Here is a 72089-nt window from a genome sequence, read left to right as displayed (position 1 = left end):
ATACTTTACCTACAAATGAGAGAAGCACAACCAAGTATTTTCTCGTTTACCAATCTTAAATATTTTTAAAATGTGGGGTTATAGGTAATTCTACTTAATTACTCGAAAAAATAAATTTGGTTTTTCACCTAATGATGTTGAGTACTCTAAATTTGAAAATGGTGATTGTGTCATTATATGTTTATATGTGGATGACATGTTAATTTTTGGTACATGCAATGAGATTGTCATTAGAACTAAATTGTTTCTAGGATCATATTTTGAAATGAAAGACATGGGTGAAACCAATGTAATTTTAGGTGTTAGAGTCATAAGGAAGGGGGATAGTATATTACTATCCCATGAACAATACATTGAGAATCTTCTTAAGAAGTTTGGTTATTTTGATTTCAAACCCGTAAGTACCCCTTATGATGTTATCTCTAAATTAATGAAAAATATAGGAGAATCATTATCTCAGCCTCAGTATGCCAAATAATTGGGAGCTTACTACACTTGATGAGCTTTTCTAGACCTGATATTGCTTATGCAGTAGGTAGACTGTGTAGGTACACTCAATGTCCAAATCAAGAACATTGGGATGCACTTTCTAGGCATATGAGATAATTAAGAGGTTCAATGGATTATGCCATTGAATATAATGAATTTCCCGTTGTACTAGAAGGGTACAATGATGCTAACTGGATCTCTGATTCAGATGAGACAAAATCTACTAGTGGTTATGTATTCACACTTGGGGGTGGTGCGATTACATGGAGATCAGCCAGACAAACAAGTATTCCAAGATCAACAATGGAATATGAGTTTGTCGCTCTTGAGATGGCTGGTAGTGAGGCTGACTGGTTGAAAAACTTTTTAGCAAACATTCCGCTAGGAATGAAACCAACCCCATCGATGTCAATACAGTGTGATTGCCAATCGGCAATAACTATAGCTAAAAACAAGAATTACAATGGAAATAATAAACATATCCAATTGTGACACAATTTGGTGAAGCAGTTGCTAAAGAGTGGAACTATTTTCATTGATTATGTGAAGTCATAACGAAATCTAGTAGATCCTCTGGCAAAAATCCTGGGAAGACAAATGATATTAGAAACATCGAGGCGAATGTGACTTTAGCCACTAGCTAACAAACAAGTGATGGTAACCCAACCTTTGTGATTGGAGATCCCATGAATATGGTTCATATGGGTAAAAACAAGTCACTTGTTAGTTCTGATAGAACTAATTTTTTTTTTAAAATCAAATATGTCAATTCCTATGGCGTGTGTGAAACTTCTAGAGACTGCATTATTGAGAAGTTAAACTTTGTAATTAAACAAAGTTTTTAATGATCTTCATATCCCTTATGGGTGGTGTATGATTTGCAGGATACACTTGATGAAATTACCTATATGAGTGTCAAGTGGGGCTGCTTGCATGAGATCTTGGCATGATCTCTAGAGCACTCATGAATATCGGGCACGCGCACGGCCTAGTAAGCGCATCACAGCGATAACAACAAGGATTGTAGGGGTGTATTGTGATTCATAAACCTCTAACACACTCAAGTATCTTTGGTTCACATAGCTTGCTATACCAACTATACTGTGTGATAAGTTTATCGATCTAGGACTGGTTCATATAGTCCAATATACCAGCTCTGATGCATTACATCTTATAAAACCCAGAACTTTTTTTTTCTTCTTTTCTTTCTTTCAATCTTTGTTTCTTATCTTTTGCAATATGTGGGGGATTGTTATAAATTTGAATATAATATTGCAAAATATCTTGTTGTTGAACGTTGATACTCTTCCGCAAGTTTTGGGTTTCAGCGTAAATGGTGCTGCCAATGTTCTTTTATTAGGTTGCAACGTTCTAATTTTATTAAAAATTATATTCACTGGCAGATTTTTGGAAAATATTTTGGATGCTTTGGATCATGGGCTTGGTTCACCAGCTCTATAAATAGAACACTTCATTCACTCTAAAATCATCATCAGAAATCATTCTTCTCTCATTCTCTTTTCTCCTGGTTTCATACTTTCTCTTTTCTTCTTTTCCTAAAAATATTCTGGGTTTATTTTATTCTCTTTTTAGAGATCCTTGCTAGTTATGAGATCCTCAGAAATTCTGAGAAGTCCCTGTTGTATCCTAGGGGGCTTGGAGAATACACCGCGGATAAGTCTATAAGGACAGTGATCTACACGCCTCAGGAAATCCTTTGTTCGTTATCTTTATTCTTTATTGTCAGCTTTTACAATAAACCAAACTTTCTCTTTCCTATTTTCTCCACCCCCAACATGGGACCCTCACTCTTCATTCCACTAAAAGACTAAGTCTTTGATTTTCTCTCTCATCCTACCCATTACTCAATACCTTCCTTCTGCATGAATAAAAAAAGCCATCATATTCTAACAACTTTTTTAAACAACTTTTTGACAATAAATTACGTATCACTATTTTATTGGTTCGTATATTTTAAACAGACCAATCACGAGCTACCACGTAAACGGTTGTCAAAAAGTTGTTAAAAAAAGTTGTTAAAAAGAGTTTTTCCATAAAAAAAAAAACGCTCCTCCCCATCCTCTTTCCATTTTAAATTCTCCTTTCAACACCCTTCCTCAGTTTCTTCTTCCCTTTTCTCTTTCATTGTTTCCAAAACCCACACACACTACCATCACCTTTACGTCAACTAACAACCTTTAACCATTCTATGCAAAACCCTCTTCCTTATTTTCTCGGCTTCTCTATCCACCACCACTAAAACCCTTATACCAACTTCCCCGTACTTTCAAAATCAACAGCCCTACTAATCTACCCTTTTGAGAAAGCAACCGGAACTCCAATCCACAATGTTTTCATCTCTGATGCTGCCAAGCAACTAACTTACAACCCTACCCCTCCTATGCTCAACGAGATTCTCAATCATCAACAAACACATAAACATACACACATATATATATATATATATATATATATATATATATATATATATATATATATATATATATACACACACACACACACAACTCTCATGCAACCCAAAACGGCCCCATATTATCAAAACATCACTCAACCCCATGCATACATAGAAACATAGATAGATCATGGTCACTCCCCTTACCAGGATTCAAAAGAGCTTTGCTAACGTCTTTGACACTACAGGAAATGTGCTGATTACCGAAGGCATATTATCGACAGTCTTTAGTCCTTCGGTATGGTTCATTTACCGAAGGCTTTCCCGACGGCTCTCATTAAGTTATTTATCGACAGTCATGAGCTGGTGACATAACATACCGAGGGTCTTTGGCCTTCAGTAATGTCCGCAATAGTTTAAGTTCTCGGATTGGGTATTCGTTCCCATATACTCAGAATTTCCCCAATTTCCCTCCCCTTTGCCCTCGTCTCCAGCTCTCCTTCCCTTTCCTTCCCCATTGTGCTTGTGCCATGAATTAACGGTGTTGTTGTCGTCTCAACAATCTTGTGGTGCTCTCGTCTCCGTTGCTTGGTTGGTTCATTGACGGCGGTTTGGGGGTTGTGTGCTAGGTTCGGTGACACTACCTTGTGGGTTGTGATGGTTGGTCGTTTGTGCCGATTTGGGGGTTCTGTGGCGGTGTGGCGACGGTGTTGTGGCGGTGTGGCGATGGTGTTGTGGTGGCGTGACGACGGTGCTATAGCGACGTGACTAGGCTTCCACTGTCGTAGGGCGACGCCAATGTAGGGGGTTTGTGACGAGGTAAGAGGTGTTCTCTGAACTTGTGAATGAACTGTGTGAATGAACTGTGTGCAAATGTATAATGAAAACCTCTAATTCACTTCCATTCCTAATGAAAGAGGTGTGCTCTGAACTTGAAATTCACTGAAACAAAGATTAACAAAAGTAATGAATTAGGCATTAGTGTAACTGCATTGTGGTTTGTGTTGTGACTGCCTTAGGCATTGGTGTATATATTGCTCATATTATGTTCTTAGAAACTTTAGTGACTCTTGTAGACATAGGTCTGAAAGTGAAAAATAAAAAACTTAGCAAATTTCATCTGTCACAGCATTACACGGGTCATTGTTGATATATAATCAATAGTTATGATTTCATCTTCTCTGCTTCCAAAACACCTTTTGCACTTGGCTTACTATCATTGGCTGAACTAGTAAAACCCTTTTCTATGAGTCTTTTTGTAACTTGTAGCACCCACAAGAACCTAAGATACTGAGAAACTGTTAAAGTGTCATCAACCAATGGTCCAATGCTGCTTCACCAAGAAATACAACCAAACCTATGGCAATAAATGGTAATGAAAACAAAGCAAAACCATTGTTTAAATGGGATTTTAAACACTCAAACATACCTGCCCTTAAGGTTAAATCATAATGTTTGCTTCCAATAACATAGTTTAGAAGTTCTTATAATAATATTGTAGCTATCCATCAAAAATAGGGTCATCTATTTGGTAAGTGAGATCACTGGACACCAAAATCACAGAAATGTAACTTTTTCTATGATAATCACTGTGATAGCAACCCATTTATTTTTGAAGTATAAGTGAAGATTATAAAGGGTTGCAAACAAATCTAAAAACAGAAAAAGAACGTAAAACAGATCACACTCAAAGTGAAAGATAAACCTTAATCACATCCACACAAGTGAGAGCACATGGTATGGTAGTTAGTTAAAGAGTTCCCAATAGAACTTGGGAAGACCTGAACTATTGGACATTGGGGGTGGTGGGGGAGATGATGTGGATTTAACAGGGATTAATGGTGGGGCAAAATCAAATAATTCCCAATTTGTGGTAACTACAACTCTTGAGGTGGAATTCCTTGAGGGTTGATGTTATTCTTCATGGTAAAGTTCTAGGAAATTTTCATTTGAGTTCCTTGGTTGTTTTTGTTGTTGTTGTTCCTGAATTGGTGCTAAGGGTAATCTGTTATGTCCATTTGAGTGCTTTTCTTGTTGGTCTAAATCTGGTCCCAGTTTTTGGCCATTTGAATGCTTTTGTTGATGTGCACTGGTGCATGATGTCCATTGCTACCAAGCAAGGAATTCTTAATCTTCAGCTAATCCAGAGTTTCAACATACTTTTGAACTCTTTTTACCTTCAAAATTAATGTTTCACTAACATTAGAACTAGAAGTGCTTAAACAAATGTAATTTGAGATACACTGATAAACAAAAATCAGTAAAATGCATCTCAGTATCTGGCATTACCTGAATTTTCCTCTTTAATTTCACATCCCCTTCAACCATTATACCATCTAGTTTAAGCAATTGATTCATCAATAACTCAATCAAATTAAGCACATATGTTTCTACAAATCTTCCACCTTTGTTGATAATTCACTAAAATGCTGATACTTAACCAAATCCAATCACTGATCATTAGCAACCACAACACATACCATCCTTGCAAGCCTATCTACTTCCAAGTTGATTTCAGAGATTAATTTTGCAGCTTTCTCCATCTTAGCATTCTTCCTTCTTTCTAACAACCTCTTCTCTTGACTAATAGGGTCTTCAACTAGCACTATCTTGGATTTATCCTTCACCCCAAACATGTGAAGAAAGGCCTTTGAATCCCTTTCCAACTATTGTTTGATTATTTTGTTTGCCCAAATTCAATTCTGGACTATTAAATTAATGGAATGAAATCTAATGAACAAACCTAACTACAAAAAAAATTTAGAACTCAAAATTTGGCTATAGGAGTTGCCAATTTTCACATTTTTCCTTGCTGGACAGCCCCTTTGAATTGACAAATTCTGCTCCTTCTCCACTTCCTAAGATGCCACCTTAGTTGGAAAAGGTTTCTAAAACTGGACTGCACCTCAAAGTCTTCAGAACACCACAATTTCACACATAAATTAGCACCAAAGCATATCAAAAACTGCACCAGAAATGGTCACTGGACAACACCAAAATCTGACTTGAATTGGTCAATTTTAACATGCCAAAAAGCTTAAAACCAATACAAATAGGTGTAGAATAGAAGTAGGCACTCAAATGGATTCTAAGAAAGGTTCTTCAATAGATGAAGAAAGCAAGAAAAATTGAAACATGTTTTGCTCCAAGCAAAATGGAATTTTATACCAACTTCATCAAAACAACACTTAAATTTTTCAACTCTACACCAAAAAATTGACCTAAGATTGGTGGTTTTAAAAGTGAATTCGTGCATAAGTGATTCTGACTCTTTGATAATACTTTCAGCAACTTTAAAAGTGTGCTTAAAAGGTGAGAATTTGCAACCAGACCTAATGTACACTTATTTTAACTAATGTGAACATCTTAACATGTCTATAGTGGTGAAATGGACCTAGGAAACTATTCAAAAGCATAGAATTAGGTACAACTCAAAATTTGAGTACTTGAAACCTAAAAAGTATGCTTATAAGGGTGAGAATTTGCACCCAGACCTAATGTACACTTATTTTAAGTAATGTGAACATCCTAAAATGTCTAGAGTAGTGATATGGACCTAGGAAACTATTCAAAAGCAAAGAATTAGGTACAACTCAAAATTTGAGTAGTAAACCTAAAATGTGTGCTTATAAGGGTGAGAATTTGCACCCAAACCTAATGTACACTTATTTTAACTAATGTGGACATCCTAACATGTCTAGAGTATTGAAATGGACCTAGGAAACTATTCAAAAGAAAAGAATTAGATACAACTCAAAATTTTAGTACTTGAAACCTAAAAAGTGTGCTTATAAGGGTGAGGATTTGCACCCAGACCTAATGTACACTTATTTTAACTAATGTGAACGTCCTAACATGTCCAGAATAGTGAAATGGACCTAGTAAACTATTCAAAAGCAAAGTGAATTTGAGCCATATTCGGAACTTGCAAAGTGAATCTGAGTTGCAGTTTTGTTTTGTGCCTAATTAGAGTTCAAATAAGTGTATTTTGATTCATTAAAACTATTGAAATAATTACCAAAGTGTCAGAATGGCTTAGGCACAAAATCACTTCCAAAACCACCAATTTTGAGTCAATTTTGGGAAGTAGACAGGTTATTTTGAGTAGTAGTTTGGTTGGCTTAAATTTGAGTTTTAACATGTTTGTTTTCATCAAACAATTTCCTGAAGTGTTTAATTTTGATCTATAGCTGCTGTTGTGTGATTTTGAATCTCAAACCACCAATTTTCTGCTTATTGCATTAGTCCAATTTTTCCATTTCTGAATCTGTTTGGCATTTGGTAAATGGCTAAACATCTTGCAATTTTATTTCCTTGCAGAAATTTATTATCAAACCTGCAGCCCACCAGGGATTGGTCTGTTGATTGTGATTGTGTAGCTGGTTCTTCACTAAATTTGGTTTGTCACTAGATACTTTTATAGTTATTTGATTACCTAAAGGATGTTAATATGTATTATATATCCATGCTTTTATAGATATTTGATCGCTTAAATTATGTTGATGTCTATATTGCATGTTCATGTATATTGTCTTTCATTTATTAGGCTACAACTTGATTAAGTTAAGTAGTCATTTAAAATCCTATGGTACTACACATATTTTCAATGGAATGAGAAGGGTGAAAATACCATAAACACTTATAACTTACAAAATATGTGGAAGTTCTCTGTAAAAGGGAACTTCAGTAATAATAAGTTGTCTCCCCCAACTTTAATACACACCCCCTTAGGATGTCTAAGGCATTTCAATGCTGAGGACTTCTCTTGGCATATACATATTGTATGCTTATGATAGTAGTGTTCAAATTGTCATCCATGTTCGACTTGAGTAGTAATAGGTTTATTACTTATGTCACATGGAGTGTTGCTGTTTTGGCTAAGTTTGCCTTTGTTTGGCTTGTCACAAAACATGGCCCATTTTCCCAACCACCGTGGATGGATGTATGACCGTTGTTATAGCGGAAGGAGAGGTTTAAAGGAATCTTTTGTCATCGGAGTTGAAGAGTTTGTGGAGACGGCTCGACGATATCAATATTATGCTCTTGATGAAGGGATTCGATGCCCATGCATTAAGTGCGAATGTACAAGGATTTTGAAAGATGAAGACGTCAAAGTTCACCTATACCAAAAAGGGTTCATGCCTAATTACACGGTTTGGACATTTCACGGTGAAGAAATTCCTTCCACCTCCACTGCAGCTGAAAAGCGACTTGCATCAGGTTCGAATAATATTGTACATACATCTGAGATAGATCAATTTGCCTATATGGAAGAGATGGTCGACAATGCTCTTCATCGACATGCTGAACAAGAAACAAACGATAGTCATGATGAAGAGTCTCCAAATGAAACCACACAGAGGTTTTACAATTTACTGACAAAGGCAAATGAACCTGTATTTGAAGGTTCATTTGAGTCTAAATTGTCAATATGCATTAGACTAATGACTGGTAAATCTAATTGGAACGTTCCTAATCAAGCATTGGACTTCTTTAAAAAATTGATGTTAGATCTGACTCCGCCAAACAATTCTATTTCATGTACACTTCTAACTATAAATTCTATTACAAGCACAAGATCTGGGATGGGCGGTCCATGTTGATGAGGTCTTTGCACAGACTCATGTTCGGAAGGGCACTAATCAATTCGTTGATGAAAGATCTTGGAAGACTCATGTAAGCAAATAACAATGGTACTAATATTAATTTCTCATTATGTTATTGTATCATTCCCTAACATTGCTTTTAATGTTTGAACAGGAAGAATTTTCTACGAGACTTTCACAGATTAGATCCGAACATGGGTCAACTCCTACACCAGATGATGCGATTAATGAGGACGACGACATCCGTAGGACACAGTGCTGGGTCGATGTCATTGGTGGGAAGAAAAAGGGACGAGTGTACGGTGCAGGACAACTTGCTGCAAACTATACAACATCAAGAGGAGGTACTTTAAAGCACCAACCTTTTTCTTCCACAACTACTGCTGAAGAGACCATCGAGCACTTGACACAACTACTATAACAACGTGACCAAGAAAATCAAGATTTGAGAGAAAATTACAGTGACTTGAGAACCGAGTTTACAAACTTCAAGTCCCTGGTCATGAGAGTGTTGCCTGCTGCTTCAAGTAGTCATTCCACTGTCCCTCCGACTCAGTCACAACCCTCCCCGTCACCCGTTGTCCCTCAGTAGCTCACATCAGTCCAGCCCACATCAGTCCAGCCCACACCAGTCCAGCCATCTACATAACAACAGGATGATGAAGATCATTCTGATGATGAATGTGTGGATTATTAGTTTTATTTTGTTATTGAACATAGTTGTTAGAACATTTTTGATGTTACATTATGATTCTCTTACATTACATTTTCTAGATGAACAATTGTTTTATGTTTATGGTTTCATTTACAAATACAAGTTCTTAAATTTCAACAATACAAATAATGTTATTATATTGTTGTTTACTCTATTAATTATTGGATGACTTTGAAATGCATATTATGGAGGTTTGTCTTTGGTTTGAAATTGTTATACAAGTCTGTCTGTGATGTGAACATATTATGCAGGTTTGTGTGATTGGATAACAAATATAAATATCACTTAATTCTATCTGATAATTACCGAAAGTTTTTGCCCTTTGGTAATTACCGAGGGCTTTTGCTCTTCGCTAATAAGCTTTTTATATCATGAAAGATAAATAAAATAACTCAGCTTCTCACTCTTTTAAAAAAAAAAGACGATTATGTTGTCAACTTTATTCTCTCCTGCAGCCAAATTCTCTTTCTTCATAAAGTTGTCCATTAGTATGGAAAACCAAATTCTATCTTCAGACCCGCGTGGGCCCTACCTTTTGGCCAATTAAGAAAAAAATCACAAATGGAAAAAAGAAGCTATCTTGTGCAGTGGGCGGGATTCGGAGTCAAGACCTTCTTGGGAGCTTCCCAAACATCTACCACTTAACCAAATTGATTTCGTTGAAATGTTAACACAGAAGTTATTATATAAAACTTACTTCCCGAGATTTCGATTTTAAAGTACAAACAATTATTAATCAATTTTCATACAACTCCTAAATACTTTATCACCCAATACCATCCATAATTAATTCTTTAATATTAGAAATTTTAAAATAAAAATAAAAGATATTTTTGTTTTATCTCGGTTTTACATTTTTCAAACAAGATTCATTATTTAAAAACAAACATTTTCTCTTAAAGTCTTTCTCCGAGAGTTTTCTTTCTTCTTACTAGGTTTTCTCACCTTCTGTTCATCTATTTGAAGATTGAAGATCACTTAAGTGATCCTTGTGACAAACTCTTCATTTTTGTTTGGTCAGTTTTCCATTAGAATAAGTTAGTTTTCTACCCTTTTTTGGTTTGTGTGCATGTGAATCATCTTGGTTCACATGTAGTAATTAAGTCTTCTATATGAGTCTCTACTAATTAGTGGTTCTAATGGTGCGCCTTGACCGTTTTTGTGTTGTTCCTAGGTATAGATAGGACATCTTGTGAGCTTGAAGGGATTTGAGATTCTTTAGAGCAATTACATCTACCTTTAAAGTAAAGGAAGCTAATTGTACAAATTTTTTGTGTGATTAATACCTTGTAATTATTAATTGTATGCTTGTACAGTGTTTTGTCTATATGATTGAGTTATGTGATTGAGTATGATGTGTGGAATTGAAATTAGGGTTTTAATTTGGCTTACTTGAATTGTATGGTGAAATTGAGAATATTTCCTTATTAGTATTGTAGATTATGATATTGTTTGAATTGGTGAAGCTAGTGTAATTTGAAATTTGGTATGTGGGATCTCTAATAGTTGTTGAACTGTTTGGCAAGACTGAAATGTCATAAATCTACAAAATTATGTATAGTAGAATTATGTAGAGACGCTTAGCAAGAATATGCTCGTTAGGCAAAGCCAAAGTTAGAGAATTATTGACTTGATTGTCGCCGAGTGAAAATATACTCATTATTCAAAGTCAATGTTAGAGAGTTATTGACTTGGTGGTCGTTGGACGAGCTATTTGGTCAGGGATCTCACTGACTTAGTAGTAGTTGGGCTACTTTTGGGAGAATTTAAGTCTATGAGTTCCATTTTTAATTTCGTTGGACGAACTATTTGGTTGTTGGATGAGCTATTTGGTCGTTGGACGAGCTATTTGGTCATTGAACAAGTGGGTTTTCAAGCATTACTGTTTGAGCAAGTAGATATTCTTGCTGAGCGATATTAGTAGAGTTTAACTCTATTTCATATGTTCTCTTTTGGCACATTTAGTGTATGATTTTTGTGAATGTTAAAAATGATAATTGGTTTATGATGTTTATCTAAGAGTGGTTGGTACTAATCCAAGGAGGATTAATTGTGATTTCTTTAGTGTATGTATTAATATATAGATTTAGTATTCAAAGTTTTTTTGTCACTCTAATAACCATCCAATCTCAGGTAAAGAAATGTGAGGTACATGGTGAGAGAAGTAGAAAATCCTAGTTTAGGAACTTTACCTTGGGCAAAGATGTTAATAGACTAACGTTGTGTGTGGTAAGGTGAAACTCATTAACAATGACTCTACAAAGCATTAGAAGCCATCACAAGTGCGTAACTCACCAAAGTCTGATATCAATACATGCATCTAAGTCCTTGAGTCTAGTATGAGTTTTTATATGTGATATGATTATTGTTGTTATGAATGAGTTATGTATGATAACATCTTTATGCCTATTTTATGAATATATTTTTTTGCATATTAGCTTACCCTTTCCTCTATGTTATTTTATCTGTTTGTTTCTTTCCTTTGCAATGATCACCATAAATGGTGTGAGTAGATGATGTGGTAGTTGAAACACCTCAAATTTCTTTTAGGGTATTACTTGTAGTAAAACAAAATTTTAAATTTAACATTTGATATCCATAATTAAAAATTTATTTTTGATTTAACATAAGTATGATTTTAAACTTACAAACCTTAAACATAGTCTTCACAATTTAACATGAATACGAATTTAAGCTTCGAAATCTTAAACAACATAATTTTCATATACAAATTTATTTTTATCAAAAAGCCCCTGAAAGTTTTTCCCAACATGTCTCTCGTCTCTATGCATGTCCAACTGCATCTGTAACATCATATGCTCACATATAACAACATAAGTTATATGATCATTGCACAAACAAATAAGAGTGAGCTAATAATACAATCATTAAACACATTCACCCTATATTCAATCATATATCATTACAATTTATACGCACAATTATTTCGATCGATGCCATTAATTCACTTTATTTTATCTTTTATTTTCCATAACATATCATCCTCTGATTCCTCTCAAAGTCATCCTTTTCGTTTCCATAATCCCTACAAGTAGACTATACTTACTCCTGAAGCCTTATGGTCACACCGCTTTCTGCTTGCTTCCTTAAGCCTTACAAGTATACTATACTTTACTCTCCGAAACCTTATGGTCAAACCGCTCTTTACCTACTTCTATAAGACTTACAAGTACTCTACTTATGTCAAAGCCTTATGGTCAGACCGTTCTTTGCCTACTTTCATAAGCCTTCTAAGTTAGTTTGCTTAAACTCAAAGCCTTATAGTGGAAACCAAATGCATTATTCCCATATGTACAATTACGTTAATAAAGACTTATACATTGTTTCATAACTAGCCATTCCTCATATTCACTCAGCATTACACAAAATCAATGAATCATATCATTTCATCCATCTAACTCAATCATATTCATTCATTAATCATAAATTGGTAATAACCCATTTCCATCACGCAAACATGTCAATACCCAAAATTTATAATAAATAGATCATACATATACCTATTGACAAGATAAATATCATACTCTTCTTATAATCTTAGCTTACTCATAACGAGTACAACCTCAACATAGTTTTACTAATCGAACCTTATTGATCAACAATCTAAATTATTATGACGTTACATAGAAGTTTGTTCCTTGCCCATGTCTCACATTGAAGATCTGAACAGGTAAATTAAATCACAATATATGTAGAATTTGTGATAAAATTTTCAGTCCTATCTAAAGGTTAATAAAGCGGAAATATTAAATTTTGCATCGATAGTCTAGAAACAAAATTTAGGTTGTGTTGAGATCCTTAATAAAAACAGAACATAATTTCTATAAATATCTAATAAAAAATCTAAACACTCAAGGTGAATCAATATGTCTTAGGAACTACATATCTAAATTTCAGGTTATTCTAACTGTTAATTAGGTAGAAATTGAGATTTTACTCAGACAACTCGAGGATAGTATTCAAGTGGTTTTCAGCTCTATCCGAAATGTGAAATTAATTCCTTTAAGTACAGACACCCAATTAAAAATCCAAGTAATCAAAGTATAATATATATCTCAGGAATCATATATCAAAATTTCAACTTAATATAACGGTAAACGAAGTGACGATTGAGATTTTACCTAGGTAACTTAGAGACAAAAATAAAGTTATGGTCATTTACTCAAAATTACGAAATTACTTCCTCTAGTTATAGACCTCAAATTAAAAATCTTGACGGTCAAAGTGAGTTACTATGTCTTATGCACCATATATGAAATTTTTAGGTTGATCCACTACTACAAATTCATTGATTACCGAAGGATTATTACCGAAGGCCACGTGCCCCTCGGTAAATATGATAATACCGAAGGATTTCCCGACGGTCATTAAAATTGGTCATTACCGAAGGCTTTTGCCCTTCGGTATTACACAGAGGATTTACCGAAGGCTTTTGGCCGTCGGTATATGCATTCACTTAATAAAATCTGAATTTGGGATTTCCCTCTTCCATTTTCCCAAATACTTCCCGGGAAAGCTTCTCCCAAACTTTCACTCCCGTCCCCGCTTTCCACTCTCCCCTGCCCTAATCTCTACCTCCCTCTGTCGTTCACAATCCGAAACCATCATTGCCATTGATTCTGAACCTGTCGAGCTCCTGTTTCTTTACGACGGTGGTTTGGCGGCGTCAGGAGGTGTTATCGCTGCGTCAGGGTTGGTGTCGCGGCGTGGGCAGAGCTTGTAGTTGCCAAGGGAGGCTAATCCAGGGGTTGTGTGATGAAGTAGCTGTCGTTGCGTGAGAAGGGTTGCGCGACAGAGGGTATCAGAGGGTTGTCGCTACCGTAGAGGTGAGTTATTGGTTCAAATTGTTGCTTGAAATTATGTACCTTTTGGTGGCTGCCTTGTTTGTGATGCATGTGTGAGTTAACCTAAATATGTGTGTATTGCTTTTGGTTCGCATTGGAGATTTTGTTTAACACTAAATATCATTGGAAAATTATTGCAATTGTAGTGGTGTGTTGAAGGTCGAGTGTAGCGCAGTGTAGGGAAAAAGACATGGAATTGGAAGGTAAACACCCGTGACGGTTAAAGTGTGAGGGAAACGTGGAAGACTGCGAAAGCTTCCTTCGAGCACACAACATCTTAACTAGAAGTGGAAAACACTTCGGGGTGAGTCCAAAATACATAAGAATTACCATGTTGGATACTGATGAAAATTTTAGCCACTTTCTAGAGAGACTTTCTTTCATAAAGTCGTGATTGCTGAAATTTGCTTCTGGGTAATGTTTGTATGATATTTAGAAGTGTTAGTTTTCTGTATGATGGAAATTATAGTGGTTAGAAAAAAGTGTTGGAAATCCCTTGTAAGAACAAATTATAGTGTATGAGTGTGAGTGAAGTCTCACATTACTGAACTTAGGATTGATTTACCGTTAATCTTACTACTTGATGTAGAAGGATTTGATAGAACTAAAATGCACAAATCTAATGATTTTTCTCTGCTCTGCTGCTGCCATTTTATAGCCCAAATTCAGAACCTACTCCCGTAAGCCTTCCTTGTCTCCAGCAAGGTTTTGTCTTTTGTCTGCATAGCTTGAAGACTTTCTTCACTCCTAGATGTGCCAAGAAAATAGGTGGGCTCCCACTTCAAACTGTTGTAGCTTCCTCTGTTGTGCATGCTGGATGGTGATGCTTTTTCGTGTGTGTTTCTTCCTCTGAACGTGCTGGATATCATGCTGCCCTTGGACGCTTTTCTTCTTCTTTTCCAGCAACCACCGTGAAGTGCTCAACCAAGCTGCTGGACCTGTTTCATTTGCCGTGAACCATCCATTCTCTGTGCACCTCTTATGCTTGCTGCACTTGCTGGACTCCACTTCCTCAACAACATGTGTGCCACTCCTATTCTCTAGCAAAGTGAACCTTCAATGCACCGTGAAGGTGGCTTCAAGTTGGACGTTATGTTCTTCTTCCTGCTGCTGAACTTTTTCTTCTTCAAACTCAGCTGCTCCAACACGTCCCTATTCTCTTCTCTTCTCTTCCAGCAAGGCCGAGACACCCTCTTCACTGCTGCTGTCGTGATGCACCTTCTTCCAACAAAATAATCAGCCTTCACTCTTCTCTTTTGCCTTGCTGGTCCGTGGAAGTATAGCCTTTCACGTGTGCACCTTTCTAGGCTGGACCAAAATTAATTCCAAAACCGTGAACTCCACTTGCTGGAAGTGTGAAAGATGGTTTCCTCTTTAGGTGGCAGCTGCTGCATTTTCTTTTGGGTGGGGCCGTGACTCTCTAAAAACTGAACAAAGATGAAGTGTTGCTCCCTCCAAACTACTGCAGCGTGTAACTCCTTCAAATATGAATTATCCTTTGCAACCAAGTGGCCGTGTTTTCCAGCAATAAATGTAAAGAATGCTCCTAGGTCGTGAACTCTTTCTTTTGTGCTGGAATAGATAAAATCCATGTAATAATTGTATTAAAATCAGCACATTTTTGGAGCTCCTTCCATTGTGGACGTGAGCTTTCTTTTCCTCAATGTGGTTCCCTTCATTAGTTCACTTCAAGCCCAGTATGTGTTGCTTCCAAACGTGAAACCATCAACTAAATCCTCTCAACAAAACCGTGTGGCTCCCACTTTTATTCTAGCAAATTCTCTTTGGACGTTCAATGAGGGGTTATGTGCTATTATTATTTTGTAGCAATGTCACTTCAACAAATTCAGCACTTTGCATGACAAGCCATCAACTCCACTTCCCTCTCCTATTTTTTTATGTGAGCTTTCAAAGTGGTGGCCCCCTCCATTATGTGCATTGGTCGTTTGCTTTCATAAAGAAAAGAATGAGAATTGCTTCCTTCGTAACTTGTTGCTTCTTTGTCCAAAACGAAGGCTTCTTTTTTCCAAGCTAGCGGGGCCATGTGTTCTTTACTCAACTTAACATATTACTCACCTAAAACGAGAAGCATTCACGTGAGCTTGCATTCCAACCAAATGGCCCTAGGTAATTACCGAAGGCTTTTGGCCCTCGGTAATTACCGAAGGCTTTTGGCCCTCGGTAATTACCGAAGGGCGAAAGCCTTCGGTAATTGTTAGCGACAAGTGATTTACCGAAGGATTTTTGGCCGTCGATAAGCCTTCGGTAAACACCTTTTATCGACGGCTTATGGCAGTTTCCGAGGGCTTCTGGCCTTCGGTAATGCCCAATTTTTTTGTAGTGATCTAACGGTGGACTAAGTGGGAATTAAGGTCATACTAGGGTAACTTAGAAAATGGAAAAATAAGGAAAACATAATCAAAGAAACCTAAACTTCACAAATGGGATGAGTATCTATCCCAACATCTTTATAGCTCACATATTCAGAATAACAATCACAATTTATTTGAAATTCACATTGTTGATTATCTTTACATAAAAAAAATTATTTCCCATTTTTGAAATAAAGTGAAAGCTTCTTTATTAGACTTCTAGGAAAGAGAGGTGTGTCTCAATGGAATACTTAAGTACCATGTCTTTCCTTAACCAAAGTGTTCCTCAACTAACTTTCAAAAACTTCACATTATTATCATCCCAAGGCATCATCTAACAAAGAACATAGGATAATAAAAAATAAATTAACACCTACTTACAATATTAACATTTACACATTCACAGATTCACTACAAGATCACATACAATTTCCATCATCCAAGTTCACACAAAAAAACAATAGTAAGGATAGTTCCCTTTACACCACAAAAATATTATACCAATGCTTATTACAAAATAAGAACAGATAAATGTTAGCTCCTCTTACTTGATTCTTTCTTCTTCTTGGATGAAGAACACCTCTTTAGAAGCTCTTTCTACCTTCTCTACAACTTATATTCTAGCCCTAAAATCTCCTTATTTGTTACTAAACTCTTGTTCACTTTCACTCTCTTGATTCAAAACTCCATTTTCTCACCCTTATTTATAGTTGAAGTTAGGGTTACTGTAGTTGTAATAAATTTTACTATAGCAGTGTTGTAATTGTATTACATTTTTACTGTAGCAACATGTGTTTCATGAGATATTTTCACTGTATCATATGTATTTTACTGTAACATCGTACATATTTTACTATAGTTATATATGTATTTCACTATAACATTTTACTATAGCATAATATAAATTCTTCTAAAAATACATATCTTCAATATAATTATTTTTCAAAAGTCTTACCGTTAATCCAATGGAGGTGATGCGCAACACTTTAGTTACAGGTTAATCTAGTTGTATTTATGATTTTCTTTTTGAAAAATTTTGTTTTTTCTTTTGTTTAGTATAATATATCTTAGTTACATAAAAATTATATATATTTTTGGTATTATAATTATATTTTAGATAAGTGTAATAATATTAAATATTTTGAATTATATATTCTTAAATACTAAATATATGATATTTTTTAATAGTTGTATGCTATTAAATGGATGTTACAATAGTATTGTTAGAACTTTGTTTCCCTAAAATATTCATAATATAAACTAGCTACAATGTCATTGAGTGTTAGTATTTTTGAAAATTCTGAAAATAATTTTGAAATATTATTGGATCTTGTAATTGAAAATCTATAAAAGATAATTTCTTTAAAATATATTTTACTTTATCTTTTTTATGAAATATTGCTAATAAAAATCGAATAGAATCATTTAAAAAAAGTTAATGGGTATAATATATGAGATAGTGAAAAGTAAAAATAAGTCAATGCAATAACGCACAAATTGCCGTATGTTTTTCTTATGATATTACTTTTAAAGTTGAAAGAATATTATTATATACTACTGAAAACACATCCTATCCAACGTAATTACTTATTATTATTATAATTATAAAATAATTATTTTAATTTTAAAAACTAATTAAATTTACAGAATGTAATCAAATAAAAAAGTATTGAATTTTAAAAAATAATCAGTTAAAAAATAACTATTTTAATTCTAAAAAATCATTATTTAAAAAGTAAAATTGAAAATAAAATGTATATAAAAATGGAGAATCTATATATTATAGATAATTTTGTTATTCTTAAACTGTCGTCATTAATCACTATCACCTAAAATAACAATTTATTTTTCATCTAATTACACTCAACTTAAATCAGTTTGGTTTATATAAAATGTTTAAGTCCGAAAAGTACTTATATCTAAAAAATAAAGGCTAAATTTTGTATATAAGATTAAAAATAATATAAACTTTTGAACTCTTAAAAATTGGAAACTTTCACTGCATTTATGTATACAAATTGTTTTATATTTTTATTCTATACATATATCTTCTCTAAACCCTAAACCTAAAATATATATATATATATATATATATATATATATATATATATATATTATCTTCTAAATGAGATTTATTGATATTTATAATTTATTGTTACAACATATACTAAGATCAACAACCCATAATCAAATTAGTAATATTTGATAACAGATAATATCTTTAAAAGAACAAATACTAACCATACAAGAATGAATTTTTAGTACATAATTTTATAAAAGGAATAGAACCTAAGGTGTTTTATTTTAAACTTAATTTGTTAAAAATCATACCATATCACAGTATAAATTAACCATTGTAAATGTAATTTCTTTTATCATAAATTTTATAGTAATATTATTTATTTATTTTATTATAAAATAATTTATATATTAAAATACTTAAGTATTAGTTTAAAAGTGAGATCTAACCTAAGCTTTAATTAATTCAGAGTATATACTTCTCAAAATTAAGCAGATAATTTACAAATCAACCCAACGCGGACCGAACACTTAGAAAAAAAAATATAAACAGAAAAAATAAAATAAAATCTTTTAGAGTTCAATTTTCACACTTTCATCGATCCTTCTTCAGAAACCAAAACCTTCCTCGTTAAGGAAGAGCAATTGGTATTCATCACATATAATCTCCTTTTCTTTCATCTATTTTTCATTCTCACGCACTCACCGATTTGTTTTTGTAGTTCAATTTAAATTGATAAAAAAAATTAGGAACCTTAAATTTCCAAGCTAGCTGTCTTCAACAAAACCCACTGCAATCCTCTGTTTTTGGTTTCTGGGATTTTGTTTTCCTGTGATTTAGGGTTTGATCCTGATCGAAACCTACACCATGGCCATGTTCGATTCCCTCTTCAACAAAGGTTTTAAGGCTGCCAAATGGTACTGTTTGCTTATTTTGTTTCGTTCTGTATGTAATCTAGCTGTTTTCTTTTTCTTTTGAAATTGTATGTTTTGGGTACTACTGTGGATCAATTGGCCTAGTTGTGCTATTTGGGATAGTTTGTATTCGTGAATTTTCCCCCTTTATTTACTAAGTAACTGGATATTTCTTATGACGTTTTTTTTTCTGATGGTTTAATTGTTCATTTATGAATTACCGGATTGTGCTTCAGTTTGACTTAAATTATTCTGTTTATTGCATAAGCTGGTTTAAACCAACATTATATATTGCCGGAAACTGTAACTGCAATTGTGAGTTATCCCAAAAAACCTTGTTGTGGCCGAAATCACGGTGGCGGGCAGATTGTTTTTAATAAAACCTTGATCTGGTCAACAGCTCTTTTGTGGTGTTTCATTTTATTCTTTTATCATTGTTGTCGTTACTATTGCTTTCATTGTTGTATTTTTGGTGTTTAATTTGGTTGTAACCGATCTGTTTGCCAATGTTCACACTTTCAGTAAAACATTGCTGAAACTGACAATTCCCCGAATAAAGCTGTTAAGAAACAGAAGAGAGATTCAGTTAAAGAATATGCGGCGTGACATCGCCAAGCTACTTGAGACTGGCCAAGAAGCCACAGCTCGTATTAGGGTAAGCCTGCATCTGATTTTTTTCTTTTTTTTAAATCTTAGTATTTTGAGCCAATGGTTGAGGAAAGTAAGAAAATCATTTTGGTACTTTTTCTTTGGTAGTTCTGTTCTTGATGTGGTCATATGTGCAGGTAGAACATATTATCAGAGAGGAGAATATGATGGCTGCCCAAGAAATCATTGAACTCTTTTGTGAACTTATTGCTGTCCGTCTTCCAATAATTGAATCTCAAAGGTAGTCTACACATGAAACCGAAATCTGCTTGCTTAGCTTAGTTTCTGTCTGAATTTGTGTGATATGTCCATTTGACTTTTGCATTCAGGCTAGTCACTAGTAAATCTTGTGTTGATGACAATGTTGGTATATTATTCAGATTGATTTTTCCAAAAATGTTACTTTGTTCTACTAATCTAACTAATCAGTAACTGGGAGGATCAATTTGTTTGTTTGTCGTCAAGACCTACAGTATGCAATGTAAAAGCCACTTTGTTTGAGGGATTGTTTGGCTGTAAACTTAGAAGAATGATGAGTATTTTCAGCATTTTGGTTGAGGGAGTGTTCTTAAACAATGAATGTGTCCAAGGTGTAATATGATTTAAAACTAGTTTGAACAGATTTATCAATTAATTGATTAATGCTTGGGCATAATTTTGTGATCCCATTGTCTCAGTGCCTATGACACTCAAATGAAAAATCTATTCGAAACTATAAAATGAGTGATGCTTTGGCTTTTGGACAGTGAAGTGCCAACGAGAACAAAAGTAATTGTAGCAGCGATGAGAATACTGAGGTGATTGAGTGGATAATTGGAAATACAAGAAAATGTAAAATTACAAATGATCTGCATCAAAGAAATTCTGGGTAGTCCCTATTGATGATGGAACTTTGTGAGGCAATCTGGTTGTGTGAGGAGAAGACCAACAGAAACACTAGTGAGAAAAAGGGTTTGAATTCAATATAATGTGGTAGGGGAAGACCTAAGAAAACATTACATTAAACCATTAAAAAGGACTTGCTAGAAGTTTTTGCTGAGAATTTTCTTTTTGATATAATTCAATGCTTTTAACTGATGATCCATCTTGTAGGTTTTACTTGCAGCCGAGTTATGTATTTCTGTTTTCAGCCACAACCAATTTTATTAAGAAACTATCCCAATTATCATGATCATTAGCTGTGTGAACATCACTTATTTTGTTAACTATTGTACTGCCCTAATTATCAAATTTTACCACTACATATCTCTACAAGTGAAAGTAGGTCCCTGTGGTTGTCAATTGCTGTGTATCTGTGACTATAATCCTCATCACTCTTTCACTCACCCTTCACTTGTTAACTGTCAATAATGCAGTTTTAATTTTTCTGATTCAGCTTGAAAATTTCTTAATAATTCAAAAAAAAAATCTCTCAACCTCTTTGGGAGGTGGGAACTTGGGGTAGGTTTTTTTAGCTTCTTTATGGGTGTCAACTTTCTTTTTAGGGAGTACCTTTGTTTGATATGATAAGATTCTAGATTGCTTTTTGAGGTTTTCAATTTTCTTTTATTGCTTGTGTTCATGGTTCTAGGAGGCTTCTAATACTCTGGATATGTACTTTTCTTACTTAAATTTAGTTTTGAAAAATTACACTGACCTCCGTAGGTTTCGGAAACATATGCAAACACTCCTTGATGATATATTATTGGGCTCTTAGTAGAATTTACAGATTCTTCTTTTTGGAGAAAATAATAAAGAGAATTCCGTAGTGCATCATAGTTGTGCCTCACTACAACATACTAAATTTTATGTATGTTGTCCTACTGCTCTTTATTTTTTTTTTGCTTCTTCTGATGTCTCATTATTGTATGTAGAATTTGAAATTACCTCCTTTGTTTCCATGGACAGCATGCATACACACCAAATGAAGGTTGTCAAACATGGAAGGAAAATATGCATTTGCTAAGAAGCATGCATATGCTTTGGTTCTGTTTGAAGAAACTTCTCCATAAATACGTATATGAGAGAAAATAAGAAAAACAATTAAAATGTTTTTCCTTAAGTTAAAATTAGTTAATGTGTAACTAATTTAATTAAGTTATTTCCTATTAGTTTCTCAAAAACCTTATTTTTAACATGTAGATAAGCTAATTTTGGTTTATGAAAAATTAATTTCAGCTTACAGAAAAAACTAATTTCCTTTTTCTTCTTAGCTTTCTCTCGTAGAGGTGCTAATGCAGACGTTTCTTCCAAAAAAAACATAGCCATGAACTGGAATTCAGTACTTGTACATTGTAGGAGTACTTATCTTTAAGTATTTTTTCAAGATAGTTAGTAAAGTAAGTTATGTTAGGCTGATCAGTTACAGACCTACTCCTGAGTAGTTGTCAATGCTATTATAAACTTCATATAGTATGTATTTTTTGCTATTAGTATCATTGGGCAGACTAGGAAGTTCTATCGTCATCTTTTTAAGTGTGTGATAAGTCCAAAAAAGTGGCCAATGGATTAATTAGTGTATGTTCTGATTAAGACCATGATCATTCTTCTAAGGAAAGTATAGCTATAAAATCTCAATCATTATTCTCTAGTTATGTATCAATGTTCGCAATATTTTCAGGGAATGTCCACTTGATTTGAAGGAAGCCATATCTAGTGTATGTTTTGCTGCACCAAGGTGTGCAGATCTGCCAGAGTTGTTGCAGGTTCAGATGCTATTTGCTGCCAAATATGGGAAGGAATTTTTATCTGCTGCAACTGAGCTCAGGCCAGACTGTGGTGTTAATCGCCAGGTTCCATGAATTTTTCATGCTGTTAATTTTTTCTTCTCTTGTTGCTAAACTTTTTATACAGAAAGCCATTTTATTTTCATGACATTCTCCATGTGAATTTCAATTGCAGTTAATAGAGCTACTTTCAATCCGTGCTCCTTCACCAGAAAAGAAACTGAACCTTCTGAAAGAAATTGCTGTTGAGCATGATTTAGAATGGGACCCAGCAGCATCAGAAACTGAGTTCTTTAAAAAACACGAAGATTTATTGGTAAGTATTAAGTTGTAATGACTAACTAGAAAAAAATTGGCAATGATTTAGTAAAGCACCATTATCTTGCATTATAAGTCCTTTCCTTTTCAGAATGGCCCCACCCAATTCTATAGTGGGTCTAAGTTGCCCCTTCCTGATGAAAAACCACACGAAGAGATGTACTCTGCTCATGAAACACCCAATAAAGAAGAACCTGATTCTGATTCTGGCTCAGATACATTAGAATTTCCTGAAGTTCCTAAAGTATCAGTCCGGCCTAACGCAAATGTTGCCACAGCTCCAGAAATGGTTACACATCTGACTATGGAACCCCTTGATGTTGATCTTGATTCATCAAGCAATTCCGGAGATTTTGAAGATGTCAAGCAGGAGCAAGTTGAAGATAGATCGACAGTTCACAAAGATGAACCCCATACTTCAATTGCCAAAGAGAATATACAGTTCGTGCCATTCATCTCTCCTCCAGCATTATCATCTGGATCATTTTCTGCAAGACCCAGTGAATCATCTCCCACCTTGTCAAGCGCAAAACTGGAACCCAATGTGGACTTACAGGATGTGTTGGCTGCAGCCCATGCTGCTGCAGAAACTGCTGAACGGGCTGCAGCTGCAGCTCGCACAGCAGCTAGTCTTGCTCAAGTCCGTATTAATGAGCTGACTAAGAAGAGAACTGATGAACGTGTATCAGACAGCAGATCAGAGAACCCATTTTATGCTGGTGGTGATAAGGAATCTCCAACAAAAGAAAAACATTTCACAGGGCAAAGTCCTGCAGGTAACTCTGATGTCCATAATACAAAAGATCTTGAACATTACCAGGATGATTATACTTCCCCAGGCTCTCATTCATCAAGCTTTCCTTCCTTTGACACACTCAAGGAAGATTTTGGTTCCTCCCTGCCCCGTAATCACGTACTGAATGACAACTCCTCTAGTCACCAGCCCAAGAGATTACCTTCAATGGACGATGATTCATACTTCTCATACCCCAACTTATTTACCTCTCAAAACTCGAATGTTGGATCTCAGACTCATTCAGATAATAGCCGTGCCCCTCATGATCTGTGATAGCGAATTTCATCCGGCCACACATTTCTTTATATGAGAATCTTAAGTCTTGCTCACGAGTGTGTTTTATACCTGCAATAAGTACTTTATTTTTTTCATATTTTCAAAGAGCATGCGATCCCTGGCTTTGTTGTCTACACAGTTCATACCAGGCCACTTTGTACGATGACGGTGCTGCCACTGTGTAATTGCTTTTAGTTCAGAAGCGTTACTGTTTGTGGCTGTGGCTACAATCACTGTATAAATCTTATATTGTAGGAATACAAGCACCCAGCTTTACATTTTGTTTTTCATTTGTTTCAAGGAAAGCAAGACAGCATATATATAAGTTAGGTCACCGGAGGATATTAGACATGTAATACATTTAGAACTTCATTTGTAATTTTGTGATATGATAGCATGAGTGTGGAATATATCACTTCATTAGTTTTATTCATGATGTTTTGTAACAAATGAGCTTTATTGTTCATGTCTCTTTCCAAATCTGTTAGATATGCATCATTTGACAATAAATTATTTTTAATATTCCAAGTCTCTTAACCCTTAAAATGGTTCAAAATATCACAGGAAAGATCTTATCATGGTCTTGGAAACGAGTACGTATCATTTTCAGTGCCATTTTATTGGGTAACGGTACTCGAAATTCTTGAGTATAGATATATATAATAGCGTCAAACTCAAAAATTTACGTAAAATAATGAGTTTAGTAAATTTGATTCATAAGTAAAAATTTACTTTATATTAAAAAAATAATAATTTGAATAATATCCTAATTTAAATAAGTTCATAAAATTATATAAATTTAAATAAATAAGTTTATATAAATATTATAAATCATAAATTGAAATGTTAAAGTATCCATGTCTAATCATCTATTAATGACATCATCATTTTCGTCATCATCTTCATCTAAATCTTTTTCTGATGAATATTGTGCATCTTCATTGTTCTCAAATGTTATCCTTTTCGTCATCATTTTCACCTAAATATTTTTCTGATGAATATTGTGCATTTTCATTGTTCCTAAATGTTAAGTTATCAAGATTAAGAGAATCTAAAACGAGATTTGTTATTGCTCCATCTAAGTGAACATTTTCACCTTTAACTTGCCCAATCTCAACAACATCATTTTCCTTTTCAGTTATCCATTCATCATCTGATTCAATGTCATCAAACACAAGAGTAACAATTTTTCAAATTTGTCTACTTTTCAACTTGTAGTTATACATCAAATAAACTAAATCATTCATCTTTTTTTATGCAAATGATTCCTTCTTTTTGTATGAATCTAAAATGAAATATAATATTTTTAGTAAAGATATAAACATAATAAAGAAAATTAAAAATTAAAAATAATTAAATTATCATTTCAAATGAGTTCCAATTACACTCACATCGAGAAGAAGTACAAGTCAAGCTTAGAATTCAAATAGAAAATCTTTTCAACTCCGGAGTTCCATCACCAAACATCTCTCACCATTACCCATGATTCAATTCTTTCATGCATTCCTTTGCATCTTCCATTCCAAAAAGCCCTTTAGCATAAGAAATTCAACAATTTGCAAATTAATTTTTCTTCTTTTTACCATATCTGGTACCAATCTTCTCATGCACATATATAATCATTCTTTCACCTCTCCACAATTATCACATCTAAAGTTAGGTTCGTAGTGAAAATGAGGTTAAAGAAATAGGCAACTGCATGCAAAGTCCTATGAAGTTGATTATCCCATAGAACATCAATTACTCTCCAAACGTTTTCATAACCACATATAATTACCAAACCAATTATGCTATATTAGAAATAATTTCGCACATAAATAATTAAACTTTGAATGAGTAAACGTTTGAAATTTTACCTCTATTTGACATTTATAAAGTTCGACCTAATCTTCTCTTTTGCACAATCCATCTCTTTATAAATGAAACTCATTGTGGGTTTAACATGAGTCCACTGATAGGGGTAACAAATTTTAGGCATATGGAGACATTCTTCCAAAATTGGCTATCTAATACCACATGTTCTACTCTTTTCCTCTCTTGGGAAGTTCTAAACTTTCTTGCCTTCCACTCCTTAGAGCTAAACATGGACAACAATGATGCCTTCAATTCATGAAGACAAGCAAGAGTCAAATAAGTCATGGCAAATCTAATCACACCTTGTCTTATGAAATCTCTACCTTTAGTGAACTTTTTCAACAAGGAAATCGACCTTGATCTTCTATAAATGTAAGTGCTAATCTTTCTTCCCTTCTTAATTGTCAATTCATGGACCTTCAAACTTTTTTCAAAATCTTCAAATATCAATACAGTGTGCTACACATGCAGTCCAATACAATTTTTCTCTTTTTTTGCATCAATAATCCTCCAACTGCCTTGAAATTTGTAGGATTATCAGTGACAACTTGAACAACATTTTATTCTCCAACAAACTCGACAACATCATGTAACATTTTGAAAACTTTATCAGATGCTTTTTATATGTCTGAAGTGTCAAGTGAATAAATAAAAATCGTCTCTTTAAGACTATTCACCAAAAAGTTGCAAATAGGACGTCTTTTTCCACCCGTCCAACCATCAGAAATAATTGTACATCTAGTTCTTTTCCACTCTTCTTTATAATTCTCAAGGATTGCATCTCTGTTTTGTTCACAACTTGTTTCAATAGTTTTTCTCTAATATTATGATAAGATGGTGGTTTGTATCTAACTCTATACCTACCAATCATTTCACACATCTTTGCAAATGTTGGATTTCTAATTACATTTAAAAGGAATGACACTAGTGTAAGAGAGTTCATCCACTTGAGCATCAACTTCTTTTTTATATCATTTTTTCATCATTTGATTTATAGTTTCTTGGACCCCCCTTGCTAGTAGTAGCAACTTTTGTTTTCCTTTAAAATTGAATACCCTACCTTCTCCTTCAACACTCTCACTTTCTTCATCATCTTCACCAATGATATTTAACTTTCTTTTGCTTGATGAAACATTCTTAGCTTCAATAACTATTTTGATCATCAATTTTTTTATTTCATCCGAAACAGAAGCACAAGGTTCAGAATCCTCCTTAGTTCATGCAAGATGATGTTTAAATCTAAATATATCTCCACTCACAATCTTTGAGCAATAGTTACATTTAACTTTTCTTCCATTATTGTTAGCCTAGAGCATTTTTACTTCTATTCTTAACAGATGAAGATGCACTTGTATTAATTTCCATTAAATTTGATGCATTTCCAAACATGATGCTCTAACTTTTTTCACTAAAAAAACAAAAAGAAAAAACCATGGCAGAAGAGGACTGAGGCTTTACTTTACTATTAAATATTTTCATTTACATACTAAAATAAAAAACACAAAACCACTGCAGAGACGCACAAACAATGATTTCATTACTTTAATAAAACCATAAGGATTTAATTTATTTAATAAAAGCACAAACAATTGCATTTTGAGGTAGTGACATTCAGGGGCTATAATGTTAAAATAAAAAAACTTCACTCACCACCACATGCAGTGCTCGAAGGTGGTGAGACCAAGAGTTGCAACAGTGAGCACGACGACAAATGGCGAACGATCACGAGCCAGGAAAACTGTGAGCGTGAACCTGGCGAACAACTAATGAACGAAGTGTGCGACGGTGAGCCAATGAAGTGTGACCACAAACACGACGACGACCTACCGAAACAGATGGTATGGAGAAGGAGAAGGCCACAAACAAAGACACACGACAACGACACAAAATGGTGGAATGAAGCACAAAGAAAATGAAGAAAAAGTGGTGGAGCCTTAATCAGGTCATTAAACATTAAACTCAAAATGACTTCCTCTTTGTTTTTCAGTTCTCCTTATTTCAAACTCGCAAAATTGCTGCAAAATTGCGATTCTACACCATCTCACCGAGTTTAGTTATGATTCCACCGAATGTACTTGAAAATCGAGTTTATTTGCGAGTTAACTCAAAAGACAAGACTGAGAATATAAACTCATCAAAGTTATTGATAGGTTCCTAAGTTCTCCTTATTTCAAACTCGCAAAATTGCTGCAAAATTGCGATTCTACACCATCTCACCGAGTTTAGTTATGATTCCACCGAATGTACTTGAAAATCGAGTTTATTTGCGAGTTAACACAAAAGACAAGACTGAGAATATAAACTCATCAAAGTTATTGATAGGTTCCTAAATTGGGAACCTAATCAAGTACTCTCTTTCTCACCAAAAGACACAAGAAAGATAGGAAAAACTGAATATTATTCACAGAAAGAATGTTCTGTGCAACTGAATACAGAGGCTTAACCCTCTTCACGGGTCAATACCTGTCAACAAAGATCTCTCAAAAAGTTTCTTCTAACTATCCAAACAATCTATTTATACAGTTCCTCTACCTTCTATCGTAATCCCATTTCCCATTATACCCTTATATCCCAAATTTCTTATATCCTAACATTACACCCCCCTGCAGAACAACCTTGTCCTCAAGGTTTGAACCGGAAAGCTCAATTTGATGGCTCCTCTTCATCAACCTATTACCATATGAAGGGAACCCACTGGATGTTGCCCTCCCATTCAGGTCTAGAGGCTTGGGTGGTGGCAATTTCTTCTCAAATGACTTCCATTCTTCTTGGATTTTATTAGCTTCCAACACTCTGGTCACCTCTTTTCAAGAATCACAAACCCTGAGGAAATGGTCTTCCATGTCTTTCAAAGCTTCAAAAAGTTCTTTCCCCCTTCTCTCCCCGGCATTGATTCTTCCATCCACCTTTCCCTCCCCAACCTTCATTCTAATTGTAAGACCGTTCGACCACTTACTAAGAGACCGTTTGGACTGTATGACCGTTCGGTCACTGAATGTAACTGTAATACCGTTCGGTTCCGACCGTTCCTTCACGTTCGGATTCGTCGGTTCTCTACCGTTCGGTCTGCCCAAACCGTTCGGTCCTCCCATACCATTCGGTCCGCCCAAACTGTTCGGTTCGCCCATACCGTTTGGTTCCTGCAGTCCTCTCGGGTTCGCAGCCTGTAGTGCTGAACCGTTCGGTTCCGGCCATCCTCTCTCGTTCGCATCCTGTAGTCCTAGCCCGTTCGGTGTCGACTGTCCTCTTACGTTGGACTCAGGCAGTCCTCTCCCGTTAGGTGTTGGCCGTCATTTCCCGCTCAGATCCAGCAGTCCTAGATTGTTCGGTTTCGACAGTTGTCTCACGTTCGATGCTGGGACGTATTCTTCGGTGGTTCCCGACTGTTCATTGGCTGTCACCCTTTCAAAGCTGGAACCCCCGTTCCGTTCTCCAAATCGCACCACCACTGCCCCCTTTAGACCTTCCCAAGAACGATCTTTGGCTTTCAACTTCCAGGCTCTGAACCAGTAGCCCACGCTTCCCTCCATGCTAATGGATGCCCGACGCACCTTTTCTTCCTCCTTCACCCCTAGGTCTCAAAAACTGTCTCCACCCTAGCAATCCACTCCATCGCATCAAACCCTTCGAAAACGAGTAAATCTACTCTCCTCTCCCCGTTGGGTTTCACTTCATGGCGTTCATCCCCTCTCTCCCGTTCCTCTTCCTTTTGCCGGTCCCAATGTTGGTCATCCTGGTTGTGGCCTCGACCACCCAACATCCTTATGATTTCTTGCAAATCTTGGTGTATTGCAGCATAATCTTGGCATATTGCTGCATAATCTGATCGCAGCTCCCCTGTCTGCGCCTTCATTCTATCAACCGAAATTTCCTTCACCCTCACACGATTCCGGCGGCGTCTCGATCCGGCAGTCCCCTCCAAAGTGTATCCGGAAGGTCGGACCAATTGATAGGTTCCTAAATTGGGAACCTAATCAAGTACTCTCTTTCTCACCAAAAGACACAAGAAAGATAAGAAAAACTGAATATTATTCACAGAAAGAATGTTCTGTACAATTGAATATAGAGGCTTAACCCTCTTCACAGGTCAATACCTGTCAACAAAGATCTCTCAAAAAGTCCCTTTTAACTATCCAAACAATCTATTTATACAATTTCTCTACCTTCTATCCTAATCCCATTTCCCATTATACCCTTATATCCCAAATACCCTATATCCTAACGTAATTGATAGGTTCCTAAAATGGGAACTTAATCAAGTACTCTCTTTCTCACCAAAAGACACAAGAAAGATAGGAAAAACTGAATATTATTCACAGAAAGAATGTTCTGTACAACTGAATACAGAGGCTTAACCCTCTTCACAGGTCAATACCTGTCCACAAAGATCTCTCAAAAAGTCCCTTCTAACTATCCAAACAATTTATTTATACAGTTTCTTTACCTTCTATCCTAATCCCATTTCCCATTATACCCTTATATCCCAAATACCCTATATCCTAACAGTTAACGAATTAACTCACGAGTTTGATAACCATAATATATATATATATTGAATTATTTATTTATTTATTGAGTTAAGGTTTGGTTCTGTATTTGGACCATAAAAAAATAATTATTGAAATTACAATTTATTAGACTTCAAACAATATTTACAAGGGTTTTCTTGCTGTATTTCCAAGTTTTCTTTTTCACCTCCAAACCTTTCTAAATGCTTAAATTGTCATTCTAATTAGGGTAAAAAAACAATTCTCTTTCCTATAATTATCTCATCCACCTATTCTTATTGTCATACTTCTAACCCAACGTCACATTTCAAATTTTTCTCTTCTTTACTTTCCACCCCCTTGCACCATGTTATTGTTCCTCTGACCAGATTTTTTCATATTTGCACAAAAGTTCATCAACACATGTACACCACACATTCATCCACTCCAAGGTACACATTCCTTTAGATTTCTCCATTTATAGTTCATTTAAAATGTTTAGTATAATGTATATGAACATAGAAATTGGGGATTTAGGTTCTAACATTACAGATTTGGGGAAATAAGGTTCACTAGATTTTGAAATCCGATTGAGGATTTTATAGGATTTCGAAATCTAATTAAAGGAATATCCTTAATCATATTTTGAAAACTGTTTGAAGTGTTTATATAACTGGATTAAGTGACTGGTGAGTATCCAGATTGTTTAGTGGAGAAAGTGAGGGACTCATAAAGCTTAGAGAAGAGTTTGAGTAGCTCGATAGATCAGGTAAATAGATAGGATAAGTTGATGGAGAAAGTGAGAAGCTCATATAGCTTAGTGGTTCACTTGTATAACTCAGAACAAATCCGAGATAAATGAATACTAGATTTTCGAATTCGGGAGAAACTTCACCAGATTTCAAAATCCACTGAGTACCTAAATTGAATTTTGAAATCTAATGAGTTTTTAAATTGGATTTCAAAAATCGATGAATTTCCTTAACCGAATTTTGAAATCTGGTGAGTTTCTAAACTGTATTTCGAAATCCAGTGAGTTGCTAAACTATATTTTGAAATTTAGTTAGTTCCTAAATCGGATTTCGAAAATTCTCTAAGTTTACTTAACCATATTTCAAAATCTTATACTTGCAAAATATAATAAAAATAAATATAAATTTTAAAGAAAATAAATATAAAATTTCAAACCAAAGTTAACCAACAAAAATAAGTATACTTGAAAAATGAATGTAATAAGTTGAAATATAGACGTTGTAGTAAATGCATTTTAGTAAGTAGTAATTACTATTTTCACCGATTTTTATGTCATATATATATATATATATATATATATATATATATATATATATATATATATATATATATATATATATATATATATCAAGGTGAAATTTCTTCACAACAAGAAGAAAGTCCTTATTTATAACATAATCAAGTTGTTGCTTAATACTGGCAGTAAAATTAAAGGGTTAAATATGTTTTTGGTCTGTAAACTATCACTCATTTTCACTTTTTGTCCCTCGTTCAAACTTTGATCCATTTTCATTTCTATTTTTTTAGAAAGCCACTGATTTAGTTCTCCATGACCAACGTCTTTAGTTTTTTTTCTGATGTGGCAAACAATATGCCCCCTTTAAAACATGTGTGTTATGTCCCAAGGTCAATAAGATAACTCGGTGGAAAATAGCGTGTCATGTCCCATCCCAATAAGGTCGACAAGACATCTAGATAGCTCAACAAGACATCCCTAAAGCTCAGAAGGTGAATTGGGTTTCGCCTTCTTGGACCTCATTGCAGTGTTCCTTATGAACCCTAATTTTAGTGTTCCTTCTGAAATGTAAACATTGAAAAAATTAGGGACTTGTGTGCAAATTTGGAATAAAATGAAAAGAAAACGTGGCAGAGAATAAACTCATACCTGACATCAGACGTGGGCTGGCCGTTAGCCACGTCAAACAAAAGTTAACGACATCCAAAATTAAGGACTATTTATAATAGTTTCAAAACTATGAGAACTAAAAGCCATCAAAGTTTCGAGTAGGGACTAAATCCAAAATCGTGTGATACTTAAGGGACTAAAAACATATTTAACCCATTGTTTATACTATCATATAAAAAATTGTCTCACTAAAGAGTTTTTTTCACTATTTCATCTATTTAAATTATTTTAACTGATTTACTGTAAAAATAGAAATATGTATATCCTTTAATATATAATAAACTATTATTTTAGATCTTATATAACACTATTAGCATTTAAAATTTAAAATTAAATTGCGGGGCAAATACATTTTTTCCTTCCACAGTGGCAATTTTCTATTCACATTGCATCTTTCACTTTTTTTAAAATAAATATTAATGAGCAATTTTTTCATTCTAATTAATGTCTCTTACCATGATAACCTAATATAACATAACAAATAACACATGTTAGACCGAAGTTACTATTTGATGGTTCAAGATTATTCCAAATTTCAGTATCTTTTAGAATATCAAATATGTTTAATTTATAAATCTTAGAAAAAAGCTTAACAAAACTTGTATCCACAATACAAATATTAACAATTAACTCACTGTATAACAAAAGAAAAATCCACACACAAGTCAACATAACTAATTATGATAACTAAACAAAAACTAACTAATTTGAAACACAAAACATTCATCGCAGAAGGAAGACTTATAAGGAAACTATTGCACAATCAAACTAATAAAGGAAAAAACTCAGAAAAATAAACATAACAGGTCTACCATTTACCATATAATCTGATGCACTGAAAATTGTTTGCGCTCGTTTCCTATTCCTATTCACAAAAGAATATACCGAATTTTCAAGGTCTTTAGAAAACAAAGCTCTCCCTTTAGGACGCCGAGGCTGGGTTCAGGGTTTTGAAACACTTATAAGGAAACTATTCTTCTTCTAACAAACTCTGTACTTCTACAATAGCAACAACAATAAAAAGAAAATGAAGAAGGAATGCTTGAACAAGGGTTTTAGGGAGCATACAACTTTTGGCATACGATCAACTTTCTTCGTTTCTATTTCCATTGGAATTAAAAAGCAGTGGCTCACTGGAATTGATAAATTTCATGGGTTGATGACTTGACCTTTGTCCACTGGGAAAGTAGTGCAAATTGGGTGTACAGATCTTGGGTTGGGTCGACCTATCATTATCTAACTCAATACAAGCACCACACAGTAAAAGAGATGTGAACAAATAGAGATAAGGCACCAAGTAACATCTAAGTGAGACACCACATTTAAAGTATTGAAAGCTGTACTAGCACATGTGATTCAACAATAAGGAAAGAAAGTTAAATAGTTATGGAATTAACTCCCTCTTCGCTCAATCTACAACTTTCAAACAGGATAAGTTAAGCAATTTATATATTTATGTTCTGATAGAAACTCATGCTAACACACCCAAACAAACTCAACAGAAATACTGTATAACCTCTCTTTGTATTATCAACAGCAAAGAATACAAAGTACAACGAATGATGAGAGCTTAACCTCCCCTTTACAGGATTAAAGAATTCCTGTCAGACTAATACTTGATCCAAAACCCCCCCTTACAATTATACAAGACCTATTTATACAACCCCTTCCCGCCTTTCCTAACTCCCAAGGCAGTTAGGCTAACTAATGTTTCTTTCTTCTTTCATACACTCTTAACCTCCTAACATGTTCTGTCAAATTGCTAGCAGTTATATGCAAAAGTGTTATTTAATTTAGATAAAAGGTTAACAATATTGGTATAGTGAACAAACTATTTTCAAATAATGGTTGCCAGATTTTGAGAAGGAAAAGCGTATAAGTAGAAGCAATGGGAGGGTTAGTAGGTATGGAAAAGAATAATGTGTACCTCAACTACCAATAGTCTCCACAGGAGCAAAACCCATCCTTGAAATGATGAAATCGATATCGATCTCTCATTATAAGCTCCCTTGAGGTGACCAAAGACAACAACTTTATTACCAAGTGACAATCGTTGCACACACGAAGATTCTTCATTACATGTATAGGCATCCAAGATGGTAAACTAAGCAACCCAAAAGCAAAAGCAAGCTTTTCACTATGGTACCTTTTACTCCTATGAGCAGAAGAGACAACACTAACATATCTTCCAGTATCTTCTACTTTCTTCATCATCTCCTCCAGTTTTATATAAACCTCCTTTATCTGTGGATGACTGGTATAATCTGCAGTGAACACATGTACCCTGTTATCAACCTCAATCCAGCTACAACCTGGACTCTTTCGAATTCCTTTAACTTTCATCAACTTTCTCATATCAGCAACATTTTCTAACTCCCCTGACTCGGCGTACATATTTGCTAGAAGAACATAACCTCCAGAATCTTCAACATTTAATTCCATCAACTTCTTCACGGCTGTTTCAGCTAGTCTTGAATCATGATGGATTCGGCATGCTCCTAGTAGAGCACTCCAAACTGTGGCATTTGGATAAAAAGGCATTCCATCTATTAAATTCTTGGCCTGGTCTAGTAACCCTGCTCGACCAAGCAGATCTACCATACAAGCAAAGTGCTCATTTGTTGGAGAAATGGCAAACACTTGAGTCATGGACTCGTAATAATGTTTCCCTTCAGCTACAAGCCCCATGTGGCTGCACCCAGATAAAACAGCAACGTAGCTTATATGGTCAGGTTTGCACCCTGTCCTCAACATATCCTCAAATGTTTCAATTACTTTGTTGCCTAAACCATTTTGTGCAAATGCTGCCATCATGGCATTCCAGGAAATCAGGCTTTTCACATGTATTGAGTCAAAAACATATTGTGCTTCTTTGACTTGCCCACATCTTGAATACATAGTGACAATACTATTTGCAACAGAAACATCCGAACTGAGCCCAAACTTCATGGCATGAGATATGACTTGTGTCCCAAGTTTTACAATTGCCAAGTCAGCACATGCCCGGATAGAGGTTGCAAAAGTGACCCAATCCGGTTTAACTTCTTTGCTTTTCATCATCAAAACATATAATTTTATCCCTTCTTCTGTAAACCCATGCTGGACATACGTGCTTAACATGGAATTCCAAGTTATGACGTTTCGCTCAGGCATAATATCAAAACATTGGCGTGCCATGTCAATGTCTCCGTTTTGAGAGAATGCATTGATCATGGCTGTCCATGATATGATATCTCTAAGCGGCATCAATCTAAATGCAAGGCTAGCTTTCTCAGTATCACCACACTTTGCATACATTGTAATGATTGCGTTCCCTACAGGAACAGAGGACTCCATCCCACTTTTGATTGAATATCCATGAAGTAGTTTTCCAGAGGCAACATAATTCTGACCCGAACAAACCCCAAGTACTGTGGCAATAGTAAAATCATCCAACACCACAGAATCCAATCTCATTTGGTTAAATAGTGTCAAAGCATCTTCGCCAAGTTCAAACTGTGCCACCCCAGCGATCAAACAAGTCCAAGAAACTTGATTACGTTCCCCTAAACCATTAAAAACACGTTTCGCCAGTCCCAAGCATCCACATTTGGCATACATGTCTATGAGACCGTTTCCCAAAAATAATTCCAGGCTATGTTCCATTCGAAGAATCCGAGCATGCAAATGGGCACCCCATTCTAGATCAGAAATACTGGCACATGCACTGAGTACACTACCATAAGTCATGAAATTGGGCCTAAAACCCAGACTGCACATCTCCACAAACATACTAAGACAACGGACCGCAAGACCGTGTTGAGAAAACACAGATATCAGCGTGTTCCATGAAACATTGTCACGATGAGGCATTCGGTTGAACGCCCGGAGAGCTTCAAAGGGCCCATATAATTTCGAATATCCATAAATCATACTGTTCCAACAAAACAAACTCGGGCTTTCAATGTCAAGGAAAACAGCCTCAGCCAAACGGATTAATCCGCACTTAATATACATATCAACCAGGGAGTTATGAATGCAACTGTGGGCTCCCAAATGTAACTTGACTACATGGGCGTGCAACTGAAGTGCCAATTGAGTGGAGGCAAGGCAAGCACAAGCCTTCATTGTACAAGTATAGGAAAAGGGGTCACAGTTTTGAATTTCATGACCAGAATCTCGAAGCATTGACGTAAAAGTTTTGATGCTGTGAGCAGGGAGGCCGTTCTGACAATAACCAGATATCATTGTGGTCCAAGAAACAGAGTCTCTCATTCTTGCAGGCATTTCATCAAACAAGTTCTCTGCTTCGCGCATCCGAGCAGAATAAACGAGAGCATGGAGCATGGTGTTCCAGGTAAAGGTGTTGGGGTGACTGGTCTGGCGAAAAACGAGAAAAGCATCATCGAGCATGGCGCAGCTGGAGTACATGTGCAGTAGATTGTTGAGTAAAAAAAGGGAAGCGTCCAAGCCGGAGAGTATGAGTTGGGCATGAAGTTTGCGAGCAATGAGTGGGGATTTGAGGGAAGTCCCACACAGCTTGAAGGCGTCGTAAAACTTCTGAGATAGTTGCATGTAAGACATTTGCTTTACTTGCACCACAGATAAAGTACTCGTCCTATTGAGTATTATGCATAACAGAGAAATAAAAAATTATTGTTGATGTAGGTGACAACCATGCAGTAGCATGCAGAGAGAGAGAGAGAGATATTAATCAGATGCATCAAGCATGAGCATTCTACATTGCAGACCAATATTTGTACCAACTAATAATAGTCTCAAGGTAGGAAAAGAAATATCTAACCTTGTAAATATATCAGACAATGAAGCACAAGCTGCTACCCTCACTAGATGTGAATCTGTTGGTGACTGTTTCAAACAAAATGCACTTGATTTTAACACTGCACCAGAAAAATGCTTCTACATTAGTGGTTTTAAACCCAAAATTGCTAGGAAGTGATTCAGCAGCTATTTTGATGCATCAATCAACTTTATATCATCATTTTAAAGATGTTTAAACATTGAAACAACTAGAAAACAAATTGCAATATGAATTCACTGGTTCACTTCCATTTTAAAGCAAATTTGATGGTTTAAAGGGTGATTCTGCATATAGGCTTAAAATTTACCAAATGAACAGTGCACACAACTTCCAAATGGAAAAATACACTTGTTCAAATGTTGCACATGCACAAACACAGCAAGATTCATTTAACCACACTTGCTGTAGCCAATTATGTAGCAAATTTCACCTAATTTAGCACCTAAACACAGATTGAAAATGGAAATTGAAAGCTGGAACAGATTCACAAACTTGACAACAGAATTTTAAACTGCATATGATGCACAAGACTTGACAAAACTAATAAGTGAAACTGAAAGTTGAAATTTGGAGGAAAACCTGGTTTCAAATAGTTAGAAACTGTTTGACCAGTTTTGAAGTGTTGGAGTTGGCACTCTAGGGTCTTCTTGTGTTTTAAATGGATGGTGCAGGACTAAAAGTGAATTGCAGGTTTTTGATTACCGTGATTATAACACAGGTTCTTGCAGATTATTATATAGACATCCACAGTCAATGTTAAATCGTTTCAAATCTTTCAATTCCCTCCTAACCTTGCAGCCAAGGCTTTCTTAAATTTTTTTAAGTCCTAAGGGCATAACATTGGTACACAAGTATATCTAGAGCATATTAGCAGTCATGACTAAGCTCTAAAGTCCTCTATAGTACTCGTAGATACAAAGCTTCTGGTAAAGAGGGAACATACAAGGCAGAAGTTACTCACATTCACACATTTCACATTCACACATTCCAGAATTTGACTTAGCCAACCCCTATATTTATCAAATTAAGCAACTCCACCACCCAAAATTTGACTCAAAGATTCAAATAGCTTTTGAACAGCTAACTACACTCAGGAACAACAATTAAAACATCAACAAGACACTAGAAGATTAATGTAAGATGTTCAACAATAATCTATATGCGAAACCAGATTTAAAACAATAGTTTCAAATGTTGTTCTAGCTGTTTGAGATCAAACACAGCAGCTGTTTTGATGTGCTAGGATCATAGTGGACCATTCAAGATCAAAGGAAAGTGGTATTGGACAATCAAGGCAGTGTGCAAAACATCAATCAACCATCTAAATGCACTCTATTTTGAGTCTTTTTAAGTTTGTTTGTCATTAGTTTACTTGTTAAAAAAATCTTTGCTAAGAATGCAAACTCCTAAAAAATTATTTGTACAAGTTTAGAGTGTTTTTGTAGGTTGAGTAGTAAAATTTTGAGTTTATTGTAGAATTTAATTTGAGTTTGTTTCTACCTTTCTTTAGTCATTTTAAAGTTGCTTGAATACATTTTACCTCTGTTTTTACTATTTTTTCCATATTTGCACATTTCTCATTTTGCTAGCTTAGCTCTTAATTTGTAGATGATAGATAGAGTGTGTAATTTGAGTGGATAATTTTTAGTCATGTTTGTACAGTTCCATACATTGAATTAAGTGATTTTTAAATGATGAATCATTTGCAAAGAACAGTTTTGACAAAAGTGAACCTTGAGAGATTTGAACATGAGTTTTTCTTGTGTGTGCATTCATGAAAATGTCATTCTAGGCCTTGCATTATTTCTCTTCATAACTGATCATTTGATGTGCATTCTTGATGTGATCTAGGCCCTCTTTGAATTAAGTCACTTGCCAAATATAGCCTTCCTTGGAAAATTTTCCCTAGCACCTATTTTTGAGCCTGTTTTAGGCTTTTATTCAGATTTTCAAGTCCATTGTCAGCCTTGGACCTGTAAAACCAGATTATACCATGTCCTAGAGTTGTGAGGTAAAGTAGGTTGTGTGTTATGGGACATTGTTGAGTTCAAGTGTGGGGGTATCATTGAAAAAGAGGCATATGTACTGAGTTGATGGTTAAAACAGTTTGTGAATCATTGAAAAATGAGAGAAAAAGCTTGAACTAATGAGAAACAAAATGAGAAAAATCATGAACAGATTTAGTTCAATTTTTTGCTTGTGACTTGTGGTTTTATGTGGGGATGTGTTGTTTCTGGAACTATATGTTGGTAAAGCAATTACAATAAGCTGATATGCAGCAGAAACCTAAAATAGAAAATTCTTTATGAACAATGAAGATTTTGAGGAGTGGCAACAAAACTTAAACTCTAATTCCAATATACCGAATGCAAAAGATATTATAAGATGACTGAATTGCTGAACTAGCAATTTATATAGGTTCGTACAGTGGGGGACTGGTAAACATAAAATTCTTGCTTGTGTTACTCCACTGGTTTGTCAGGTTGAATGTGTTCCACTGTCAAAGCCCTAAAGTAAAAACAAGCTTTGAATAACAGTTTGATCATAAACTTATCATTTTTCAATGTTATGAACCATGATAGATATAGTTGTTTGATAGATATATGGATGATGTTCAAAAGTTTCCCTATTTTAAACCAGTGATAAAAGAAACCTTAAGGTTGTACCCACCAGCACCATTGCTTGTACCAAGACAAACAAAGGAAAAATTAGTGATAGATGGTTAAGAAATTCCAGTGAAGACAATAAGATATGTCAATGCTTGAGCTATTTAGAGAGACCCGAAGGCTTGGGAAGATGCAAAAGAGTTTATACGAGAGAGGTTTTTAAATAAACTACGATTATATGAAGAACTAAATCTATTCAATCAAGTTGAATCACCTCCAATACCATGTCTTGCTATACCACACACTGATTATAAACTATAGTTCCAATTATTTGGTAAATTGGACTCAACCTAAAGGGTTTGACATCATTCTCATGTCCTGCACGTCCAACCATTACTAAATCTCAATTCTTTTCCTACCACAACAACATTCAGCTAGCATTGTTCACATATATATCATGAGCATTCAAACAACATCATTTATAAATAAATGTCATGACAAAGTTTATAGTAAACAACCCAAACGAATCAAAGCAACAAAACCAACCCACGGCCAAACCCAAAGTTGCCAGAAACAGGGCCTAACCTCTTGAGACGATAGCAAGAATAGTAGATGACGACAGCGGAGAAAACCCTACCAGGGACCCTCGACCTTAGTCCCTCAACGAAGACACTACACCTCTTCTGTGAATGACCCTACAATAGCCTGCAACCGAAAAAATTCAATACACCGAACACATTCCCAATTTGCGAAATGGGAGAAGACAACTTACCAGTGGCCGCGAACAATGGCGGAATAGACGACCAACCACAATGGCCGGTAAGAGGCTCTCTGATAGGTGACGAGAACTGAACAAATGAAGCAGACGACACAAGGGAGCCTCTATGAGGGAAGAAAGGTGCTCAATAGGGTTACGGAGAAAAACGCTCTCAAAGGGATGTTTCATTCGAAGAGGGAAACTCATCCCCAAAATGTTTAATCCAATTTTCTGAGACCATTTTTCCGGCGGCCCAAATCCTTCCGTAATGACCATTTACCATTTACGCTCTCAATAGTGTATGTTTTTTGTACTTTGAAATTAATTTATTGACTGAGTTTACTACTGTGGATCAATTGGCCTAGTTTACTAGTTTGTATTCCTGTAAGTTCAATTTAAATTGCTTATGACTTTTTTTTCTTATGGTTTAATTATTCATTTATGAATTACCGGATTGTGTTTCAGTTTGACTTAAATTATTCTGTTTATTGCATAAGCTGGTTTAAACCAACTTTATATATTGCCGGAAACTGTAACTGCAATTGTGAGTTATCCCAAAAAACCTTGTGGCCGAAATCACGGTGGCGGTCAGATTGTTTTTTTATAAAACCTTGATCTGGACAACAGTTCTGTTGTGGTGTTTCATTTTACTCTTTTATCATTGTTGTCGTTGCTATTGCTTTCATTGTTGTATTTTTAGTGTTTAATTTGTTTGTAACTGATCTGTTTGCCAATGTTCATACTTTTAGTAAAACTCTACTGAAACTTACAATTCCCCGAATAAAGCTGTTAAGAAACAGAAGAGAGATTCAGTTAAAGAATATGCGGCGTGACATCGCCAAGCTGCTTGAGACTGGCCAAGAAGCCACAGCTCGTATTAGGGTAAACCTGCATATGGTTTTTAATTTCTTTTTTTTAAATTGTAGTATTTTGAGCCAATGGTTGAGGAAAGTAAGAAAATCATTTTGGTACTTTTTCTTTGGTAGTTCTGTTCTTGTCGTGGTCATATGTGCAGGTAGAACATATTATCAGAGAGGAGAATATGATGGCTGCCCAAGAAATCATTGAACTCTTTTGTGAACTTATTGCTGTCCGTCTTCCAATAATTGAATCTCAAAGGTAGTCTACACATGAAACCGAAATCTGCTTGCCTAGCTTGGTTTCTGTCTGAATTTGTGTGTTATGTCCATTTGACTTTTGCATTCAGGCTAGTCACTAGTAAATCTTGTGTTGATGACAATGTTGGTATATTATTCAGACTGATTTTTCAAAAAATGTTACTTTATTCTACTAATCTAACTAATAAGGAACTGGGAGGATCAATTTGTTTGTTTGTAGTCAAGACCTACAGTATGCAATGTAAAAGCCACTTTGTTTGAGGGATTGTTTGGCTGTAAACTCAGAAGAATGATGAGTATTTTCAGCATTTTGGTTGAGGGAGTGTTCTTAAACAATGAATTTGTCCGAGGTGTAATATGATTTAAAACTAGTTTGAACAGATTTATCAATTAATTGATAAATGCTTGGGCATAATTTTGTGATCCCATTGTCTCAGTGCCTATGACACTCAAATGAAAAATCTATTCGAAACTATAAAATGAGTGATGCTTTGGCTTTTGGACAGTGAAGTGCCAACGAGAACAAAAGTAATTGTAGCAGAGATGAGAATACTGAGGTGATTGAGTGGATAATTGGAAATACAAGAAAATGTAAAATTACAAATGATCTGCATCAAAGAAATTCTGAGTAGTCCCTATTGATAATGGAACTTTGTGAGGCAATCTGGTTGTGTGAGGAGAAGACCAACAGAAACACTAGTGAGAAAAAGGGTTTGAATTCAATATAATGTGGTAGGGGAAGACCTAAGAAAACATTACATTAAACCATTAAAAAGGACTTGCTAGAAGTTTTTGCTGAGAATTTTCTTTTTGATATAATTCAATGCTTTTAACTGATGATCCATCTTGTAGGTTTTACTTGCAGCCGAGTTATGTATTTCTATTTGCAGCCACAACCAATTTTATTAAGAAACTATCCCAATTATCATTATCTTTAGCTGTGTGAACATCACTGATTTTGTTAAATATTGTACTGCCCTAATTATCAAATTTTACCACTACATATCTCTAGAAGTGAAAGTAGGTCCCTGTGGTTGTCAATTGCTGTCTATCAGTGACTATAATCCTCATCACTCTTTCACTCACCCTTCACTTGTTAACTGTCAATAATGCAGTTTTTATTTTTCTGATTCAGCTTGAAAATTTCTTAATAATTCAAAAAATATAACTCTCAACCTCTTTGGGAGGTGGGAACTTGGGGTAGGTTTTTTTAGCTTCTTTATGGGTGTCAACTTTCTTTTTAGGGAGTACCTTTGTTTGATATGATAAGATTCTAGATTGCTTTTTGAGGTTTTCAATTTTCTTTTATTGCTTGTGTTCATGGTTCTAGGAGGCTTCTAATACTCTGGATATGTACTTTTCTTACTTAAATTTAGTTTTGAAAAATTACACTGACCTCCGTAGGTTTCGGAAACATATGCAAACACTCCTTGATGATATATTATTGGGCTCTTAGTAGAATTTACAGATTCTTCTTTTTGGAGAAAATAATAAAGAGAATTCCGTAGTGCATCATAGTTGTGCCTCACTACAACATACTAAATTTTATGTATGTTGTCCTACTGCTCTTTATTTTTTTTTTGCTTCTTCTGATGTCTCATTATTGTATGTAGAATTTGAAATTACCTCCTTTGTTTCCATGGACAGCATGCATACACACCAAATGAAGGTTGTCAAACATGGAAGGAAAATATGCATTTGCTAAGAAGCATGCATATGCTTTGGTTCTGTTTGAAGAAACTTCTCCATAAATACGTATATGAGAGAAAATAAGAAAAACAATTAAAATGTTTTTCCTTAAGTTAAAATTAGTTAATGTGTAACTAATTTAATTAAGTTATTTCCTATTAGTTTCTCAAAAACCTTATTTTTAACATGTAGATAAGCTAATTTTGGTTTATGAAAAATTAATTTCAGCTTACAGAAAAAACTAATTTCCTTTTTCTTCTTAGCTTTCTCTCGTAGAGGTGCTAATGCAGACGTTTCTTCCAAAAAAAACATAGCCATGAACTGGAATTCAGTACTTGTACATTGTAGGAGTACTTATCTTTAAGTATTTTTTCAAGATAGTTAGTAAAGTAAGTTATGTTAGGCTGATCAGTTACAGACCTACTCCTGAGTAGTTGTCAATGCTATTATAAACTTCATATAGTATGTATTTTTTGCTATTAGTATCATTGGGCAGACTAGGAAGTTCTATCGTCATCTTTTTAAGTGTGTGATAAGTCCAAAAAAGTGGCCAATGGATTAATTAGTGTATGTTCTGATTAAGACCATGATCATTCTTCTAAGGAAAGTATAGCTATAAAATCTCAATCATTATTCTCTAGTTATGTATCAATGTTCGCAATATTTTCAGGGAATGTCCACTTGATTTGAAGGAAGCCATATCTAGTGTATGTTTTGCTGCACCAAGGTGTGCAGATCTGCCAGAGTTGTTGCAGGTTCAGATGCTATTTGCTGCCAAATATGGGAAGGAATTTTTATCTGCTGCAACTGAGCTCAGGCCAGACTGTGGTGTTAATCGCCAGGTTCCATGAATTTTTCATGCTGTTAATTTTTTCTTCTCTTGTTGCTAAACTTTTTATACAGAAAGCCATTTTATTTTCATGACATTCTCCATGTGAATTTCAATTGCAGTTAATAGAGCTACTTTCAATCCGTGCTCCTTCACCAGAAAAGAAACTGAACCTTCTGAAAGACATTGCTGTTGAGCATGATTTAGAATGGGACCCAGCAGCATCAGAAACTGAGTTCTTTAAAAAACATGAAGATTTATTGGTAAGTATTAAGTTGTAATGACTAACTCGAAAAAAATTGGCAATGATTTAGTAAAGCACCATTATCTTGCATTATAAGTCCTTTCCTTTTCAGAATGGCCCCACCCAATTCTATAGTGGGTCTAAGTTGCCCCTTCCTGATGAAAAACCACACGAAGAGATGTACTCTGCTCATGAAACACCCAATAAAGAAGAACCTGATTCTGATTCTGGCTCTGATACATTAGAATTTCCTGAAGTTCCTAAAGTATCAGTCCGGCCTAACGCAAATGTTGCCACAGCTCCAGAAATGGTTACACATCTGACTATGGAACCCCTTGATGTTGATCTTGATTCATCAAGCAATTCCGGAGATTTTGAAGATGTCAAGCAGGAGCAAGTTGAAGATAGATCAACAGTTCACAAAGATGAACCCCATACCTCAATTGCCAAAGAGAATATACAGTTCGTGCCATTCATCTCTCCTCCAGCATTATCATCTGGATCATTTTCTGCAAGACCCAGTGAATCATCTCCCACCTTGTCAAGCGCAAAACCGGAACCCAATGTGGACTTACAGGATGTGTTGGCTGCAGCCCATGCTGCTGCAGAAACTGCTGAACGGGCTGCAGCTGCAGCTCGCACAGCAGCTAGTCTTGCTCAAGTCCGTATTAATGAGCTGACTAAGAAGAGAACTGATGAACGTGTTGTTGAAAAGTCAAAAAGTGTGGCTGAAATCCTGCAAGAAATGGAGCAAAGTATGGCCATAGGACATGGAACAAAACATGGAGAAAGTTGCGGAAAGTAAGTGGCTGCAATTTTTTATTCAAAAGGCCTTTGGAATAGTGCCCATCCTTCAAGTATAAAAGGGGCATTTTGCAGCATGCATTTGCATCACATAACACAACACTTCAAAGCATTCTTGGCAGAGTTTGCAAATTATCATCAGCGAGAGGTAGAAAAACTAAGAGAGAATTAGTTTAGCTTCTGGGTGTAATTGGGTTGTGGGTTGTAAGTGACTGTGAGAGAGTTTTGTAAGCATCAGTGTATTTTTTATTATCTCCTATTAAAAGATCTCCAGTAGTCCGGAGACGTAGGCATTATTGGCCGAACTCCGTTATCAATTTTGATGTGTCCAATTATTCTACTTTTATTTCACTTTCACAGATCTGACTTTATGGGAAAGCTCTGCGTATTTTTCCCAACAACTGATATCAGAGTTGGTTGTTAGTTCTACAATTTTTATGATGTTACTATTCATATGAATAGTAAAGTACTATTCCGTGAATAGTGCAAAATTTTTCGGCGTTACAAATTTGTCCACAGACGTGTTTTGAAACACAGTAGTTCATAGAAATTGTCAAAAACGATCCAATAGAAGAGTCAGATCAGAGTTGGAGTAATGGCTGCAGATGAAGGAAAACTGAAGATTGAAAAGTTCAATGGTGCAGACTTTGGCTTTTGGAAGATGCAGATAGAAGATTTTCTGTATTAGAAAAATATGTATCAACCACTCACAGGAAAGAAGCCAGAGAGTATGACGGAGGAAGATTGGAATCTCCTTGATAGACAAGCCCTTGGAACCATTAGACTGATGCTATCCCGTAATGTTGCTTTCAACATTGCAAAAGAAAGACAACAGTAGGTCTAATGAAGGCTCTTTCAAATATGTACGAGAAACCATCAGCCTCAAACAAAGTTCACTTAAAGAGGCGATTGTTCAATCTACGGATGTCTGAAGGTGCTTCGGTGGCACATCATCTCAATGAACTAAACACTGTTACAACCCAGTTGAGTTCAGTTGGGATTGAGTTCGATGAGGAAGTACGAGCTTTAATACTTTTGTCTTCCCTCCCAGAAAGTTGGAATGCTACAGTCACGGTTGTGAGTAACTCATCGGGAAGCAATAAGTTAAGATTTGATGATGTTCAAAATTTGGTTTTCAGTGAAGAGATCCGGCGGAGAGAGTCGGGTGAACCCTCAACCTCTTCAGTATTGCATACATAGTCGAGAGGAAGAAGTTCAACCAAAGAAAGCGGACGCGGCAAATCAAAGGAGAGACGATCCAAGTCCAGAAATCATCGTAGTTCCCAAAACTCGAAGACGATCGAGTGTTGGAATTGTGGGAAGACCGTGCACTACAAAAACCAGTGCAGGAGTGCACGGAAGAGTCAAGAAGCAAAGGGCGAAGCAAACGTTGCCTCTACCTCAGAAAAGGACGAGGCGTTGATATGCTCCCTTGAAAATAAAGAGGAGTCTTGGGTGTTAGACTCTGGAGCATCTTTTCACGCTACCTCACAAAAGGAACTATTCGAGAATTATGTTCCTGGAAATCTTGGTAAGGTTTACCTTGGTAATGAACAATCATGTGAGATTGTAGGAAAAGGTGCAGTAAAGATTAAGTTGAACGGGTCTATATGGGAATTGAAAAATTTCAGACATATTCCCGACCTGACGAAGAACTTAATCTCAGTGGGTCAGCTAGCCAGTGAAGGCTACACGACAATCTTCCACGGTGATGATTGGAAGATTTCAAAAGGTGCGATGATAATTGCTCGAGGCAAAAAGAGTGGTACTCTTTACAAGACAGCAGGAGCATGTCATTTGATTGCAGTTGCAACAAATGAAAGTCCCAATCTATGGCACCAAAGACTTGGACATATGAGTGAGAAGGAGATAAAGGTCATGCACTCAAAAGGAAAACTACCAGGTCTTCAGTCAGTAAAAATTGACATGTGTGAAGACTGTATACTTGGAAAGCGGAAGAGAGTGAGCTTTCAGACAAGTAGAAGAACCCCAAAGAAAGAGAAGCTTGAGCTCATCCACTCTGATGTTTGGGGACCAACTCCCATCCGTTGGTGGGAAGCAATACTTCGTGACTTTTATCGATGATCACTCCAGAAAGGTATGGCTTTACTTTCTGAAACACAAGTCTGAAATATTTGAAGCTTTCAAAATTTGGAAAGCTATGGTGGAGAATGAGACATGATTGAAGATTAAGAAGCTCAGATCCGACAATGGTGGTGAGTATGTAGACACCAGATTCAAGAAGTTTTGCTATGAGCACGGAATCAGAATGGAGAGAACCGTGCCAGGTACGCCTCAACACAATGGTGTAGCTGAGCGTATGAATCGAACGTTGACTGAAAGAGCCAGAAGCATGCGTGTACAGTCAGGCTTATCAAAACAGTTTTGGGCAGAAGCAGTCAACACAGCAGCTTACTTGATTAACCGAAGTCCATCGGTACCATTGGAGCACAAGATACCGGAAGAGGTATGGAGCGGAAAAGAGGTAAAACTCTCACATCTTAGAGTTTTCGGCTGTGTAGCATATGTGCATATCAGCGATCAAGTTAGAAACAAACTTGATCCAAAATCAAAGAAGTGTACTTTTCTTGGTTACGGTGAAGATGAGTTTGGCTACCACATATGGGATGATGAAAACAAAAAGATGATCCGCAGTAGAGATGTAATCTTCAATGAAAAAGTGATGTACAAGGACATGTATAATACTGACACCAAAAACTCAGAAACGAGTGGACCAGTTTATGCAGAGGTGGAAGATATCCTAGAAAGTCCTATATTGAGGAGTCCTCAGCCAGAGGAATCAAATGAAGAAAACAATGAACAATCAGAACCTCCTACTCCAACTCCTGTATTGAGAAGATCCTCTCGGCTCCATGTGCCTAACAGGAGATACATAGACTACATGTTACTGACTGATGGAGGGGAGCCTGAAGATTATATGGAAGCTTGTCAAACCACGGATGCCGACAAGTGGGAGCTTGCTATGAAAGACGAGATAAAGTCTTTGATCTCAAATCAGACATGGGAACTAGTTGAGTTACCTATGGGAAAGAAAGCACTTCACAACAAATGGGTTTATCGAGTGAAGGAAGACCATGATGGTTCCAAGCGATACAAGGCCCGACTGGTTGTCAAAGGATTTCAGCAGAAAGAAGGAGTTGACTACACTGAAATCTTTGCTCCAGTTGTCAAGCTCAATACTATCAGGACTGTGTTAAGTATTGTGGCTAGTGAGGAGCTCTACCTAGAGCAATTAGATGTGAAGACTGCATTTCTTCATGGAGATCTAGATGAGGAGATTTATATGCACCAGCCTGAAGGCTTTTCAGAAGGAAAGAAGAAAAACATGGTGTGCAAATTGAAGAAGAGCTTGTATGGCCTGAAACAAGCTCCAAGGCAGTGGTATAGAAAGTTTGAAAGCTTCATGCACAAGGAAGGTTTCCAGAAGTGCAATGCTGATCATTGTTGTTTCTTCAAGAGGTACAAGTCCAGCTATGTCATTTTGCTACTTTATGTTGATGACATGTTAGTAGCGGGATCAGATATGACAGACATCAGAAATTTGAAGATGCAGTTGTCAAAAGAATTTGACATGAAGGACTTAGGCCCAGCAAAGAAGATTCTTGGAATGCAAATCACGAGAGATAAGCAAAAAGGAGTTTTGCAGTTATCTCAGGCAGAGTACATCAATCGTGTTTTATAGAGATTCAACATGGAAAAGGCCAAACCAGTCAGTACTCCTTTGGCCAGTCATTTTCGTCTATCCAAGGACTAGTCTCCTCAAACAAAAGAAGAAGAAGAGATTATGGCTAAGATTCCGTATGCTTCAGCCATTGGAAGTTTGATGTACGCAATGGTCTGTACGAGGCCAGACATTGGCCATGCAGTGGGAGTTGTAAGCAAGTTTATGGCAAATCCAGGAAAAGCTCATTGGGAAGCAGTTAAATGGATTTTGAGGTATCTACAGGGCACAACAAAAAAATGTCTGTATTTTGGAAAAGTAGATCTAAAATTACAGGGCTACATAGATGCAGACTTCGGAGGTGAAGTCGATCACCGAAGAAGTACCACCGGTTATGTTTTCACTGTCGGAACTACAGCTGTTAGTTGGATGTCGCGGATACAGAAAATTGTTGCTTTATCAACTACAGAGGCTGAGTATGTAGCAGTGACAGAAGCCAGTAAAGAATTGATATGGCTTCAGGGATTGTTGGCAGAGTTGGGATTCGCTCAAGAAAGGAGCGTTTTACACAGTGATAGTTAGAGTGCAATACATCTGGCTAAGAATTCTGCATTTCACTCCAGAATCAAGCACATTGACATACACTATCATTTCATCAGATCTCTGCTTGAGGATGAGGTGCTAACGTTAAAGAAGATTGTGGGAAGCAAGAATCCGGCAGATATGCTAACGAAGGTGGTGACCATAGACAAACTAAAGTTGTGCTCAACTTTAGTCGGCTTACTGGAATAACAGACCTAAGAAGACTACTGTATTGATCAAGGTGTGAGAACAGATTGAAATCTGTTCTCAAGTGGGAGATTGTTGAAAAGTCAAAAAGTGTGGCTGAAATCCTGCAAGAAATGGAGCAAAGTATGGCCATAGGACATGGAACAAAACATGGAGAAAGTTGCGGAAAGTAAGTGGCTGCAATTTTTTATTCAAAAGGCCTTTGGAATAGTGCCCATCCTTCAAGTATAAAAGGGGCATTTTGCAGCATGCATTTGCATCACATAACACAACACTTCAAAGCATTCTCGGCAGAGTTTGCAAACTATCATCAACGAGAGGTAGAAAAACTAAGAGAGAATTAGTTTAGCTTCTGGGTGTAATTGGGTTGTGGGTTGTAAGTGACTGTGAGAGAGTTTTGTAAGCATCAGTGTATTTTTTATTATCTCCTATTAAAAGATCTGCAGTAGTCCGGAGACGTAGGCATTATTGGCCGAACTCCGTTATCAATTTTGGTGTGTCCAATTATTCTACTTTTATTTCACTTTCACAGATCTGACTTTATGGGAAAGCTCTGCGTATTTTTCCCAACACGTGTATCAAACAGCAGATCAGAGAACCCATTTTATGCTGGTGGTGATAAGGAATCTCCAACAAAAGAAAAAAATTTCACAGGGCAAAGTCCTGCAGGTAACTCTGATGTCCATAATACAAAAGATCTTGAACATTACCAGGATGATTATACTTCCTCAGGCTCTCATTCATCAAGCTTTCCTTCCTTTGACGCACTCAAGGAAGATTTGGGTTCCTCCTTGCCCCGTAATCACGTACTGAATGACAACTCCTCTAGTCACCAGCCCAAGAGATTACCTTCAATGGATGATGATTCATACTTCTCATACCCCAACTTATTTACCTCTCAAAACTCGAATGTTGGATCTCAGACTCATTCAGATAATAGCCGTGCCCCTCATGATCTGTGATAGCGAATTTCATCCGGCCACACATTTCTTTATATGAGAATCTTAAGTCTTGCTCACGAGTGTGTTTTATACCTGTAATAAGTACTCTATTTTTTTCATATTTTCAAAGAGCATGCGATCCCTGGCTTTGTTGTCTACACAGTTCATACCAGGCCACTTTGTACGATGACGGTGTTGCCACTGTGTAATTGCTTTTAGTTCAAAAGCGTTACTGTTTGTGGCTGTGGCTACAATCACTGTATAAATCTTATATTGTTGGAATACAAGCACCCAGCTTTACATTTTTTTTTTCATTTTGTTTCAAGGAAAGCAAGACAGCATATATATAAGTTAGGTCACCGGAGGATATTAGACATGTAATACATTTAGAACTTCATTTGTAATTTTGTGATATGGTAGCATGAGTGTGGAATATATCACTTCATTAGTTTTCTTTATTCTACCATATCTCTGGTACCAATCTTCTCATGCACATATACAATCATTCTTTCACCTCTCCACCATTATCACATCTAAAGTTAGGTTCGTAGTGAAAATGAGGTTAAAAAATTGGTAGCTGCATACAAAGTCCTATGAAGTTGATTATCTCATAAAACATCAATTACTCTCCAAACCTTTTCATAACTACATATAATTACCAGACCAATTATGCTATATTAGAAATAATTTCGCACATAAATAATTAAACTTTGAATGAGTAAACGTTTGAAATTTTACCTCTTTTTTATATTTATAAAGTTCGACCTAATCTTCTCTTTTGCACAATCCATCTCTTTATAAATGAAACTCATTGCGGGTTTTACATATGAGTCCACTAATAGAAGTAACAAATTTTAGGCATATGGAGACATTCTTCCAAAGTTGGCTATCTAATACCACATGTTCTACTCTTCTCCTCTCTTGGGAAGTTCTAAACTTTCTTGCATTCCACTCCTTAGAGCTAAACATGGACAATAATGATGCCTTCAATTCATGAAGACAAGCAAGAGTCAAATAAGTCATGGCAAATCTAATCACACCTTGTCTTATGAAGTCTCTACCTTCAGTGAACTTTTTCAACAAGGAAATTGAGCTTGATCTTCCATAAATGTAAGTGCTAATCTTTCTTCCCTTCTTAATTGTTAATTCATGGACCTTCAAACTTTTTTCAAAATCTTCAAATATCAATACAGTGTGTTACACATGCAGTCCAATACAATTTTTCTCTTTTTTTGCATCAACAATTCTCCAACTGCCTCGAAATTTGTAGGATTATCAGTGACAACTTGAACAACATTTTATTCTCCAATAAACTCGACAACATCATCTAACATTTTGAAAACTTTATCAGATGTTTTTTATATGTCTGAAGTGTCAAGTGAATAAATAAAAATCATCCCTTTAAGACTATTCACCAAAAAGTTGCAAATAGAACGTCTTTTTCCACCCGTCCAACCATCAGAAATAATTGTACATCTAGTTCTTTTCCACTCTTCTTTATAATTCTCAAGGATTGCATCTTTGTTTTGTTCACAGCTTGTTTCAATAGTTTTTCTCTAATATTATGATAAGATGGTGGTTTGTATCCAACTCCATACTTACCAATATTTTCACACATCTTTGCAAATGTTGGATTTCTAATTACATTTAAAAGGAATGACACTAGTGTAAGAGAGTTCAGCCACTTGAGCATCAACTTCTCTTTTATATCCTTTTTTCATCATTTGATTTATAGTTTCTTGGACCCCCCCTTGCTAGTTGTAGCAACTTTTGTTTTCCTTTAAAACTGAATACCCTACCTTCTCCTTCAACACTCTCACTTTCTTCATCGTCTTCACCAATGATATTTAACTTTCTTTTGTTTGATGAAACATTCTTAGCTTCAGTAACTATTTTTATCATCAATTTTTTTATTTCATCTGAAACAAAAGCACAAGGTTTAGAATCCTCCTTAGTTCATGCAAGATGATGTTTAAATCTAAATATATCTCAACCCAGAATCTTTGAGCAATAGTTACATTTAACTTTTCTTCCATTATCGTTAGCCTGGAGCATTTTTACTTCTATTCTTAAAGGTTGAAGATGCACTTGTATTAATTTCCATTGAATTTGATGCATTTCCAAACATGATGCTCTAACTTTTTTCACTAAAAAAACAAAAAGAAAAAACCATGGCAGAAGAGGACCGAGGCTTTACTTTAGTATTAAATATTTTCATTTACATACTAAAATAAAAAACACAAAACCACTAAAGAGACGCACAAACAATGATTTCATTACTTTAATAAAACCATAAGGATTTCATTTATTTATTAAAAGCACAAACAATTGCATTTTGAGGTAGTGACATTCAGAGGCTATAATGTTAAAATAAAAAAACTTCACTCACCACCACATGCATTGCTTGAAGGTGGCGAGACCAAGAGTTGCGGCAGCGAGCACGACGACGAATGGCGAACGATCATGAGCCAGCCAAACTATCAGCGCGAACCAGGCGAACAACTAATGAACGGAGCGTGCGACGGTGAGCCAACGAAGTGCGACCACAAACACGACGACGACCTAACAAAACATGATAGTATGGAGAAGGAGAAGGCCACAGACAAAGACACACGACAACGACACACAATGGTGGAATGAAGCACAACGAAAATGAAGAAAAAGTGATGAAGCCCTAATCAGGTCATTAAACATTAAACTCAAAACGACTTTCTCTTTGTTTTTCAGTTCTCCTTATTTCAAACTCGCAAAATTGTGCATAATTGCGATTCTACACCATCCCACCGAGTTTAGCTATGATTCCACCGAATTTACTTGAAAATCGAGTTTATTTGCGAGTTAACTCAAAAGACAAGACTGAGAATATAAACTCATCAAAGTATATATATATATTTATTTATTGAGTTAAGGTTTGGTTCTGTATTTGGACCATAAAAAAATAATTATAGCAAATACAATTTATTAGACTTCAAACAATATTTACAAGGGTGTTCTTATTGTATTTTCAAGTTTTCTTTTTCACCTCCAAACCTTTCTAAATGCCTAAATCATCATTCTAAATAGGGTAAAAAAAAATTCTCTTTCCTATAATTATCTCATCCACCTATTCTTATTGTCATACTTTCTTTACTTTCCACCCCACTTGCACCATGTTATTATTCCTCTTACATGATCAGATATTTTCATATTTGCACCAAAGTTCATCAACACATGTACATCACACATTCATCCACTCCAAGGTACACATTCCTTTAGATTTCTCCATTTATATTTCATTTAAAATGTTTAGTATATTGTATATGAACATAGAAATCGGGGATTTAGGTTCTAAGATTACGGATTTGGGGAAATAAGGTTCACTGGATTTTGAAATCCGATTGAGGATTTTATAGGATTTCGAAATCTAATTAAAGAAATATCCTTAATCATATTTTGAAATTCGATTAAATGGTTCACTGAATTTCGAAATCCGGTTAAGAAGTGTACCAAATCTTCGAAATCTAGTTGGTGGAGCATGTGGATAGCTTAATAAAGCATGTGGTTAGCTTAATGGAGTAGGTTGGATCAGTTAACTCGGTGAAGTGTTTATATAACTGGATTAAGTGACCGGTGAGTATCTAGATTGTTTAGTGGAGAAAGTGAGCGACTCATAAAGCTTAGAGAAGAGTTTGAGTAGCTCGGTAGATCAGGTAAATAGATAGGATAAGTTGATGGAGAAAGTGAGAAGCTCATATAGATTAGTGGTTCACTTGTATAACTCAGATCAAATCCGGGAGATATGAATACTAGATTTTCAAATTCGGGAGAAACTTCACCAGATTTCAAAATCCAGTAAGTACCTAAATTGAATTTTGAAATCTAATGATTTTTTAAATTGGATTTCAAAAATCGATGAATTTCCTTAACCGAATTTTGAAATCTGGTGAGTTTCTAAATTGTATTTCGAAATCCGGTGAGTTGCTAAACTATATTTTGAAATTTAGTTAGTTCCTAAATCGGATTTCGAAAATTCTCTAAGTTAACCATATTTCAAAATCTTATACTTGCAAAATATAATAAAAATAAATATAAATTTTAAAGGAAATAAATATAAAATTTCAAACCAAAGTTAACCAACAAAAATAAGTATACTTGAAAAATGAATGTAATAAGATGAAATATAGACTAAATGCATTTTAGTAAGTAGTAATTACTATTTTCACCGATCTTTTTTGTCATATATATATATATATTTATATATATATATATTTATATATATATATATATATATATATAGATATATATATACACCAAGGTGAAATTTCTTCACAACAAGAAAGTCCTTATTTATAACATAATCAAGTTGTTGCTTAATACTGGCAGTAAAGTTAAAGGGTTAAATATGTTTTTGGTCTGTAAACTATCACCCATTTTCATTTTTTGTCCCTCGTTCAAACTTTGATCCATTTTCATTTCTATTTTTTTAGAAAGCCACTGATTTAGTTCTTCATGACCAACATCTTTAGTTTTTTTTCTGATGTGGCAAACAATATGCCCACTTTAAAACATGTGTGTTATGTTCCAAGGTCAACAAGATAACTCGGTGGAAAATAGCGTGTCATGTCCCATCCCAATAAGGTCAACAAGACATCTAGATAGCTCGACAAGACATCCCTAAAGCTCGGAAGGTGAATCAAGAAGTCATATAGCTCAATGCGAAGTCCAGACAACACGATAAGAGGAATGGAGAACTCAGATAGCTTAGTGGAAAGCTCAGATAGCTCGTTAAAGTACATAGAAAACTCGAATAACTCAGTGGGAGTTCTAGATAGCTCAGTAAGGTGTATTGAGAACTCAAATAACTTGTCACATAAAAAAAAACAACTAATGATGTTGGTCAAAGGGGGATAAATTCGTGTCTTTCTAAGAAGAGAGGAACGAAAATGGATCAAAGTTTGGAAGAGGGACGAAAATAAAAAATGTGCGAAAGTTTAGGTACCAAAAACATATATAACCCAATAATATAAAATAATGTAATATGTTAAAAAGTTATTTTTAATAAAAATATCAGTATAACATTTATACAAATAATAAATTTGGTTTCAATTTGGAAATGGATAATATTGTTTTATTTTAAAAAAAAGTTGACACTAAATTGAATCAAAGAGACCTATATATGGACTAAATTGAATTAAGACAATGATACTTAACACTAAAAGATGAAATTGACCTAACACATGACACTTTTAGTGCCACGTGTCACACTAACACTCCTATGAGCAAAAGAGACAACACTAACATATCTTCCAGTATCTTCTACTTTCTTCATCATCTCCTCCAGTTTTATATAAACCTCCTTTATCTGTGGATGACTGGTATAATCTGCAGTGAACACATGTACCCTATTATCAACCTCAATCCAGCTACAACCTGGACTCTTTCGAATTCCTTTAACTTTCATCAACTTTCTCATATCAGCAACATTTTCTAACTCCCCTGACTCGGCGTACATATTTGCTAGAAGAACATAACCTCCAGAATCTTCAACATTTAATTCCATCAACTTCTTCATGGCTGTTTCAGCTAGTCTTGAATCATGATGGATTCGGCATGCTCCTAGTAGAGCACTCCAAACTGTGGCATTTGGATAAAAAGGCATTCCATCTATTAAATTCTTGGCCTGGTCTAGTAACCCTGCTCGACCAAGCAGATCTACCATACAAGCAAAGTGCTCATTTGTTGGAGAAATGGCAAACACTTGAGTCATGGACTCGTAATAATGTTTCCCTTCAGCTACAAGCACTATGTGGCTGCACCCAGATAAAACAGCAACGTAGCTTATATGGTCAGGTTTGCACCCTGTCCTCAACATATCCTCAAATGTTTCAATTACTTTGTTGTCTAAACCATTTTGTGCAAATGTTGCCATCATGGCATTCCAGGATATCAGGCTTTTCACATATATTGAGTCAAAAACATATTGTGCTTCTTTGACTTGCCTACATCTTGAATACATAGTGACAATATTATTTGCAACAGAAACATCCGAACTGAGCCCAAACTTCATGGCATGAGATATGACTTGTGTCCCAAGTTTTACAATTGCCAAGTCAGCACATGCCCGGATAGAGGTTGCAAAAGTGACCCAATCCGGTTTAACTTCTTTGCTTTTCATCATCAAAACATATAATTTTATCCCTTCTTCTGTAAACCCATGTTGGACATATGTGCTTAACATGGAATTCCAAGTTATGACGTTTCGCTCAGGCATAATATCAAAACATTGGCGTGCCATGTCAATGTCTCCCTTTTGAGAGAATGCATTGATCATGGTTGTCCATGATATGATTTCTCTAAGCGGCATCAATCTAAATGCAAGGCTAGCTTTCTCAGTATTGTTAGCATAAAGCTAAAGAGCAGAAATTTTGATGATGTCTCAAAGTCAAGTCTCAAGTGCTCTTATTATAGGAAAATCTTCATGAAGACTTGTTTTTATATTAAAGCTTTTGTAATTTAGTAGATTTATGTATAAGATGTGGTTTATATTTGATTCTATGTATTGTTTGCCTTAGGTTGCGTTAAAATTTATTTTTGAATCAGAAAACCTCATTTTATAGTTAAGATAATTGATTATCAATTTACAATAATCGATTATCAGTAATCAATTATGACTTGCCATAATTGATTACAGTGAGCAATTATGAGAATTTTTAAGCAAGTTTATTTTACCGTTATGCATTCATTAAATGCATAATGAATTACCATAATTGAATAATTGATTATCACACATTAATTAGTATCCTTGAGTGAGATCTCTATAAATCAAATTGGGACTCTCATTCTAATATATGAAAATAAGTGTATTTCAGAAAATCTTATCTGCAGTGTGCGGTGATAAGTGTTCTAGGGTTTGTTGAACCCTTGCGTTGTGGCTTTGAGAACTTGGCGTGTTGGCATAGAGCAAGAACTTTCACAGGAGTGTCATTGAGTGCTGCTCTTGCTGAGTTAAAGGCCTATCATCCTTCGTGAAGCATTCGGAGGAGGTGTTCATCCTTTGTGAAGATTCAGAGGAGGTGTTCATCCCTTGTGGGTTATAGGGGAAGTGACTTTCATCTCTTAGGGGTAACAAGAGAGGTGGTTTCTAAACTTTTACAAAGTGTTTCTTTGTGATTGTAATTTGTAATTGTTTTGTGAGTAGTGAAAAGTTTATCTTGTTTTGAGATAAGCGACTAGATGAAGGATTGGTAAGATCCGAACCAGGATAAAATCATTTGTGCAAATTTCTCTCAACCTTACCCTCTTTATTTGTCTTTATTATTTGCTTAGTAAGTTTAATTGAGTAGAAATTAAAAGGCACACGTTCGTATTAAAAACCCTCTTGGTTTGTTATTCCACGCTAACCATTCCGCTGCAGCCGCTCTGAGAATTTGTATCAGAGCTCGATTTGATAGTTATTCAAATGGCAAGATCATATCAAACTTTTGCAGAGGGTGCTTCTATCAATAGACCACCCCTATTCACAGGTGAAAATTATGCATTTTGGAAGGTTAGAATGCAAATATTAATTGAGTCTATTGATGTTGATATTTGGAAAGCTATTGCATTTGGCCCTTTTGTTCCTACTAACAGTATGCAGGAACCAAAACCCCATGTTCAATGGACTGCTGAAGATAAGAAGAGATTTCAAAATGATGTGAAATCTCGAAACATTATTTCATCTGCTTTAACTGTTGATGAGTTTTACAAGATCTCTGTGTGTAAGACCGCTCAAGAAATGTGGGAAGTGCTGAGAGTGACCCACGAAGGTATAAATGACGTAAAAAGAGCAAGAAAGAATACCCTAATTCAAGAATACGAAATGTTCAGAATGAAGCAAGGAGAAACAACTTCAGACGTTCAGAAACGCTTTACAAACATCGTTAATCATCTCATTGGACTAGGTTAGTCTTTCGAAAATGATGAACTTAATATAAAAATTTTGAAATCTTTAGACAAGTCATGGCAACCAAAGGTGACTGCAATTTCTAAGTCATAAAACCTCAACACGATGACCATGGCGGCACTATTTGGAAAGTTGAGAGAGCATGAGCTTGATCTTGGAAGACTAGATGAAGAAGAAGCAAAAACTAAGAAAAGGACGTTAGCTTTCAAATCTAAGGTCGAAAGGAGCAAAAGCCAGATAGAAGATGAAGACTTAGATGATGAAGAAAATTTGAGTCTTGTGATCAAAAGGCTTAACAAGTTCATGAAATCAAAAGGCAAAGGAAGATTTAGATATGAAAAGAGAGAAAATCAAGGATCTTCCATAAATTACAGATGCTACGGCTGCGGACAAAAAGGGAACTTAAAAGTTGACTGTCCAAATCAAAAAAAGGGTGAAGAAAAGAAAGAAAAGAAAGAAAAGAAAAACTTCAAGAAAAAGAAGGCATATATTGCATGGGAGAATGACAATGAAACAATTTCTTATTTGAGCGAATTTAATGAAGAAGCAAACATTTGTTTGATGGCAGACGACGATGCTGGAAGCCAAGTAAGTACATCTAGCGATTCTGATAATTATAGTCAAATTAGTGAAGATGAATTGCATGAAACTTATCTTGCTTTAATAGTAGAATCAGAAAAATTAGATAAAGCTCATAAGAAACTAAAAAATAATTTCAAAGAATTAAAATTGAATTTTGAAAATATTCTTGAAGAAAATAAAAATTTAAAATTAAACTTTGAAAATATTTTTGAAGAAAATAAAGATTTAAAAAATAAAATTTCCTAGAAAAAAGGAAAATTTGTTAGTAATGATGAATGTATATCTTGCATAAATATGAATAAATTACAAGAAACAACTCATGCTGAAAGTAGTAAAAATAATTCAAATGTTAAAACGGTTGATAAAAATGTTCCTAAATATAATTATAATTACTACGATTATGATTATGGTAATAAAATTGAAAATGTTCCTAAATATAATTATAATGATTATAATTATAAAAATAAAATCAAGTATGTTCCATAATATAATCAAAATTATTATGATTATAATTATAAAAATAGAAATTATAGGAACCCAAATGATGTTACTTGTTTTTATTGCATGAAAAATGGTCATACATCAAATAAATGTAGAATAAAACATTATGGTGTTCAAAATGGAATATATGCATGGATTCCATTATAAAATAATTTGTCTCTAACTTTAAAGGACCCATATAAGTATTTTTGGGTACCAAAATATTATTTTTTCTATTTTGCAGGTTATTTTAAAATTAAGGAAAAAGTTTTTGGGTATACACCAAAACTTGGTAAAGTATGGTTTGTCAAGTTAAGGGGGAGTTTTTAACTTGAAAATAAAATTTTGATAATTTTTTTTTAACTAGTTCTCTTTCTTCCTTAAGGAATCAAATGCAATTTAATTATGTTTAAGTTACTCAATAAAGAGGTGTATTTCTTTATCTTGTTTTTATTTATTTATTATGATTTCTAAATTTATTGTATTTTCTAGGTTTTGAATTATGCCTCGTGTTTCCCTTTAATAAAATAAAAATTATGATAATTGTTACTTATTTATGACTTATATTTAAGGGGAGTTCTTATATTTAGGGGGATAATTGTTTTTTTAATCATACATAGCGCCTTTATAATAATGATAAAAAAAGGGGAGAAATATGTTTAAAGGCTTAATTATATTTATCTTTTGTCTACTAATCCCTCTTGTTTAAGTTATGTATGAGTTACAGATCAGTACAGAATACAAAAAGAATACAAAAAGCTTTAAAATAAAATATTTTTGATTATGTATGAGTTACAGATCAGTACAGAATACAAAAAGCTTTAAAATAAAATATTTTTTATCATCATAAAAAAGGGGAGATTGTTAGCATAAAGCTAAAGAGCAGAAATTTTGATATGTATCAAAGTCAAGTCTCAAGTGCTCTTATTACAGGAAAATCTTCATGAAGACTTGTTTTTATATTAAAGCTTTTGTAATTTAGTAGATCTATGTATAAGATGTGGTTTATATTTGATTCTATGTATTGTTTGTCTTAGGTTGCGTTAAAATTTATTTTTGAATTAGAAAACCTCATTTTATAGTCAATATAATTGATTATCAATTTACAATAATCGATTATCAATAATCAATTATGACTTGCCAAGCAATTTTTTTTTTCCGTTGTGCATTCATTAAATGCATAATTAATTATCCAATTATCACACATTAATTAGTTGACAACATATTTTTAAAGGTATACTTCAGTGAGATCTCTAAAAATCAACTGCAGTATGCGGTGATAAGTGTTGTAGGATTTGTTGAACCCTTATGTTGTGGCTTTGAGAACTTGGCGTGTTGCGTCTTGTTAGAGTAAAATTGTTTTTTAAGCCACGGTATTTGTGATTTTTACGAATTCTTGTATGCATCAAAGTTTTGTCTGAATGAATGATTTCTGTGAATTTTGTTATGGTGTGTATCGGATCAGTAAGTTTGTGGGAAAAAAAATCACATTGTGGAATGTTGGGTTAATGTTGATTCAATAATGTGCTGTAGAGCTATAGTTACATATTATGCTCCTACAGTAAGTATAATGGAGATTTCGGTGTATGGTTTATTAAGATAATTTTGTAGCTACGTGTAGATCGAATTTTTGTTTTTCAGAAACAATTTCTATAATTTCAATGGAACGAAAACATTCAGAATTTTGAATTTTATAATTTCACAAGATTTTCATAATTAAGAAGGAAACAAATTTACTTCAATCCATTGCAAAGTTCTCTTAGTCAATTATTATCTTCTCTTACATTTTTTAGATAATTTATTGATGATATAAAAATTATGGGTTAGAAAGTCTCCTTTAACTGTTTTTGTATCTTCTCAATGTAACTCTTGCTCAATAGGAACGGGATCCCTTTCACAAAAAATAAAATTGTTTGTATTTTAGGATACTTTACCCATCTTAATAAAATATCAAAATATCTTTTTTAAAGTAGGAAGAGAGAGATTAATTTTAATAACTCTAAAATAATCTCTATAACTTTAATATATTTATATTATAATCATCAAATTAAAATCTTTACATCAAAATTATTCTTTAAATTACATTAACCAAATATTAAATTAATACAATTTAACATTCTTTCACTTGATTCATGACTTAAAGATCTAATATTAAACTTTAAGTGTGCACCATTAATTAGAATTATCAAGTCATCATTCTTATATGAATTGAAATAATTGGATCATAGCGGACAAAAGTCATGAACGACAAGATTATTTCCATGTATCACATAATCAAACCAACTCAACATAACTTTAATCACTTTTATAGCTTTCATGTGTCTAATATTAAGCTTTAAGTGCGCACCATTAATTAGAATTATCAAGTCATCATTCTTATATGAATTGAAATAATCGGATCATAGCGGACAAAAGTCATGAACGACAAGATTATTTCCATGTATCACATAATCAAACCAACTCAACATAACTTTAATCACTTTTATAGCTTTCATGTGTCTAAAAGAAACATAATATGTTATCACAATCAATAATACATGTATATAACTTAACGTAGATAACAATAAAATAATAAAGAGAAACATAACTTTAATTGAATTCACAAGTGTAATGAGAGTAGAAGCATATAACTATACATATCCATATAGATAGATAACATCATCATGTTAATATTGACTTATCCATAATGCCCATACTTTCAACATGACCAATAAAATTTTTGGGCGGTAGTCCTTTAGTTAATATGTTATCATTAAATTAGTACCAATATGCTTAATCAACACTCTATGTTTCTACACTTCTTCTTTGACTAACAAGTACTTCAAATCCATGTGTTTTGTACCATTTGAGTACTTGTTAGTTTTAGAGAAGAAAACGGCTACGAATTATCACAATAAATCTTTATCGGTCTAACAATACTATCAATAATACCAAGCCTTGATACAAAGTTATGCAACAACAGTGGCTTTAAAGCATGCCACAAATTGCTCCTCTAGCCAATAGATAAACATACCCAAATGTGAATTTTCTTGAATCCACACATCCAGCATAGTCTAAATCCAAGTAGTTAATCACTTCAAGATTATCTGACCTTCTATAGGTACGCATGTAGTCTTTGGTACCTTGTAACTACCTAAGAAATTTCTTTGCAGCTTTCAAGTGATCCATTCCGGGATTACTTTGATATCAGCTTAACATTCCAATAACAAAACTAATATTTAGTTGAGTACAATTTAAGCATACATCAAATTCCCAACCACAGATGCATAAAGAATGGACTTGATGGCCTTTCGTTCAAAATCATTCTCGGGACATTGTATTTGACTAAACTTATCCCCTTTCTGAGTTGGAACTACTCTAGGAGAACTGATGAGTCAATATTTTCTTGACTTCACTTAGCTTATTGTACTACATTTAATTAGGGAATTGTGCAAGAATGTCCATTATTTCCTCAATTTTGCTATTTCTGCTTAATTTGCTCAATAATTCTTATTTTAATTAATTTGAATTATTTGAGACTAATTATTGTCATTACTAATTGTAGGGGAATTTTTGAAAGTATATTTTAGGACATTAAAAGGCTGCCACATCAACCAATTCTCTCCACATAGGCGTTTTAGATTAAACTAGATTGTAAATTATTTTTCTAGGTATTTTTGGACAAATTTAGGGTTTGGGCCTATTTTTGGGCAGAATTGGAAAATGCCCATTTGTAGACTGATCAGGTTTTAGTGCAAAGGAGGTGGTAGACCCTAGGGAGCCTCTTCCTCTCTCATTTACGTTTTTACTTGTTCTTGGACATAGGAGAGCTCTCCAAGTTTTAGGTTCATCTTCTATTTTCGTTTTCCTATTTATTCTTCATTGTATTAAACTCAAATTTTGTTTTAATGGCATTCTCAATTTTGTTTTTGTCTCAACACTTGCATTCTCCAATTTAAATTTCATTTTTCATTTGGTTCCAACATTCATTTTCGTTTGTGCACTTGGGTTTCAATTCCATTTCGTTTTCTGATTTTGATTGGTGCATTTAATTGAGTTTCATTTTCGTTTTAGGATTAGGGGTTTCGTTTTCCAGTTTTGCACTTGCATTTTCCAGCTCTGAATTTACGTTTTCTGCCTCTGTTTCAATTCGTTTTGATGTTGTTGTGTCTCGTTTATGCATTGTTGAATTTCATTTTAATGGAAGCGTGAATCTGTTTTCGTTGGTGATTATGGATATTGCTTTGCATCCTTGAGATTTTTGGATTATATTGATGGGGTTGTTCTTGTTTTGAATGAGGTCAATTCAGTTTGTGTTTGCAATTGGGGATACACTTAGTTGCCTAATTGATGTTTGATTTTCGCTTAGTTAATTGGACTATGGGTGCAAATTTGATTGGATTTGTGCAATGTGTTTGCTTAATTCACGTTTTTAAGACCAGATTAACCTTCGCTTAGTTGGTTAATTCATGTTTGATTTGGGGCAAGAGTAGTGTGTAATTGTGTTAATCCGTGGTTGGAATCATAGTAATTGATGTAAACACCAACCTATTTTGAATCTATGTTGAATTTAAGTTTTAATTTAGTTTATTTTCATTCACAAAAACACCTTCAAACCCTCCCCCCCCCCCACCAAGTGTTTGATCTAATGATTGAACCAATATTTGGTCCTTGAGAGATGACTTAGCAGTCACTTCCTAGCTTATACTGCACTTAATTGCATATTAATTTGATTCGAGTACGACCTCAATCAAGAACATTTTTCCATTCTGAATCTCTCTAACACTTTGTTAATATAGCCTTTTTAAGACAAACATAATGATCATTGTGATATATCACTAAATATTTCTATTCCTCTCATATAAGATACCTCATTCATATACTTTATTTTAAAGTTGATAGAGATAAACTTATTTACATCATGTAACGTACCAATATTATTTAGCAACAAGAAGAATGTCGTCAACACATAACCAAAATAACAAACTTACTCCCACCGATATTTATCTATATACACTTGTCAACAGTGTTCTCTACAAAACTATATGAAGTTACGATATCATTAAGTTTTAGATGCCATTATCGGGAAGCTTGTTTCAATCCATATATTGATTTCTTCAATTTACACACCAAACTTTCTTTTCCTGTTCTTGGGAAACCTTCTGGTTGATCCATAAAAACTTCCTCTTTTAAGTCACCATTCAGAAAAGTGGTTTTTACAACCATTTGGTGAAGTTCTAAATCATAATGAGCTACGAAAGCTAAAACATTTCTTAAAGAGTCCTTCTTAGAAATAGGAGAGAAAGTATATTTGTATTCGATGCCATCCTTTTGAGTGAAACCTTTGACGACTAATCTAGGTTTATACCTTTCAATATTTCCTTTTAAGTCACGTTTGGTCTTAAAGACCCATTACAATCGACTCAGTTTGAACCCTTAAGCAATTCAACTAGATCCCATACTTTATTATCATCCATTAATTTCAATTCTTCTTTCTTAATATTCAATCAAGTCTATGAATTGTTACTTTCCATGGCTTGTCTGAAAGAGACTGGATCCTCATCAATGCTCAACAGAGTAAACCAGATAGTCATTCGAAATAGCATATCTTTTCTGCCTTACATACCTTTTTAATGCTGCTTCTTGTGGTTCCTTTATCACTTGCTTGTTTGTGACTTTCTCAATTTTAGTTGGCTCAACATTTAAATGTTCATTTTGTGCGATTGGAACATTAACTTGTTGTCTTTGCATGTTGGTGACTGTAATACAAAAAGAGGGATAACAAGTTGAGAAGAGACATTAGCTGTAAAAACACTTTTCTGCCCTACCAATCCAATTTCAGGGTTCGCCTCCTTCGAACACGGGTAGCTCCACCCGTTTTCGCCAATTCGTCATGATGTCCTGACGCCCTACTCCCCCTCTTCCTCTTTCCCCTTCCGCTCTGTCGTCGTTATCATTTACGGAGGATTCACTACCCTCACGGCGCGGCCCGTGTGGGTCTTGTTTGCGATCTCCCAACAATTTCAAAATCGCTTGGATGTCTTGGCGCATTGCCTCATAGTTCTGCCTCAATGCCCTAGTCTCATGCCGTAAGAAGAATCCAGAAAGAGAGAAAACTGAATTCAAAGGCTTAACCCTCTTCACAGGTCATAACCTGTCTACAATCAATTCACCAACCAGATGCCTTTTTCAACTAATTAACCTCTATTTATAACTATCCTCTCCTGCCCCCTCTTAACTGTTACAAACAGTTAAGTAATAACAGCTAGTTAGTCTTCTTTCTCCTCTTATATACTATCCATTTATGCTTATGCCTATCAATTTCAAAATAACTCCATTTGTCGGGGTCAACGTCCCCATAAGCTATCTTCCCATCTATATACTTAAAGAGCATTTCTTTTATCAAGGTCTCACCGTGGTGGATCACTACTTCAAACCTTTGGTTAGACATCCCAAATCCAACCCTACAAATGAAAATCGGGACCACTAAATAATCTTAAAGTAAAACCTATGGGACTAGTAAAAACCCCAAAAACACGACAATTTTAACCATAATTAAACCCAAACTGACAATGAATAATATTCAACATAATTACACCCAAACCGACAAGCTTTCACAACACAATTACAAATAATTACAAAATTTTAACCACGAAACCCATGCCCAATCAAACAAAAAATTACATTTAGCAAAATTAACAACTTCAACGCGAAATTAAACCTTAACACCAAAATCCAACAAACACTACATCAGGTTAAGAACACTTACCTGACCTACGCTCTTCCAATAGCAATTTCAATGAACCACGAGCCCAAATTGAACACTAATTTCACTAGTTTCTTCAACCCCAATCGCAAATCCCTTTGAAACTAATTGTAATTTCCTTTTACAGAAACCATTTCACTTTTAACATTGTCACGACACTTTTAACATTTCACTTTTAATATTATTTGGTTCCTTTACTTTGAAAAACAATGGTTTTGGTCCCTCATTTCAAACGACATTAAGTTTTATGCTTTGTGACAAATTGTATTCCACATCTGATTACACGAGTCTGCCACATGCTAATTTTTTTAATTAAATTAAAAAAGTTATAAAAGTATTATTCTTCTTCCTCCATGTTTCAACTCCAAGATTTCTCACTTCTATTGTCATTGATATCTTTTCTCATCAATCATCTAGAAACAATCATCACAACTCCATTTTTCAACTCCATTACAACCCCTCCAATTTTCATAGAACATAGAAGACACAACCACTTCATCCTCTTCTCTAATTTTTGGATTTCCCATATTTTTATTCATTCAACTTCACCAAAAACATACATCATTTTTTCATATTTACAATTTTCATGCTCTCTAACCAGCATGTTTCGTCATCTGCTCCCACATTATCAATCACACAAATATCAATCTCATTTTTCTTAATCCTTGATAACACAGAACCCTACAATACCCCTTCCTCTACTCAAATTCTTTTGTCTCCCAAGATGGATGTATCATATTGAACGCTACATGAAAATTTTGAAATGGTACATGAAAAATCAATATCACTCAAAAGCTTCGATAATTGAGAGTTTTATTGCTAAAATAAGTATTGAGTTTTGTTCAGATTACATGACAAAAGAAAATATGATAAAAGTTCCTTCCAAATCATGGTTGAAAGGTGTTCTATAAGTAAGTGCATTTGAGGTGTAAATGTGGTAACCAAAGATCACGATGAATTGTTGCAAGGACATTTATACATACTAAACAACACATATGAGGTGATATCTTACTTATATGCACAAAAAGTCATTGTGAAGAGAACAATCTAAGATAATAAGAGAAATAAGAATTGATGAAGCATAACAGAACATTAAAGCCTTGGTTTAAAGTAGAGGTTTTGAAAGATTCAAAATCTTTTGAGACTTTGATGTGGCTAGCAAATGGATTGATGTTTGATATTGTATGTTGTACAGGTTGTGAAATTAATAATTTAACTTTTTATATGAAGTCTTTGGATGATAAAAGTACAGTACAAAATAGTGGAGTCAATCTTGAAGTTAAGTTGCCAAATTTTTTCACATCCAAATATTAAAATCTTGTATTTGGATAAACGACGTACTATGGTATAATAATAGAAGAGATCTAGGAGGTTGATTATACTATGTTTACTTGTCTAATGTTCAAATGTAAGAGGATTGACAATAAAAGTGATGTCAAAATGAATGAATCAAGTATGACTATAGTTGATTTTTGGAAGATGAATTATCCAGACGAGCCCTTTATCATGACATAATAAGCATCTCATGTTTTTTATGTCAAAGATCATGCATTTAAGCATTGGTATGTCACTCTTCGGGACAAAAAACAAATTGATGTTGATGAAGAAAATATGAATAATCTTCATATTACTACACCTATCTATTTAAAATAATGATAAAGTTTAATGAAGACTCTCTCATTAATGACATGCATGCAATTGGAGAATATCACAAAACTCAATTTAATTAACAAATCCATCCTTTTATTAGTGGATTTGATAACACAAGTTCAAATATTTAACAAAATTTCTTTGCCTTGATATGCTTGTTTATATATATGTAAAAAAATTGAATAAATTATAATGAGTTTTAATCACTTATTTTAGTGGAAACGTTGACAAAAAAAATTATGCTTGACAGATATGATTTGGAGTGAAAGTTATAAAAAGATTTTTTTTTTCACTGTTGTTGGTTGAAAGTCACTCATCCGTTCATAAAACATTGTTTTTCTCTCCTCTTGCCCTGTACGCATCCTGTTAATATTTTTGTTTCAGTCATATTAATTAAATTTAAATTATTTCATTCTACATGCATGGTTGGAGGTGTACAATATTTTGTTTTCTGAGAGAATATTTTATCATATCTAACTCTATGCTTACATGTAATATGAAAAGATAAATTGGTACAAGGTCAATATTCTAAAACAAAATTATTAATGTCAAACTTCACTATAAACTCACATATCACGTAAGATTTTGTCTTAAAACAACTCAACATATACAAAAATTGTACTCTTGTAACTGAAGTATACAAATAGACATTTAATTTCTTTGACAAGCTAAATTTTAGAACTCTTCTTTAAGTTGAGAAGACGACCATCATAATGATATTTGAGTTGAGAAATTTGTGGTGGATGTAAATAATGCGAAACAGAAAAGAATATTTATATTATTATATTTAATTTTCATATTAATTTTATAATAATGTCACCATAGAAGTTAGGTGAAAAATATTTCTTATTATGGCATCTTGTAACAGATTAAAGGATACGTGGATAATAAATTATTGGTTTAATACCTATTTTGGTCCCTCTTTTTGTAGGGTCTGTTAAAAGTTGTCCTCCTTTTTTTCAAAAGTTCACTAACATCCTACTTCTCGCAAAAACAGTTTAAGTGGATCCTTTTTGCTTACGGCGTTAAAAAACTAACGGCAAAGTTGCTCTGCTGGCCAAAATTAAATGACATGTCCAATTAATCCAATTAGTTGGCAAGTTCAGCTAATAAGAGACTGCCACGTGGCAGTCCCCTTTCCACCCAAACCCTAATTCCCTTTTCCCCTCTGCGCTACTACGCCGCGCCCTATTAACCTTAATGCCTCTTCCACAGTTTCAGACAAATTCTCACAGTAAACACCAACATGGTCCCCTGTTTCATATCTGTGTAATGAAACAGGCATAAGAACATGGAAAATGTAGGAAATTATATAAACAAGTGTGTATCACCGTAGGTTTATTTTCACAAGCAAATACTTACGCAACTCCAGTTCCTGAAATCTCAAATTCCAAATGAGTACAAGATCGATCCGATGCAGGAGTGTGAAGCTCCTTACGCACAGCCACATTTGCTCTGCACACGCATAGGAATTTATGTCAGTCAGATTATAGTAAGGCCTAACTTGTTTGCAACTGAATAACTATCTTAATAATGTACCTGACTCGATGTTGAGCATCCACAACAGCGTGACCATTTACATTATGCCACTTCTTTTCATCAACAGACACTTCCAATGGATCATGAATAACAACCCGGTACTCCAAAGCAGCAGCAGTATAAGGCGTAGAGGAGAAAAGGGAATTAGGGTTTGGGTGGAAAGGGGACTGCCACGTGGCAGTCTCTTATTAGCTGAACTTGCCAACTAATTGGATTAATTGGACATGTCATTTAATTTTGGCCAGCAGAGCAACTTTATCGTTAGTTTTTTAACGCCGTAAGCAAAAATGATCCACTTAAACTGTTTTTGCGAGAAGTAGGATGTTAGTGAACTTTTGAAAAAAAGGAGGACAACTTTTAACCGACCCTACAAAAAGAGGGACCAAAATAGGTATTAAACCTAAATTATTTATCTTCTTCCATTTTTACATTTGCCAGAATCAATATTACTTTATAGAAGGAAGCAATCTGAATATTACTTTATAGAAATTGCAAAGAGATTCCGTCTCTTACCTTTCTTCTTTTGTACTAAAATTTCTTCTTTCATATTCATTCTATGGTCCCAGTTCAGCTCATTGGTGCAGAAAAGAGGCAAAGAAAAACGTTTTTCAAAGAAATCAATACTCATTGAAAAGCTAAACATGTTGTGTCGCCAATAGCCATTATGCAGAAATACAAATATCAAGTGAAGCAACAGCCACAAAATTGCTTAGTTCAGTTCATTGGTTCAAAAAAGAGGCAAAAAGAAAATGTTTCAACAAAAACAAAATTCATTGAAAAGATAAACCTGCTGTGATCGGAGACACAGTGCTTCCACCTGATATTGCAGAGAGGTTCGCTATTCCTCTGCTCTCTTAAATAAAATTTGTCTTCTTACAGAATTCAAATACAACTTTAATATTCTTTCCTCATAACTGTCCAAAGATGTAATAAAACATAAATATGAACATTTCAATTTCTTTTAAATTAAGTATCCACTAAATTTTTTCCTTAAATTATCTGATGACATAAAACATTTCAAGAGTATAGAAAACACATTGGTTTCTATAACAAAATAATAAGTTACTGATAAATTTAAATATATTTCAAATATTGGTTAAAAAAATGACACTAGATAAAATACAAATAATTATTAGGTAGAGAGTAAACAATTTTTTTTTATCTCCCTAGAAATATTGGATATCCAAATATAAATTAGTCATATACAGTACGTCTTAAGTTTATAAGCCTACAAATTTAATTATGGAGTGAAGTATATGATAAATTTTTAACATAGAGAAATATTTTATTCAATTTGCTTATATTTAAACTCAGTTATTTAAATAAAAATTATGAAAATGGTATATTTATGACGTATATGATAAATTTCATACTCATTTATTTTTCATGGAGGAGAGACTTTCTTTAGAGTGAATTTTTTTTTTTTGTATATTTGTTAGGAGATGAGGATGATCATATGAATTCAGTACAGTACAATTGAAGCTGAAATTTTGAAATAGATAATTTCCTTTTTTTTATCTATATTAGTTGAAAATTAATATTATGTCTTTGACCCAGTATAATATGAAATATAAAACTTTATAATGATCTAATATCACTCTTTTATATTATATATATATATATATATATATATATATATATATATATATATATATATATATAACAAGTTAAATAAAAAAAATGCAACTATAAATAGTAATTAAATTACAAAAAATTATTTCAGTTTGTATTCCACTAAAATAAAATACAAAAAATTTATATACAATAATTACAATAATGAAGGTCTCTTGAGTCCAAAAACAAAGGAGGAACCTACTCTAACTTTGATAAAAATGGCCACCATATAAAGATTTACAACTTGATAGCTTTGAACCATGGATTTTTGTACCACACCAAAATATTTTGACCTAAAAAGATGAAAGTGGAGGACTTTAGCCAATATATAATTCATAATCAATTAATCATGACATACATTTTTGACTCGTGGCTCATGAACATCTCAATATGTGCTTTATCAACCTCAGTTCTTATCTTTATAAGAGCATCATGCTCTCCATCCGAATGGAGATACTTTGACCTTCTCATTCTTCAACTTTTGTGTAAGACATTTTACCTAAACATATCATACACATAAAATTATTATAAACACACTATAACAGTAAGGATAATCCATATACAAATAACATTATAACACTTGTTTTCTATTACCTTTTCCTTAGCTACATCAATCTTAAGTTTTGCTTCTTTCACTACTTTTGCATGTCTTGAATTTTCGTACTGAATATAGCTCCTTATTTTTCTGACATATTAAGCAAGTTTCCAACCACTTTAATTTACATTAAGACAACAAAAGTAAGAAAAAAAAAGATGAAGTGGTGAAAGTAATAAAACAAAAGAAGAATACACAAAAAGGAATATCTTTTAACAGCACTTGAAATACTTACTCAGTGTTCAAAGCTTCGTCCCAAAGTTTAAACTTCTTAAACAAATCCAAA

General features: G+C 34.5%; 4 protein-coding genes, 2 long non-coding RNA genes and 1 pseudogene across 17 annotated transcripts in view; 2 read left to right on the top strand and 5 right to left on the bottom strand.

Moving 5' to 3' along the window:
* Positions 1-4648: 4648 nt before the first annotated feature.
* On the bottom strand, positions 4649-5538 carry LOC108344387 (BAG family molecular chaperone regulator 1-like; annotated as a pseudogene).
* Positions 5539-19044: 13506 nt separating this feature from the next.
* On the top strand, positions 19045-24570 carry LOC108345565 (uncharacterized). Of its 2 annotated transcripts, XM_052866792.1 has the most exons (7): positions 19050-19127; positions 19321-19397; positions 19917-20049; positions 20180-20283; positions 22642-22813; positions 22923-23063; positions 23157-24570. In XM_052866792.1, exons 2-7 carry the CDS (start codon positions 19348-19350, stop codon positions 24132-24134), a joined length of 1578 nt encoding a protein of 525 aa, XP_052722752.1. In that variant the 5' UTR covers positions 19050-19127; positions 19321-19347; the 3' UTR covers positions 24135-24570. The 2 variants fall into 2 exon arrangements, with proteins under 2 accessions (XP_052722751.1, XP_052722752.1); XM_052866791.1 differs by having other exon boundaries at positions 19045-19397; positions 23142-24570.
* Positions 24571-31916: 7346 nt separating this feature from the next.
* On the bottom strand, positions 31917-40859 carry LOC108345563 (pentatricopeptide repeat-containing protein At2g13600). Of its 7 annotated transcripts, XM_052867020.1 has the most exons (6): positions 40597-40859; positions 40410-40529; positions 37201-37297; positions 34564-37014; positions 34345-34425; positions 31917-32308 (listed from the first exon to the last, which is right to left on the bottom strand). In XM_052867020.1, the coding sequence occupies exons 4-5, from the start codon at positions 36978-36980 to the stop codon at positions 34350-34352; spliced, it is 2493 nt and encodes an 830-aa protein (XP_052722980.1). In that variant the 5' UTR covers positions 36981-37014; positions 37201-37297; positions 40410-40529; positions 40597-40859; the 3' UTR covers positions 31917-32308; positions 34345-34349. The 7 variants fall into 7 exon arrangements, with proteins under 7 accessions (XP_052722980.1, XP_017439650.2, XP_017439651.2 ...); XM_017584161.2 differs by having other exon boundaries at positions 31917-33653; positions 34345-37014; XM_017584162.2 differs by having other exon boundaries at positions 31917-33643; positions 34345-37014.
* Positions 40860-41133: 274 nt separating this feature from the next.
* LOC108344389 (uncharacterized) lies at positions 41134-45611 on the top strand. The gene is made up of 5 exons (XM_052867021.1): positions 41134-41463; positions 41597-41700; positions 44059-44230; positions 44340-44480; positions 44574-45611. The coding sequence occupies exons 1-5, from the start codon at positions 41404-41406 to the stop codon at positions 45264-45266; spliced, it is 1170 nt and encodes a 389-aa protein (XP_052722981.1). The 5' UTR covers positions 41134-41403; the 3' UTR covers positions 45267-45611.
* Positions 45612-55886: 10275 nt separating this feature from the next.
* On the bottom strand, positions 55887-57020 carry LOC108344390 (pentatricopeptide repeat-containing protein At2g13600). Its single transcript, XM_017582838.2, has one exon. The coding sequence runs from the start codon at positions 57018-57020 to the stop codon at positions 55887-55889; it is 1134 nt and encodes a 377-aa protein (XP_017438327.2).
* Positions 57021-69242: 12222 nt separating this feature from the next.
* LOC128193444 (uncharacterized) lies at positions 69243-69710 on the bottom strand. The gene is made up of 3 exons (XR_008244663.1): positions 69595-69710; positions 69418-69510; positions 69243-69320 (listed from the first exon to the last, which is right to left on the bottom strand). It is a non-coding gene; the product is annotated as an uncharacterized LOC128193444 (long non-coding RNA).
* A 1588-nt stretch (positions 69711-71298) lies between these two features.
* LOC108345650 (uncharacterized) overlaps positions 71299-72089 on the bottom strand; it is a 3941-nt gene continuing 3150 nt past the window's right edge. For 3 of the 5 annotated variants that reach the window (XR_008244669.1, XR_008244666.1, XR_008244665.1), the window contains 3 exons: positions 72039-72089; positions 71803-71893; positions 71299-71707 (listed from right to left, as the gene is read on the bottom strand). The exon at positions 72039-72089 is cut by the window's right edge and continues 127 nt beyond it. This is a non-coding gene — a long non-coding RNA (uncharacterized LOC108345650). The remainder of the gene's footprint in view (positions 71708-71802; positions 71894-72038) is intronic. The other 2 variants (XR_008244667.1, XR_008244668.1) reach the window with 2 other exon arrangements.

The sequence above is a fragment of the Vigna angularis genome, chromosome 8 (assembly GCF_016808095.1).
Source record: "Vigna angularis cultivar LongXiaoDou No.4 chromosome 8, ASM1680809v1, whole genome shotgun sequence".
Taxonomy (NCBI): domain Eukaryota; kingdom Viridiplantae; phylum Streptophyta; class Magnoliopsida; order Fabales; family Fabaceae; genus Vigna; species Vigna angularis.
The sequence above is the reverse complement of the archived record's forward strand: the minus strand, read 5'-3'. Positions and strand labels throughout refer to the sequence as shown.

Coding starts and splice junctions, on each gene's coding strand:
- LOC108345565 (XM_052866791.1), top strand. CDS start 19,348: ATGGCCATGTTCGATTCCCTCTTCAACAAAGGTTTTAAGGCTGCCAAA. Junction 19,398..19,916: donor GGTTTTAAGGCTGCCAAATG/GTACTGTTTGCT, acceptor TCACACTTTCAG/TAAAACATTGCTGAAACTGA. Junction 20,284..22,641: donor CCAATAATTGAATCTCAAAG/GTAGTCTACACA, acceptor CAATATTTTCAG/GGAATGTCCACTTGATTTGA.
- LOC108345563 (XM_017584161.2), bottom strand. CDS start 36,980: ATGTCTTACATGCAACTATCTCAGAAGTTTTACGACGCCTTCAAGCTG.
- LOC108344389 (XM_052867021.1), top strand. CDS start 41,404: ATGCGGCGTGACATCGCCAAGCTGCTTGAGACTGGCCAAGAAGCCACA. Junction 44,231..44,339: donor ACTGTGGTGTTAATCGCCAG/GTTCCATGAATT, acceptor TTTCAATTGCAG/TTAATAGAGCTACTTTCAAT. Junction 44,481..44,573: donor AAAAACATGAAGATTTATTG/GTAAGTATTAAG, acceptor TTTCCTTTTCAG/AATGGCCCCACCCAATTCTA.
- LOC108344390 (XM_017582838.2), bottom strand. CDS start 57,020: ATGCCGCTTAGAGAAATCATATCATGGACAACCATGATCAATGCATTC.